The following is a 71,670-nucleotide window of genomic DNA, read 5'->3' as shown; positions in this document are numbered from 1 at the left end:
TTTACTTGTTTGTTTATTGCCTTGATCACCGTATTGAGAAGTCATATGATGAGACACTGACCTCATGTCTTTTAGCTTGCTTTTATAGTTGTTTTTATTTTCTTAATATTGTTGTCTTTATTTGCACTTGACACCACGGACCTCATTGTCTCTTAGCTTGTTTTATAGCATTTTCGCTTTTGAATTTGTCTAGTGTGTAATATTTGTGATATGTTATGTGTATAGGTTTGTGAATATGTGAATATGTTTTTGCACCTTCAGAAGAACCACTACAATTTCATTGTATAGGCAACTGTACAAGGACAATAAAGTCTATTCTATTCTATATTCTATACGCATTGTTTGTTATTTTTCTGGTTTTGATCGCTTATGGATTATTTTTGTACGTCGCCAAGTTTGATTGTTCTATTCAATAAATGCTCTAAAACGTACTTTTCATCTCAGCGGATTGTTTGGCGCATCATACAATTACCAGCCCAGACCCTGGTTGCGACCCTCTCAGCGACTTTTTACTTTTGGCTCTATCTATCTATCTCGCTACAGGTGTCATATAACCCTAACCAATATCCTGTCATATAAAAGTACCTTATTGAATCTCCAGGTAATGTATTTCTGACATCCATCACTTTTGCTGTCCTTAAGATACTTTATTTTTCTGTTTTGGTAGTCTATCCAATGTGACAATTCCCTCCTCCACCGGCCCTAGTTTTGGATCTAGCTTGCTGTTCATTATTTTCATGATAAAACGTCATAACATCTTCATATACACCATACAGGATAAATACTGATTAACAGTAGGCTACTTTGGCAAATGCCCATTGAACAGATTTATTTATTATCCTATCTTAAGAAAACTAATGTAACACTCATCTGGGGATTTACACAGCAAATCAACTGAAGAACTACAAATGCCTGATGACAGGGAGATGACGTATGACTGCTCTGATGAATCAACCCCTATTTCATTCATTTTCTCTATATAACGACCAGGCGCGGATCTATGGGTGGGCCTGGGTGGGCCTAGGCCCACCCAGATTGACAGCTGGCCCACCCAGTCAGATTCATAAAAATACATATTTTTTAACTCATTGACTGCCAAAGTAACGTTGACTGCCAAAGACGCCAATTGGCGTCTTATAGATTTTTTTTTCTTTTTCGCGGGGATCGCGTTATTGACATGTTCTACACCTAGCGAGTGAATTTCAGACTTGGGTGTAATGTATTTCGGTCCCAGATGGGGGCAGTAGTTCGATAAAAGCCTGGAGAAGGAAGTGGCTTGTTGTGGGTTGTAGTAATGGCGAAACGGATCAGGGTATGTGCCAAACGCGGCGCGGAGCATTGCGGAGCGGAAACCACCCTATGTTCTACGGCCGATTTCTAAACACTCAAAGAGGCTAGAAACAAACTTTCTTTTTCTGATGAAAGAAGAGAGTCTAACGTTTTGGTAGATATGTTCAATGTTTATGTAGTCCGAAAAGTCAATATTTGGTGGGTCTTCAAAGTTCAGCGAAAATGCCCCAAAAGTCTGGCAGTGTGGAGCTCTCCGCTCTGAACATGGCTGGCAGTCAAATAATAAAATATTTTTAAAGTTTAATTTTCACTAACTAACTGTAATGTGAATAGTTTTGTCTTGCGACCGTCATTGCCACCGGCTTGTGAAGAACTGGTAGGACTACACCGTCGGATCTGTCAGCCATGGAGGAACCAGCCACTCAACCAAAGCTGGTAACATTCCCTACTACCACTGTAATAGATGGGAAATCGCGCTCCTTCAGTAGAAATTGGTACGAGAAGTTCAAGTGGATATTAGAAAGAGACGCTATTTTTTGTAAAGTGTGTCGACATTTCCCAGAGGCGCACACGGAGTTCACTTTTATACAGGGACGCGGGAAGGGGGGTGCTGAGGGTGCTGCAGCACCCCCTAGCGGCAGTCAGAAGGAGCTCCTCCTGCCTGAATTTAAAAAATAAAAATATTATTCAAACAATAATTTAAAACAATATAATAACTATTGTTGCTTTTGGGAATAAAAATAAATGTGTTTTTTGTAATAAATGTAAAAATGTGTTTGTTAGTTTTAATGTTAGTGATCACATGGTCATATCTTGCTAGGGAATCTCTGAGTTCTTTAGCAAAAATGCTAAATCAGCCAGAACAATTGAAGTGGAGTTGGAAGAAGATGCTGATGCAGTTGCTTGCTTCGCTTAACAACACTCCCATTAATGCTCTACTGTCGGACGTTGTTGAGAAAGAGCAACAGACGGCCAGAAACGTATTAGAACTGATATTCAGATCCATCCGATTCTTCGGCAGCGAAGGGCTTCCGTTAAGAGGCAATAACAATCGACATGGAGTGCTGTCTGTAATAATGGTCAACATCATGTTTGTGGACATTGTGGGACACTGTGAGCTGAGTGGAAATTACTGTAAATTCCAACACATTGTTGGTAAAATATTTAACGTTACGTCTTTGTAGTGTGTGGGTGCGTGCGTGCTTAACTATTATTGCCCGTGCATTGGGGCCCGTCGTTATGCCACTGTGTGCGTGTGAGCGAACGAGCAATCAGCGAGAGGGAGGGAGGGAGGGAGGGAGAGAAATCGTTATAATTTTTTCCCTGGCAATTTTTTTCCCTGTAGCGTATATAGACAGCACCTCAGCACCCCCAGTCAAAATACCTTCCCGCGTGCCTGCTTTTATAAGAGATGGATACAAAAATTGGAAACGTCTCCGGCAGGCCTGTGACAAACACGAGTCTAGCAAGCCGCATGCTGTTGCCCTCACCAAGTTGGATGGGCAAAGCCATAGACCCCAAAGCCGTGGGACAGTGTTAAATCAAATGCACGGTGATGCCGTTTCATTCATAGAGCGAAACCGGCAACACGTTAAAGTTGTGTTAGACATTGCTATGTTGTGTGCCAAGTTGGAAATTCCACTTAGAGGTCACAGAGAAACGGAAGAGGCGCTCAATAAAGGTAATTTCTTGGAGCTATTCAAGTTCATGTCAAAATATGATCCAGAAATTGAAAATAGACTGAAGGAACTGCCTCGAAATGCCACGCTCCTAAGCCATCACATTCAGGATGAGCTGCTTGAGGCTGCAGCCTCACTGCTAATTCGAAAGATAAAGTCTGAACTGCATGAGCAATCCACATATTATGCCATACTTGCGGATGAGTATAAAGATCTATCCAAGCGCGAGCTAGTTGCTGTCTGTATTCGATTCATTCATGGAGGGGTAATTAAAGAACGAGCAGTAGGCTTTGTGGAAACTGCGGAATTGTCTGCTCAAGGAATATCACAGAGGATCCTAGTGTGTATTCGTTCATTTATTTGTTCATACATTCATTTATGTACCTATATATTTATTGTTAATTCTGTCAGACTTGGTCCTCCATAGTTGATGGTTATTGGTTAATTCATTGAATTGCGTGCGCTTGAATGCCTTGCGTGTGTGTATTATAATAACTTGTTTGGCTGTCCGTTGCATTGGGTAGACAGGTACTTTATTTATTTTCCGTTCGTTTCATGGTCTGCATAGTGATCTCCTCCAGTCCCTGCGAATATTTTGCGTGTGTGCATGCGTGTTGGTCGTACCCAAATGTTTCGAGCACCCACGGGCAGAAACATAAATCGGCGCCTATGATCGCGAGCCCGGTTGTGTTCCATCCATCTGGCTGCTCATACATAGGTCTAAAACGTGCGGTGATGAGTTTCACTCAGGCCCACCCAGATTTTTCCAGGCCTACCCATCAGCCACTTTCTGTATCCGCCACTGATAACGACGTCGATCATTGATCGGCAATGACACTATATAATAGTTTGCCTAACTGGCCATCGGATTTGTGCTCCTAATATCTAAAAAGCACTACGGTTTTCTTATTTTATCGGATTATTGTAGCAAAGACCAGAAATTCCCATTGACCGCCAGTCAAACTTCTACTCTTCTATCACCCAAAAAGGGGCGTGGACATTACGGGAGGGGAAAGTACCCGGATGCGTTGCTCTGATGAATACCTCCATTGAGAAGTTGGTGGAGCTCACACAGGAACACCTCTCAAACTTCTCCAGGCACATTTACAATATCAAGCACCAGTTTGAAAGACTGAGGAGTTTGAGAGAAACCCTGACCCAGAATGACGTAGTTATTCACGTAGACTATAGTGAGAACTATTCTTGTAAATATAGCAGAGAGATTAAAGAAACTCACTTTGGAGGTGGCAACCAGCAGGTAACCCTCCATACTGGACTGGAGTCATCTATCACAGTGGGGGCAGGGTGGAGTCATTTGCATCGCTTTCAGCCTGTCTTCAACACAACGCCACAGCCACATGGGCTCACCTTTACCCATGACCATGAGGCTTTGCGGCTGCTGTACCTAAACTTTGGAACAGCATCCCCCTCCACGTACGGGCCGCTCAGACCCTGGAGATTTTTAAATCCCTCCTTAAAACACACCTGGCTCAAAACAAAGGGTGGCCGTGCTTTTACTGTTGGAGCTCCAACATTATGGAATCGCCTCCCCCTCACTGTCAGGTTAGCTGGGTCTGTACCACTTTTTAAAAAACGTTTAAAAACCCACTTATATAGGATGGCATTTTTATACGTTGTTTTCTCTTTTTACTTCTGATATTTGCATTGATTTTATCATTCGTTCATTTTATCATTTGTTTTATTGCTTGTGTGAAATGCTTGTTTACTTTTTTATGAATTACGCTGGCTGTTTATTTGCTGTGTTATGCAATATTCTACCAAATGTACTGTGAAGCACTTTGTGACTGCTGTCTTAATAAGTGCTATACAAATAAAGAAAAGTAAAGAAAAGTACGGGATGTCTCTTTCTGGCACCATCATGAGGGACTGCGTTCCATATTGCTTTTGCAATTTGGGGTTTGTTCACTGGGAGAAACACTGTTTTTGAGCAGAGCGCAGGTGGATACCCACAGAGTTCATACTTGAAGGCTTCAGATAATTTGTTCAGTTTGACTGTGGATTTGTAATCCATGGTGACTGCATGTGCTTTCCTCTTGAAGGTATATTCTGTCACCTTTTTCCCTACCATGTCCTTTAAATGAAGGCTGTTCATAATCGTGGTGTAATCTTTCCAAAGTTAGAACTTACGTGGAGTTTTTCAAAATGTAGAAAGTCCTCCACATTCTCTTTGCAGACCGAAGCTATAAACGCCTCTCGCTTCGACATTGTTATCAAATGCCGTGAGATAGATAGCTATGTTGTGAGATTTAAGACCCTTCTACCAACCTCTTTTGAATGGTCCACATTCACCGTATTATGGGCTGTCACACCAGTGATTAGGTGTTGAAGGTGTTCATACCCGGCAACAGATTTTGTGACTCCAACAATCAAGTATCATCAAGTATTTTGATGTCTGCCTATGTCTGTTTATTTAGTGTCTGCGTTGTCTCTTTCCTGTGTTGATGCAGAACGGTCCTTGTGCTGTTCACTAGTTTCATAGTTTACCCATGTCACTTCTTTCATTGCATTGTTGATTTCAGATGTTGCAGGGTTGGAAAGAACCCACATCCACTAGAACCAAACGTTGTGTTTCAAACATTTCATACTTCGCATGAGGGCTTGTTCTATTACAAGGTCGGGGGACCTTTAGCTCAGCTTTTAACACAATCATCCCCCAGCAGCTTGTACAAAAACTGGATGGGCTGGGAGTGAACACCTCGCTGTGCTATTGGCTGTTGGACTTCCTGACCGACTCTGTGAACCATAGACATTATGGTATTTCATGCAGTTGAAAATCAATCAATCAGCGGTGTTATGATACAGTTGACAGATGACATTTATATAGGCTACTTCATTATTGTCTAATTATGTATAATGAGTAAACATGTACTAACTGTTTATATGTTTTGCTTTATGTCCTGTTTCATTGCAGACAGTCAGCAGGTGGAAAAAAAAGAGAGCTTTAGCAAAGGCTAGGCTGACAAAATTCAGAGCCAAAATGTACACCGACCCAGAACTACAGGAAGAGTACAGAAGGTTACAGCGAGATACATTAGCATACAGTAGCCTATGCCCTTGTAGCCAAGTCAATATTGTCTATTATGCTATTTTATTTGTAGTGTGAATTTCCCCAAAATGAGATTGAGATGATTGGTTCCTACCCCGTTAATTACATTGCATACCTTTTTTTGTTTCACTAGGGAGCGCTATTACGGTGACACGCATGGTCCAACTTCAGAACGCGTTTTACTCTGAGCTCAGTGAGCTGGTAACACGGTCTTTTTCTGCTCTCTCCATCGTCAGTTATTTGAGATTTTGCGGTTGAATATTTTTGCGACACACACAGAATATAATGTGGATGTTTATGTGTTTGCTAAGCTGTGTAGAAGAAATTGTCTTCTTATATTTTGTTTTGATTAAGATTGAGGAGTGAGACTGGCTACTAGGTTGTATGCTAGCAGCTAGCCATCGTGTGAACGTGAGGGGAGAGGCGCGCGCTGGTCTTGAGAATGTACATTGTGCCAGTTGTAATGGCGATGTTGCCTCGTGATACAGTATATCGTGAGCTTAGAATGAGAAGGTTCTATCTCCATTTAGGGTAGTTCAGAGATATTGAGCACCAAAGTTTTTACATCAAAAATGTCAACATTTTAAAGATAACACCACACAGGCATTAATAAACACCTAATGGATCAGATTATGTAGAAAACTAAATGTTGACAAAAATTGAGATAGAACCTTATAATTCTAACGTCACAATATGTTGGTGTTCATCATTGTATTTATTTTTTACAGTATGTGGATGGTGGAAGAGAACTGATGTGACACCTGTTTCTGATGTGTCTATGTTAAAGGGAATAAATCCACTGCTCATCCAACCGGTGTTTCTTCGTGAAAAAGACACAACGCAGAATACTAACCCAGCAGAAAGTAACCTGCTACACCCTCATACAGTGTAGGAAGTCAATACCCTACAGTGTTAGGAAGTCTACACACATTAATACTTTTTACAGTCGCCAAAAGCAAAGCCATATGCAAGCTGTGCGCAGTGGAGGTTACATTTTGTGGAAACACCACACATCTACGGAAACCACTTATTGAGGCATCACCCTGACGTGAAACATGGAAAAGCGGATCCGAAACAAGCCTCAGACATCAGAGCAGTCATACGTCATCTCCCTGTCATCAGGGATTTGGAGTTCTTAATTTCAGGGATTACGTCGCTAAAACAGATTTCCGTCAATTTATTCCAAGTTGTGACGGATTTATTCCAAGTTGTGACGGATTTTACCTGGTGTAATATGATTTGTAGAGGCATACAATCTATTTTGATGTTGGCATTAGGTATATAAATGATATATAATAGCCTATATAGCCTACATATAGGCCTTTATTGGCTACAACTATGCGACAGTAACAGAGCGGGGTGCACTGACGCTGAACCCCTCATAGTGATAAATAGGTGGACAATGCGTGGTGCTGAAATAGCCGACATGCGGTGTGTGGTTTGAAAAAAGTAACGCCAGCTCAGTAAATCATTCAAACTTAATGTTTACTTATAGGCTATGTGAATGTGACTGCACCACACATGTGAACAGTAACAAAGTAAATGCAGTTTAATTTTATGAAAAACATTGACAACAAAATCGGCGCAAAAAAAAAGAAAGCTGAATCCGCTTAGCCTATATGCTCCTGAAACGACAGAGCAAACACGCTACATTACTAGGGATAATAATTACAATGAGCCATTCATTAAAAATAGAAAAAATAATATTAGGCTATTAAATCTCACTTAATGAGAAAACTGGCATCTCCCATCGGTCACTATTTGTTGGCTATCTGGTGATATGGACGTCTTTGAGTGTCTAGAAAAGCGCTATAAGTCTAATGTATTATTATTATTTATTATTATTATGGACGTCACTTTAATCCGGCAGTTCTCAAGGTTTTTATGCATCAATCGATTCCTCTAGTCCGTCTTTATCGCATTCATTGACGAAAGGACGACTCGCATGTATAGGTGGAAGGGAACATTCATTGTGAGCACGTAAAATGTGAGTCTCACAACGGCTTTGCATTGATGAAACCAGGTAGGATGAACGCATAGTTCGCTGTCCATTCCTCTTTAAATGCCCTGTTTTCACCGTCAACTTTCCTCTTTAGACCTTTGGAGAGTGACATTATGTGTCTCTTGCTAGCTAGCAGGTTAAATGTTTAGCTAACTTCACCCGGCACGCAAACAACCAATCCAATAATAATGTGACCTTGTAAGTCTGGGAGGAGGGGGGAATAATTATCACAATAAAACTATGTTAAATAATTATTAGAATAAGTTAGGCTGCGCTACATCGTCAGTCCACACATTTATTATTCAAAACTATGGAAAAGGGTGAAACTACGTTTCAACGTTGTTGAGAATCACAACACAAACTCGCTTGTCAAGCCAAAATACTGCAGCGAAATGGATTGGACTGCTACCTAGTTAACTAGAACACTACTTTACATTGTTAGCAGGCTCACAAAACAAGCTGTGTTAGTTGACTAGCGATGTGTCATTGATTTTATACAACGCGGAAATGTGTTCACATTTTTCGAAAGAAAAGTCAAAGCATTAGAACATAGAACGGAAAATCGCACGCACGCTTTGCGCACGGAAAGCCACCGGCCCCGATTTGGCCTGAATTTCTTTTTCCGTCAGGAGATTTTTTTTTGCTTTAATCCCTGTCATTTGATTTGCCGTGTAAATCCCCAGACTGCCCAAATCCGATGGCCAGTCAGGCAAACAATTATATAGTGTCGTTGCCGATCAATGATCGACGTTGTTATTTGGAGAACATTTATGAAATAGGCAATGAATGTGTGTCCTTTCAGTCTGCCTCCATCCATGTGGATGAACCACCCGACCTAAAGGCCTGAGGTGTTGTAGGAGGTATGAATATGATTTAGGGGGTATTTAGTATAACAGGCTAATGGGTTTATTGTGAGTTTACTTTGATTGTTTGTTTATTGCCTAGATCACCGTATTGAGAAGTAATATGGTTATGGGGGGTGATATTGCAAGGTAATTTAATCACCTGCGCACCTTGCATGGCGGTAGTGGAGAGAGAGGGGAGCGATGTATTTTTGTTGACCGCATTATACGCATATTCTATACGCATAGTTTGTTATTTTTCTGGTTTTGATCGCTTATGGATTATTTTTGTACGTCGCCAAGTTTGATTGTTCTATTCAATAAATGCTCTAAAACGTACTTTTCATCTCAGCGGATTGTTTGGCGCGTCATACAATTACTAGCGACTTTTTTTATTAGCGACTTTTTACTTTTGGCTCTATCTATCTCGCTACAGGTGTCATATAACCCTAACCAATATCCTGTCATATAAAAGTACCTTATTGAATCTCCAGGTAATGTATTTCTGACATCCATCACTTTTGCTGTCGTTAAGATACTTTATTTTTCTGTTTTGGTAGTCTGTCCAATGTGACAATTGCCCTCCTCCACCGGCCCTAGTTTTGGATCTAGCTTGCTGTTCATTATTTTCATGATAAAACGTCATAACATCTTCATATACACCATACAGGATAAATACTGATTAACAGTAGGCTACTTTGGCAAATGCCCATTGAACAGATTTATTTATTATCCTATCTTAAGAAAACTAATGTAACACTCATCTGGGGATTTACACGGCAAATCAACTGAAGAACTACAAATGCCTGATGACAGGGAGATGACGTATGACTGCTCTGATGAATCAACCCCTATTTCATTCATTTTCTCTATATAACGACGTCGATCATTGATCGGCAATGACACTATATAATAGTTTGCCTAACTGGCCATCGGATTTGTGCTCCTAATATCTAAAAAGCACTACGGTTTTCTTATTTTATCTGATTAAAGTAGCAAAGAACAGAAATTCCCATTGACCGCCAGTCAAACTTCTACTCTTCTATCACCCAAAAAGGGGCGTGGACATTACGGGAGGGGAAAGTACCCGGATGCGTTGCTCTGATGAATACCTCCATTGAGAAGTTGGTGGAGCTCACACAGGAACACCTCTCAAACTTCTCCAGGCACATTTACAATATTGTGAGACAGTCCACCATGGGTGGCTTTCCCTGTTGTTGTTGTTGTGTTTATGTTACCGTTATTGTTGATTGGTTACTGTATGTCACATGATCACCCAGAGAGAGAGATAGCTCGTTACCTTGGTTACGTAAACAGGGAGTAAAGGGAACAACGCTCATCGGTATGGACAGCAAAGCTGCTGTTCTGTGCCAGAGCTAGTTTTCCCGTCATCTATTAACCTGCCATCTGGGACACAATTAGTTGTATCTTGTATTGTGTATTGTGTTAAGAAGAAGTTCACTAAAGAACCAGAAACGGAGAATCCCTTGTCGTGTGAGTCATTATACCCACGCACATCAGACGGACGAAACACGACAACTGGTGTCAGAAGTAGCGATCATCCGTGAGTACATCCACCTGACAGAGGAAAAGCTAACAGAAGCTAACGGAAGATAATAAAGTTATAAGAGCCAAAGCTAACGGGAGCTAATAGGGGCTAACAGGAGACAGCTAGCTAGCCAGCTGACTGGATTCAGGAGTTACTACAACAACTGGTTGAGTACTGCCACCTGGTGGTGTTTGGGCAGACTGTACTCCCGTTAGACTCAACTAAATTAAGCGGACAATTCCATTAATAAACAACTCAACAAAATCAAAGAGACAATTATATAAATAAACAACAACAGGGAAAGCCACCCATGGTGGACTGTCTCACACTATCCCCCTCCAAGAGTACTGAGTCCCTTCAGTACAGGTGACTTAACATTAACATGTCTAGGAATAGAACAGTTGACTCAATGAACATGTCTAAGGAACAAGGAGCTACAGTAGGACCTACTGAGCCTGATAGAGCCCCAACATGGCTACAAGCTTTGTTGGATAGCCAAAATCAGCAGACAAAACACCTGCAAATGATGCTAGCCCCCGTACTAACAAACATAACAGGAGGAAATCCCGTTACACAGCAAGCCTCACCACCACTTGCTGCTTCCAGTCGAAATGGGGATAAGATCTTACAGCGCCCCACATTGGACAGGCATGCTTCTGAGCCTGAAGCTATACCTTCAGCCTCTTGGGATATACCAGTAAGACCAAAAACTCGTGTTGGTGCCCCCTTTGCAGCTGAGTTGGATGTCATCAATCAGCGCACTCGCAACTTTGGTCCCACCAGGAGGGGCGGCAATGCTGAACCTGACAGTAGATGGAGAGACACTAGAGACTCTGAGAATGAAACCCAACGCTCATTTCCCTATGGTGAGCAGAGACTGAATAGTTCTGGTCACAACAGTCAGCACACTCTGCAAGAAGTGCGTAGACCTAAACTTGCCACATTTGAAGGAAATGATGACTGGGACTCTTTCTTGTTGCCATTTGAGCGCCAGGCCAGGAAGTATGGATGGAGTACTACAGAAAGAGTGGACAGGCTGCATGAATGCTTAAGAGGAGCTGCAATACGATATGTCTGCTCACTGCCAGAACGTACACGGGAGGATTATGCTCTCTTAGTGGAGGAGCTTACTCAGCGCTTTGGGAAAAGAGACCCCCCTACCACAGTAAGGAGAAAGTTGGGAGAACTTCGGCAGGGTAGAGAGGCGTCAGCTGAATTTGCAGAAGAGGTGAGACGCCTCGTCACACTTGCATATCCAGGAGTGGATCTCCAGCTGCAAGATCAACTTGCAACTGATGCCTTTCTTAAAGGTCTAAAAAATCAAAAAGTGGCCTATGAAGTTATGAACCGAGATCCATGCTCCCTTGCAGAGGCTCAAAAGTGTGTAGAGGCTCATGAACACAACTTCAAAGCTACGGTGGGACGTGAAACAGAAATAAAGAACAGAACACGACGCATTTCTTGGGCTGATGATGGAGACATCTGTGAGGACTTTACTCCTACCTCTCGTAGGGTACAGACCCCTCAGTATGTAACTGCTGAACAGTTTGCTACACTAACGGACCAAGTCAAGACCCTCGTACATACAGTAGGGAATCTACAGCTGCAGTTTGAACATCATAAAACTAGAGCAACAACACAACGTCCCCTGTCACTAGAGAGGACACAGAACCATTATCAGGTGCAGCCCGGCCGGATGCGCTCCCAGTCACCAAGCCCAACCCGGGGAGCAGCTGGCCCATGTTATAAATGTGGAGAACAAGGACACTTCAGGAGGGACTGCAGTAGATCGCCGAGCCCAACAGCTGCACGTAACCGCGGTGACAAAGGCCCAGACCAACGGGGGCGGTCAGAAGGGAGACTACATGCAGATCACAAACCACAAGGGCTACAGATTGGCTGCACCAAAAACAAGGGTGAGAGTCTACAGATTCCGGTGACAGTAAACGGCATTCCAACACAGGCTGTGGTGGACACGGGAGCCCAGACAACAGTAATCTCAGAGGAGCTGTATAGGAGTTTCTCTGGAGGTGATCCGACAAGCCTACGTAAGACCTACCTTCTAAATGCGGGAGTTGGAGATGGCATGGAAGCAAAACGTGGACTGAACGTCACCTTTAAAATTGCAGCCAAAACAATCGACTGGGACGTACACGTAGCCCCCATACGTGACTCTGTCCTCATAGGATTGGATCTGATGAAGACTCATGATGTTGTCATCCACACCCGTGGTAAGGTGTTCATCGGTAACGAACTTGTGCCCTCCAAAATAGTACGAGGGGATGGATCAGACTATCATGTTGCCAGAGTGACCCTAGGAGAGACCACCACCATACCACCTACATCTGAATGTGTGGTCTGGGGCGAGGTGGAAGAACCAAGGCCAGGTGTTCCAGCTGTACTAGAGCCTTTGAACATCACAGAAAATGTAGTCTCCGGGAGTGTTGTTACCACTATGGAGAAGCGGGTGCCAGTCCGGCTATGCAACTTCTCGACCAGCAAAGCGGCCCTGCCAAGAGGAGCATGCCTTGGACTCTTAGTTGAAGCTTATCCTGAGGAGCCATCATGTTCACCTGAGCAAAGTGTAGAGCCCATCATAGAGGGAGAGTCAGAGAGTGTGCCATCACTGGTGGTTGGAAGAGTAGCAGCAATCTCTGAGCTACCTGAACATCTCCAAAGCCTGGTTGGTGCTACTAGTGAGGCACTCAGTGAGGAGCAACAAGAACAATTTATCCAACTGCTAGTGACCTACCAATCCCTCTTTGCCAAAAGTGATTCCGACCTGGGTTACATGTCTGCTGTCACACACAAGATTGACACAGGATCGGCTAAGCCTGTGCGCCAGCGAGTGAGAAGGGCACCTCTTGGATTTCAAAGTGAAGAGCAAACACATCTTCAAGACATGCTTAAAGCCGGTGTCGTTACACCATCATCATCGGAGTGGGCCTCTCCGGTCGTCTTAGTACGCAAGAAGGATGGAGGAGTACGGTGGTGCATAGATTACCGCGGCTTGAACAGTCTGACGGTAAAGGACGCATATCCTTTGCCCAAGATTGAAGAGTGTCTTGATGTTCTTGGGGAAGCTACAATGTTCTCAACACTTGACCTTCAGTCTGGCTATTGGCAGATAGCAGTGGATGACCAAGACCGCGGGAAGACAGCATTCATCACCAAATGGGGCCTCTATGAATACACCCGCATGCCATTTGGGCTCTGCAATGCCCCAAGCACCTTTCAGAGGGCAATGGAGCTCGTCCTCAGGGGACTCCAATGGGAAACATTGCTGATCTACCTTGACGACGTCATTGTCATTGGCAGGGGAGTGGATGAAAGCCTGGACCGGCTCGCACAGGTCTTCAAGTGTCTCCACAGCTATGGGTTGAAGCTGAAGCCTTCTAAATGTCACTTGCTTCAAGAGGAAGTTCTCTTCCTGGGCCACATTGTGAGTGGAGATGGGATCTGTCCAAACCCAGCTCTGGTCAAGGATGTACAGCGCTGGGAGCCACCCAACAACCTGAAGGAGCTGCAAGCTTTTCTTGGACTGTGTAACTACTACCGCAAGTTTGTTCCAGCTTTTGCAGAACTGGCAAGCCCTCTCCACAGCCTTTCAAAGAAGGGGGCTACATTCCTGTGGACAAATGAGCACCAAGATGCTTTTACAAAGCTGAAAGAAAAACTGACAACTACACCAGTGCTGGGATACCCCACTGTTGGAGGCAAGTACATTCTAGACACTGATGCCTCGAACCACAGTATTGGAGCTGTTCTGTCACAACTCCAGTGGGGAGAAGAGCGAGTCCTAACATACGCCAGCAGCCATCTTACACCAGCTCAGCAGAGGTACTGTGTTACCAGACGTGAGTTACTTGCTGTCGTCCGCTACACTCGTCAGTTCCGCCACTACCTACTGGGCAAGAAGTTTCTGCTACGAACAGATCATGGCAGTCTCACCTGGCTGTTTCGGTTCAAAAACCCTGAAGGTCAGTTGGCTCGCTGGCTGGAAGAGTTGAGCCAATATGACTTTGACAAAGAGCATCGAGCGGGCCGGCAACACTGCAATGCTGATGCCATGTCAAGGCAAACCAGAGAACATTCAGACAAATGTGACTGTTACCAAGCTGGAAAGAACTTGTCTGATCTACCATGTCAAGGATGTAAGTACTGCCGAAGACTTCATGAGCAGTGGACAAGATTTGAAGACGATGTTGATGATGTTGTGCCGCTCGCAGTTAGGAGTATTGAGTCTGGTGAGACCAGTGGTGATAACACTCAGTCGATGGAAACAGATCCACCACATACAACCATGCTGGAGACTCCAGTAGTTAACTGGCTGCAGTCAGTCAGATTGGAAGAGCTTGCCAAACTTCAGAAAGCTGATCCTGTCCTCTCCACCCTCCACACATGGAAAGAATCAGGAACCCTCCCTACTAAAGATCAGGTGATGCTTGAGAGCCCTGCAGTGAGGAAGTTCTGGCTCTGCTGGCCTCAGGTCATGCTGCAGCAAGGAGTTCTCTACTACTCCTGGGAGAGAGTAGGAGCCCAACAACCAACCGTGTTGCTACTAGTTCCAGCTTCCATGCAAAGAGAGGTCCTGCAGGCTTGCCATAATCCTCCTCAATCTGGTCATCTTGGGGAAGCAAAAACACTGGAGCGCTTACGCCAGAGCTATCACTGGTATGGAATGGGTGAAGAAGTCCATCTGTTTGTGAAGAGATGCCAGCACTGCAATGCATGCAAAACTACGGGACCAGTGAAACGAGCCAAGTTGCAAAGCTACCAAGCTGGAGCACCTTTGGACCGTCTCCACGTAGACATCCTCGGGCCATTCCCTGTATCCAGCTCTGGAAACAAGTACATTCTCGTCATAATTGACCAGTTTACTCGATGGGTCGAAGCCTTTGCTGTTCCTGACCAAGGGGCGGAAACAACAGCAAGGAGGCTTGTGTATGACTTTATCGCCCGATTTGGAGCCCCCCTCGAGTTGCACACTGACCAAGGTCGCAATTTTGAGAGTTCCCTGTTCCAGAATGTATGCAAGCTCCTACAGATCACAAAGACAAGGACCACCCCCTACCACCCTGCCTCTAACGGACAGGTGGAAAGGTTCAACAGAACTTTACTCCAGATGATCCGATGCTACGTGGACCAGAACCAAAAGAACTGGGATGAGCATCTGTCACTACTCACCTCAGCCTACCGCAGCTCACGCCATGCAATCACAGGGTTCACACCTAACAGGCTCATGTTTGGCCGAGAAGTTCATCAACCACAGGATATCCAGTCTGGGGCTGCAGAACTCAAATCTGACCGAATGGAGGTAGCAGATTTCCTTCATAACCTGGGAGAAGGACTTAAGGAGGCACAAAGCACAGCGAGGGAGCACCTCCGCACTGCACAAGAACGTCAGAAGAAGATGTATGATGTCCGAGCACGAGAACATTCTTACAGCGTTGGAGATTTGGTGTATGTAAAGGATGACACGAAAAAGAAGGGATTAAGCCCCAAGCTTCAAGCACCTTGGAAGGGCCCCTTGATTGTGGCTGGATGCCGTGGTCCTGTCCTCTACGATATTCAAGGGTTGAAGCGCAGAAAGATAATGCACCATGATCGGCTTAAACCATACAATAGTGAGGTGGTCCCTGCTGGGATAAAACGTCAAAGGAGTCAAGTGCTGCAGCAGTGCCAAGACCCAGCTACACAGCTACCTGAAGAGGATGTCCCGTTGGTACCAGAGCTGCCACTACAGAAAGACAATGATAAAGATCCAGCAGGGGAAGGAGCTTCTCGAGAGTCATGTGATCAAGAGGAGAAACCTCATCTCAAAGCTCCAAGGTGTCAGCAGGAAAAAAGACAAGAGGACACTCCAAAAAATACTGTTAAAACATCTAAGGGACGCATGGTTAATAAGCCAGAGAGATTCAGGAACTAGTTATTGAAAGAGAGACTGTTTAGTTTATCGGCAGATTGGTTACTTCATCCAAGAAGTTTTGCATTATAAAGAAAAAAAAAATGTTTTACTGTAAAAATTGTTTACAAGTAGTTAAGTGTTTTAATTGTTTCACTGTTGTTTAGCTATAGGGCCTACGAGTTTGCAAAGAATGTGATGTAAGTAATCAAATAATTTAGACATGTTCATTGAGTCAACTGTTCTATTCCTAGACATGTTAATGTTAAGTCACCTGTACTGAAGGGACTCAGTACTCTTGGAGGGGGATAGTGTGAGACAGTCCACCATGGGTGGCTTTCCCTGTTGTTGTTGTTGTGTTTATGTTACCGTTATTGTTGATTGGTTACTGTATGTCACATGATCACCCAGAGAGAGAGATAGCTCGTTACCTTGGTTACGTAAACAGGGAGTAAAGGGAACAACGCTCATCGGTATGGACAGCAAAGCTGCTGTTCTGTGCCAGAGCTAGTTTTCCCGTCATCTATTAACCTGCCATCTGGGACACAATTAGTTGTATCTTGTATTGTGTATTGTGTTAAGAAGAAGTTCACTAAAGAACCAGAAACGGAGAATCCCTTGTCGTGTGAGTCATTATACCCACGCACATCAGACGGACGAAACACGACAATATCAAGCACCAGTTTGAAAGACTGAGGAGTTTGAGAGAAACCCTGACCCAGAATGACGTAGTTATTCACGTAGACCACATGTGTCAAAGTCAAGGCCCGCGGACCAGATCAGGCCCGTGAATGAGTTCTCTCTCGCCCGCGGGATGATATTTAATTACTATTAAAACCGGCCCGCAGTATTCTGTGCCCGCAGCACCATAATACTACAAGTCCCAAGATGCACTGCGAGTGCATTGGCGCGTACCGAGTGCCCGCGAGCGAGCGCGACCCCGCGTCTTCTCCTCACGTCAGTACTAGTCATGAGCAGTAGCAGCACAGTCACAGTGGAGGTCTGAACATCGCCGTCAATTCCCGAGTACACAGTTTGCTGACAAACCGCCGAATTCAGGCGGAGATTTTCCGACTTTGAAGCCCAAAAAAGCAGGCTTCAACTGCTCAGCAATCCATTTGCAGTTGACGTGGAAAGTGCATCAGCAAATCTCCAAATGGAGCTGTAATGACACACTGAAGGCAAAATGGCGTCCGTGGCGCTGCTGAGTTTGCTCGTTTCATCCCCGACACAATGCCTGAGCTGCGCACCCAAGTTGCTCGCACGCTGTCTATGTTTGGCAGCACATACGTGTGTGAACTACTGTTTTCGTTAATGAAACTAAACAAAATATCACATAGCATCTTGGGCATGTGCATCTTACTGATGAACACCTGAACTCAATCCTGAGGATTTCCTCAGCTCAGAGCCTGACCCCAAACATTAATGAACTTGTACTCAAGATGAGACACCAAGTATCGGGCTCAGCCTCAGACAAGTGAGCAGAAAGGACTTGGACTTGATATTTCTTTGAAGGGAATTATTATTTTTTTCTCCAGTTGAATGGACCCAGGGAAATGTTGCCTAAGAAATTAATGCAACTGTTTTGCACGTTTGCACTAACTTTTCTAATTTTATTATAAAAGACAGTCATTGGTGAGGATCAGAGCAGCAAACTGATTTGTTTTTTAATGCATGCTGTTTCATTTTTGCATTTATCTTGCCATTGAGCTTTGAATGAAAATTACATTTTGCTGTTTACAAAAAAAAACGTTTTCAATTCATTACTGAAAGAGCCTTAATTACTATTAAAACCGGCCCGCAGTATTCTGTGCCCGCAGCACCATAATACTACAAGTCCCAAGATGCACTGCGAGTGCATTGGCGCGTACCGAGTGCCCGCGAGCGAGCGCGACCCCGCGTCTTCTCCTCACGTCAGTACTAGTCATGAGCAGTAGCAGCACAGTCACAGTGGAGGTCTGAACATCGCCGTCAATTCCCGAGTACACAGTTTGCTGACAAACCGCCGAATTCAGGCGGAGATTTTCCGACTTTGAAGCCCAAAAAAGCAGGCTTCAACTGCTCAGCAATCCATTTGCAGTTGACGTGGAAAGTGCATCAGCAAATCTCCAAATGGAGCTGTAATGACACACTGAAGGCAAAATGGCGTCCGTGGCGCTGCTGAGTTTGCTCGTTTCATCCCCGACACAATGCCTGAGCTGCGCACCCAAGTTGCTCGCACGCTGTCTATGTTTGGCAGCACATACGTGTGTGAACTACTGTTTTCGTTAATGAAACTAAACAAAATATCACATAGCATCTTGGGCATGTGCATCTTACTGATGAACACCTGAACTCAATCCTGAGGATTTCCTCAGCTCAGAGCCTGACCCCAAACATTAATGAACTTGTACTCAAGATGAGACACCAAGTATCGGGCTCAGCCTCAGACAAGTGAGCAGAAAGGACTTGGACTTGATATTTCTTTGAAGGGAATTATTATTTTTTTCTCCAGTTGAATGGACCCAGGGAAATGTTGCCTAAGAAATTAATGCAACTGTTTTGCACGTTTGCACTAACTTTTCTAATTTTATTATAAAAGACAGTCATTGGTGAGGATCAGAGCAGCAAACTGATTTGTTTTTTAATGCATGCTGTTTCATTTTTGCATTTATCTTGCCATTGAGCTTTGAATGAAAATTACATTTTGCTGTTTACAAAAAAAAACGTTTTCAATTCATTACTGAAAGAGCCTTGAGAAAATATTGCAACTGATTTTATTTATGTTTTACTTAATTTAATTTAATGATTAATGTTAAGTGCAATATAGGCTGTGTTATTGGTATTGGTTCAATATGTGCAATAATTGCGAGTTTTAATAAACATTGAACCAGCCCGGCCCTCCACTTGTAACAATTTTTTATTTTGGCCCCCTGTGTATTTGAATTTGACATGACTGACGTAGACTATAGTGAGAACTATTCTTGTAAATATAGCAGAGAGATTAAAGAAACTCACTTTGGAGGTGGCAACCAGCAGGTAACCCTCCATACTGGACTGGTGTCATCTATCACAGTGGGGGCAGGGTGGAGTCATTTGCATCGCTTTCAGCCTGTCTTCAACACGACGCCACAGTCACATGGGCTCACCTTTACCCATGACCATGAGGCTTTGCGGCTGCTGCACCTAAACTTTGGAACAGCATCCCCCTCCACGTACGGGCCGCTCAGACCCTGGAGATTTTTAAATCCCTCCTTAAAACACACCTGGCTCAAAACAAAGGGTGGCCGTGCTTTTACTGTTGGAGCTCCAACATTATGGAATCGCCTCCCCCTCACTGTCAGGTTAGCTGGGTCTGTACCACTTTTTAAAAAACGTTTAAAAACCCACTTATATAGGATGGCATTTTTATACGTTGTTTTCTCTTTTTACTTCTGATATTTGCATTGATTTTATCATTCGTTCATTTTATCATTTGTTTTATTGCTTGTGTGAAATGCTTGTTTACTTTTTTATGAATTACACTGGCTGTTTATTGCTGTGTTATGCAATATTCTACCAAATGTACTGTGAAGCACTTTGTGACTGCTGTCTTAATAAGTGCTATACAAATAAATAAAAGTAAAGTAAAGTACGGGATGTCTCTTTCTGGCACCATCATGAGGGACTGCGTTCCATATTGCTTTTGCAATTTGGGGTTTGTTCACTGGGAGAAACACTGTTTTTGAGCAGAGCGCAGGTGGATACCCACAGAGTTCATACTTGGAAGTCTTCAGATAATTTGTTCAGTTTGACTGTGGATTTGTAATCCATGGTGACTGCATGTGCTTTCCTCTTGAAGGTATATTCTGTCACCTTTTTCCCTACCATGTCCTTTAAATGAAGGCTGTTCATAATCGTGGTGTAATCTTTCCAAAGTTAGAACTTACGTGGAGTTTTTCGAAATGTAGAAAGTCCTCCACATTCTCTTTGCAGACCGAAGCTTTAAACGCCTCTCGCTTCGACATTGTTATCAAATGCCGTGAGATAGATAGCTATGTTGTGAGATTTAAGACCCTTCTACCAACCTCTTTTGAATGGTCCACATTCACCGTATTATGGGCTGTCACACCAGTGATTAGGTGTTGAAGGTGTTCATACCCGGCAACAGATTTTGTGACTCCAACAATCAAGTATCATCAAGTATTTTGATGTCTGCCTATGTCTGTTTATTTAGTGTCTGCGTTGTCTCTTTCCTGTGTTGATGCAGAACGGTCCTTGTGCTGTTCACTAGTTTCATAGTTTACCCCTGTCACTTCTTTTATTGCATTGTTGATTTCAGATGTTGCAGGGTTGGAAAGAACCCACATCCACTAGAACCAAACATGGTGTTTCATACTTCGCATGAGGGCTTGTTCTATTACAAGGTCGGGGGATAGTCCAGCCTAGTATTAATTATTAATTATCAAGGTGCTGATCCCAATTTCCAGTTTTCTCCAATCTGATGAATGCACTGACTAGGTCAATCATCTCCATGTACTGTGGCCAGAGTGCTGCTGTCCGGTCATCTACCAAGGTTGTCTTCTCTGCCTCCAAGCGCTGAGCTATGATCTGGAGTAATTCACTTGCTTTGTCCCGGTTATGGTGGCAGCCATAACACTGTCATACAGATCTGAGGCTTCTGCTAGTTCCTCTGGTACTTTGGCATGGTCTGTGGATTCTCCATCTGGCTGATCAGAAACTGGTTAATCTGGAGCTGTTTTACTTGTGTGTCCTCGCTGTCATCAGCAACGGCACCATCTTCAGTCAACTCTGACACATCCTCTGAGTCTACTCTACACCATCATTTTATAGCCTACATACTTTTTTAGATGAGATTTTAGATTAGATTCAGACAACGAAATGCAGTAAAAAGTGTGTCTGAAGAGGGATTTGAACCATCGTCTTAAAATGATGATTTAATACTATGGCAGCGGTCAAAACCACTATGTCATCGTGACAATATGACTATATGTAGCCTGCTACTGATATCACCACAGTAGTAAATATTCATTCATTAAAATATGAACATTTAACAATAACTGGGGCTAGTATGACCTACGCATTTAATCGGTCAGCAATTTCTTGCCAAACCATTTCCCTCGCCTTGTTAATTGCAGCAGTATTGCACTATTTTACATCTTATTTTTCGTCTTCTGTGAACACTGATGACATAAGCCTGATCCTCGTTCGAGGAATCACCTGAGGCTTGAATCCCATTCACGAGTTGCCTGAACGCGGCTTTTATTTTAATCGCTGATATACTAATCAACGTACGTGGAATACCCCCCTGCATTGTTTACTAAGCTGTGTGTATGTACAAGTTTGTATGTTTATTGCAGACACACCGACAGTGAGTTACATGGCATAGCCAAATGTGTTAGTTTGTTAACTATGTAGTAGGTTACATTCCATAGCCAAACATGTTAGTTTGTTAACTATGTAATCACATTCCATAGCCAAACGTGTTAGTTTGTTAACTAGTGTACTGAGTTACATGCTAAGCTGTGTCAGTGTTTACTAGGCTAGCCACACAGGTGTTGGCTTGTTAGCTATCTAGCTTTGTTAGAAGCTTGTTTGTTTGTTTTTTGTTAGTGTGGTTTTGTTTGTTGTGTACGAACGTACACAAGTTATTGTGTGTGTGTCAGGGTTTCCGTTAGAAAAAATTGGTGTCGGTCAACGTGTCCGGGAAGATTTCAATTTACCGGACAAACGTGAGATATTCCGGTCATCATATTAAAATATAATATAGCTGTTTGTCGCGGTGATTACTGTTGTGTAGCCTATATATGCCGTTTAATGTCTATTTCTCATCCGATACGATTAGATGCGAGCTATATAATAAATATAATAATATAGGCTTTCATGATTCGCATGCGCGCTATGCCATATGTCCAGCGCTGAACGCGCGCCACACTGGGAACTGAACAGACTGCATCGATCAATGAACGGACTCCACATTACGTTAACTGAAGTCTGTTAAATTGTTTGGGATTAATGTGAGTTTTCTATTTTCTCTTTCCAGTTTTACCCTTTTTTATCAATAAAACAACGTCATTTCTATAACCAGGTCTCGCTGGTTGGGAAGGCATTTAGTTTAGCTGCCTGTCAAATCATACTTAATCGGACTCGGGAGTAAGACAATGAGGAGAACATAACTGTTTATTGAGAAACAATTGATAGGCAGGCTGGGATACGTATATAAAGAAATACCACAATGTCTAGATTTATAACATTTTATTGAAAAGTGCAAGAGGTTACATGTAGGCTTCTGGCGTGACACATAGGCTAGCCTAATTTCCGTTCATATGCCTTTTATCAGATAAAATCAAATAGAATAAAACTTTGAAAATAAATAGGCTGTTAGTGAGGTTATGGGAAAGGACTGTATAAGGTGAATAGTTCAATGAGAGTATGCTCCATTCGCCCCCGGGGCGTCGATCAGGACACACATGACAGGAGATTGACTTTGTGCTCAGGTTTCTTTAGTGGGTTCAGGCAGGGTACAGTTCAGGCATGGGTAGGATGATTGCAAACACTACAATGGGTGTATGTGTGGTTCTTGCAAAACCCGTCGTTGACTCATAATTACAGATTCATAAAAATGAAATAACAATTACAACAACATCTGACAATGGAGTTTCATAAAATAACAGTAGTGTTACTGTTGCCTTACTGTTGATGTCACACCGCTGGCTAACTGACTGGAGTTGTAACATGAGAAACTTGTGGTACTTTCAACTTCTTCTCCGATCTGAATCAATGCAGTCCTGAATGCACTGCGCACTTAAGGTGGCAGGTGATATTACGCACAGCTTAGCTCTTAAGGTGGAAATGCTAACCAAATATAATAATCATGAACTTAGAATATTGGAACCTTTCTTTTATTTATTTTTATTTTTTCCAAAGATTTGTTGATGTTTATTTATTGTAATTGGCAGGAAGAAGTACTAAAAGCATTAGCACTGGCTTTGAGGTTGGAAGGGTTTGAGACTGGCAATCTCAAAAGTGTTTGGTCCCCCTGGTGGATGTGTGAGAGTATGGCACCGGTAGAGAGGAATACATTAAGGGCCAATCCCGATTCCTTTTTCTACCCCTATGGCTCATTTTCGAGTGTGACTCGATTGGAAGCCAAGGCCTTCGAACAGAGCCGCAAGCCATAATGGTTGAAATCTACCCCTACTCCTTTGCTGCGTCTTTTCTTTGGACTTTATGTCTCCGTCAACTGTGGCCAAGGTAGGTGCTGACACTGGACACCCATCCACCACCGTTCCATCAGCCCCTCTCTGATCCATCACCTTTGTTTCTGTGTTTCCTTCCCTAGTAGCATCCCCAGTAGAGGATAATTCGTTACGGTTCACATCCTTAACCTCAACCCCGGATTCAGTAGCCATGCCCTCATCTCTCTCTGAAGATCCCTCCTTGAGCAGGGGATCCAATCCAGGATTGAGGGGGGCGATGGTCTCTGATGAATCCAGTTTGAGTCCTGTTGGAAGGCCTGATGTGGACTCCCCTGTGTGTGGCAGTCTGTCCTGCGATCCTTGCTGAATGGTTGATGCCACCTTGTCCACTTCTATGCCATCTTGGGTATCTACGGCTGATGATCGCTCAAGCTTGGCATGTTCAGGCTGGGTGCTATCCCTTTTCTTGTCATTAGAGGGCAGGCTGCCCCTGTCTGCCTGGGCCCTGGTGTTCTTCCTTAGTGCATAGCCCTTCTTGATGTCAGCCAACAGGTGGTCTTTGATGCAGCCCTCCTCCTGAACTGGGGGGGCTTTACGAATTATTTTTCCGTTCTCCCCCCTCGGTCTCTTGGCGTCATCCTCCTCTTGCTGTTTCTTCCTCTTCTCTGCCTTGATGGCCTGCTCTCTCCAGGTCTGGTTGTCCTTGATTGCTTTAAGGAAGAGTCCTCTGAAGGTCTTGATGGTGTTGATCAGCTCCTCTAGTGAGAGGCGGGACGTGTCCTCACACAGATACTCTGCTAGCTCTTCCTTCTTCTTTTCGATGGAGGCAAAGAGCTCCTGCAGCTCCTCACAGGCCTCCAGGTTCCCCTTCATAGCAGTGAGATACTGCTGCTTGATATCCTCCTTAGAAGAAGAGGACACTTTTTTCTCAGAACCCTTCAACCGTTTGACCAGTGAGCTCGACTCCGCCTGAATAGAATCCACATTTATTCCAGCAGCCTTTTCACAGATCTCTAGATCATCCGGAAGGTTCAGCAAGTCAGCATGGGTTTTCTCCGCCTCCTCCAGGATGTGATGGAGCAATGTGATACGGGACTTGTTGGCTTTGGTTTCTGTGAGCTTCAGCAAGGTGCTGATCTTGAAGCCATCTGCATTGCCTGTGTGACTCCCATAGTTGAGGAAGTTTCCAATGTCAAGTATGAGCTTGCAGAAACTTGGAAGGCGAGTGCTCTCCATCAAACTCTCACAGGCTGCGTCCAGCAGCTCAGCTTTGGGTTGCAGCATCTTTAACACAGAAGCGGTCTCCTCACAGAGAAGCATGCACTCGATCCTCATGGTGTAGCATGAAACTGATAGGAGCTCGAGGTAGAACCGATCCACACCGGCCAGCTTCTCTATCTCCCCTTGGTATGACTTGAGGTTCTCAATCTCATGTTTCTCCGGCAGTAACGTCTGCATCTGTTTCAGCACCTCGACGTCAAACTTGGAACGGTCCCCATTTTGGATCATAGCTACAAAGTCTTTATGTGAGCATCTGAACTGCTTCAAGAATATGTTCAAATTTAGATTTTTCTTGGCATCAATGAAGGATATCTCTTTGGGCTCTCGTTTGACCGTAGTGTTGGTACTTTTGGCCTTTGAGTCAGTCACTGGCAGACAGAAGAGCTCCTCAATGCTGGAGTAGTCAGGTTCCAGGGAATCAGACTGCACTGACGACCACATGGATTGGCTTTCAGACACCACTCTGGAGGGCAGCTTCTGCCAGTTGAGCTTCTTCATGCGCAGTGTGGGACAGCGGCTGGCCTTGGGGAGAGGAGCGTAGTAGGATGCCCCCAAGAACTGCACGTTCTGGGGCACAATAATACCTCCTCCAATACCTGGGGGAGGGGGTGGTGGGGGAGGGGGACCCATACCAGGCAGGGGAGGGGGAGGTGGGGGGCCCATACCAGGCAGGGGAGGGGGAGGTGGGGGGCCCATACCAGGCAGGGGAGGGGGAGGAGGTGGACCTCCCTGCCCCATCCCTGGTAGAGGTGGTGGAGGAGGAGGTGGCATCCCAGGTAAAGGAGGAGGTGGTGGGGGTGCACCAGGGGTGGCGCACCAAAAGTGTGCCATAAGTGGTGCACCATAAGTGGTGCCTGGCAGGGGTGGGGGTGGGGGAGGAGGAGGGTTTGGGGTAGCAGCAGGAAGTGGAAGGGGGAGGAGGGGGAGTTACGGAAGCCATGTCTGATTGGTTGGTTGTGCTGCCGAGCAAGTCTGTCTGGATTGCCCTGTTGGTGGTCTTGGTCTTGGGACTGGCTGAGATCTGTTGTCTCATGGAAGAGAGCAGGCGCTCCATCAAACGTTCAGCGGAGTCCATTTGTGAGTCGTGGGCCAGCAGAGTGGCACGTTCAATATTGGAACCTTTCTAACATAGGATTTAAATGAACTTGCAATGCGCATACGCCTATGCCTTTTCTCAGATAGGGGATAGCCTTAAATAAAATAGCCTAGAGTAAAAACTCTGAAAATAAACAAAAAAATAACAATGGCTGCTCATATCATTCAGCTACTTATTACGTCGCTTTTTGAAAGCATTGAAGCGTGCAGCTGCGGACTTGAAATCAAAGGTGCAAAGTGTCTCTCCGCAACTTGCAATGCGCATTAGCCGTGTGACCTTGCCCTCCCCAAGGCGACTTCGGTGCGCAGTTTTAATTGGGTTCAGGCACACTGGAGACGGGAATCAAGCAGGCTATGTTGGCCAGTGTGGCCCACTCTGGGTAAATTTCGCTGAAGTCTCGGATGAGGACTTCGCAGGCTGTTGAGAAACGCAAGCCCCCATAACCACGAAGCGCTGTCATGACACCGATGGCATCTCGTTGCACGTTTGTGGCATCGATGACCGGGGCTGTGGCTGGTGCTGAGTCATCATCGCTGGTAATTTCTTGGCCAAAATGACCAATGATGGTCTGGATGGCCGGTTCGGCATATTCTTCAAGCGCTGAGTGGACGGAATGAGTGATAATGAATCAGTGATGGCCTGTTTTTTTTTTATGACAAAATGACATCAACAGCCAGATTAACTGAAAAGTAGGAAGGTTTAAATGTTATCCTGTTGTTTTCATCATTGTTGTTATTATAGCCTAATAATTATTATTGTTATTATGATGATGATAATTATTATTAGCCTATGATGGGCGGCGGCCATAGTCTACATTTCGCAATTTAGACAAGCATTTTAGGTTATTCAAAAAGGATAGGCCTATTTAAAGAATTATACTATGCATTTTGCAACCAACTTAATTAAATTGGCCTAGCTTCTACTTACCATCCTGCGTCTGTGGGTATTGGGAGGGGTTCAGAAGGATGTCGAAGCTGTTCAGTACATCTAGGGAATCTTCGGGGAATCACTTGTGTAGTGCATCTACTAGATGCTGGATGTAGCGTGCTCTGGCATTTTTAAACGCCTGAACGGACCGGTCACCTACATGTGTCACTCTGACATCATTGTACAGGCCGTCTTGGCAGTCTGCCTGGAACTTAACTTCTTCTGGGACTGGGGCATCTCGTAGCTGTGTTAGTGCCACTACGGATGCGTGAACCATTGGTCGGATCATGGCCAGATTTACGTCGTCTTTCTGGAAAACCAAGTTCAATTTGGTCATCACCGGTAGCACATCAGCCAGTGCGTGAGTCCAGGCGATAAAGCTATACGGCTGGATTTGACCTAGGAGGCCTTGGGCTTGGGCATTTCCTCCCACAGCCTCTTCATTTAGCTCCATCACCAGAGCAGGCCAGTTACGTTTGATACCCTCCACTGGGGTTCCATGAACATGTTTATTAGAGTTGAAAAGAGAAGAACACTGCTGCCATCCAGGTGTATTGTAAAATGTGAACGCAAATAAAGATATATATATATATATATATATATATTTATTTTTTTAACAAAAAAAAAAGATTTATTGTCCAAAAACATCAAACAATTAAAAGTAACCCCTGGAAAACCGTGACGCCATAAACCGAGAGACATGAGTCAATGTAACACTTTAGTAAGAACCAATAAACGTCATATGAATACTGTGTAGCGTGAAAGAGTAGTAATGAAAGAAGCCACACCCCTCCCCCCAACCCCTCCTCCGCCCCCCCGCGGACGACCCACTCCCCTCCTTCCACTTTAGTGCCACGTCAGACGTTCCTGGTAGAAGTAGATGAGCACCTTGGGACACTTGATTTTGGCCTCCTTGGCCGGGACCAGGTCCATCTCATCAGAGTTCTTCCATTTCATGAGGAACATGAGTCTGTGGCTCCTATGATGCGTTCCGGATTAAGGCCTCTGGCGAAGCCCCGCGGTTTCTCTGCCTCGTCTTTCCTCTTCTTGGGCCGGCTCTCCTCTCCTCCCGCCTCCTCAGGGTCCGTCGTCTTCCTCTTCCCTCCCGCGGTCTCTTTCTTGTTGTCGCTCTCGGTGGGCTTGTGGTTCTGCATGTACTCGGCGATGAGATCTGGGCAGTCCAGGTTGCCCTGCGGCTCCCACGTGTTGTCATCGTCTGAGAAGCCTTTCCACTTGAGCAGGAACTCCACCCGACCCTTGACCATCCTGCGGTCTAGAAACTTCTCCACCACATACTCTTCCTCCTCCTCCTCTGCCACCTCCTCCACCTTCTTGTTCTGCTTCTTCCCTGCAGTGGGCACCAGCTTGGCCTCTTCTTTGGGGGGCTCTAGTCGGTCCGTCGTCTTCCTCTTCCCTCCCGCGGTCTCTTTCTTGTTGTCGCTCTCTGTGGGCTTGTGGTTCTGCATGTACTCGGCGATGAGGTCCGGCCAGTCCAGGTTGCCCTGCGGCTCCCACGTGTTGTCATCGTCTGAGAAGCCTTTCCACTTGAGCAGGAACTCCACCCGATCCTTGACCACCATGCGGTCTAGAACCTTCTCCACCACATACTCTTCCTCCTCCTCCTCTGCCACCTCCTCCACCTTCTTCTTGTTCTGCTTCTTCCCCGCAGTGGGCACCAGCTTGACCTCTTTTTTGGGGGGCTCAGAGTTCATACTTGGAAGGCTTCAGATAATTTGTTCAGTTTGACTGTGGATTTGTTCATACTTGGAAGGCTTCAGATAATTTGTTCAGTTTGACTGTGGATTTGTAATCCATGGTGACTGCATGTGCTTTCCTCTTGAAGGTATATTCTGTCACCTTTTTCCCTACCATGTCCTTTAAATGAAGGCTGTTCATAATCGTGGTGTAATCTTTCCAAAGTTACGTGGAGTTTTTCAAAATGTAGAAAGTCCTCCACATTCTCTTTGCAGACCGAAGCTATAAACGCCTCTCGCTTCGACATTGTTATCAAATGCCGTGAGATAGATAGCTATGTTGTGAGATTTAAGACCCTTCTACCAACCTCTTTTGAATGGTCCACATTCACCGTATTATGGGCTGTCACACCAGTGATTAGGTGTTGAAGGTGTTCATACCCGGCAACAGATTTTGTGACTCCAACAATCAAGTATCATCAAGTATTTTGATGTCTGCCTATGTCTGTTTATTTAGTGTCTGCGTTGTCTCTTTCCTGTGTTGATGCAGAACGGTCCTTGTGCTGTTCACTAGTTTCATAGTTTACCCCTGTCACTTCTTTCATTGCATTGTTGATTACAGATGTTGCAGGGTTGGAAAGAACCCACATCCACTAGAACCAAACGTTGTGTTTCATACTTCGCATGAGGGCTTGTTCTATTACAAGGTCGGGGGATAGTCCAGCCTAGTATTAATTTGACGTATGAACAACTTGCAGACCATCTTCCAGAAATCTTTTGTTAACTTGGGGATGTGTGTCTTCTATTTGGCGCATTTTCTGGAGGTATGGAAAAGATCTGAATATTCATTTATGTAAAATAAATAAGGAACACTAGTATTTTGTCAATAATAATATCTGTTAAACAATAAATAACCAATGATGTCATCAAATACATGTTTGTAATACCATCAAAGATCTTGAAAAAGTTAAGAGACATTTGGAAAAGCTATCAATCGTTCACATTCAAATCAACGACGAAGAGAATTGTATTTGGCCCACATTTTCGCTGTGTATTCAAGTTACAGTTAGCAGGTGCGGGTATAGAATTATAGGATTATTGTATATTTCACATACAAGCTATGTCCGGAGGCAGCCGGAATGAATGGCATCATGTCTGTCAGGGTATCAAGGTGCTGATCCCAATTTCCAGTTTTCTCCAATCTGATGAATGCACTGACTAGGTCAATCATCTCCATGTACTGTGGCCAGAGTGCTGCTGTCCGGTCATCTACCAAGGTTGTCTTCTCTGCCTCCAAGCGCTGAGCTATGATCTGGAGTAATTCACTTGCATTTCTCCCGGTTATGGTGGGAGTCATACAGATCTGAGGCTTCTGCTAGTTCCTCTGGTACTTTGGCATGGTCTGTGGATTCTCCATCTGGTTGATCAGAAACTGGTTAATCTGGAGCTGTTTTACTTGTGTGTCCTCGCTGTCATCAGCAACGGCACCATCTTCAGTCAACTCTGACACATCCTCTGAGTCTACTCTACACCATCATTTTATAGCCTACATACTTTTTTAGATGAGATTTTAGATTAGATTCAGACAACGAAATGCAGTAAAAAGTGTGTCTGAAGAGGGATTTGAACCATCATCTTAAAATGATGATTTAATACTATGGCAGCGGTCAAAACCACTATGTCATCGTGACAATATGACTATATGTAGCCTGCTACTGATATCACCACAGTAGTAAATATTCATTCATTAAAATATGAACATTTAACAATAACTGGGGCTAGTATGACCTACGCATTTAATCGGTCAGCAATTTCTTGCCAAACCATTTCCCTCGCCTTGTTAATTGCGGCAGTATTGCACTATTTTACATCTTATTTTTCGTCTTCTGTGAACACTGATGACATAAGCCTGATCCTCGTTCGAGGAATCACCTGAGGCTTGAATCCCATTCACGAGTTGCCTGAACGCGGCTTTTATTTTAATCGCTGATATACTAATCAACGTACGTGGAATACCCCCCTGCATTGTTTACTAAGCTGTGTGTATGTACAAGTTTGTATGTTTATTGCCGACACACCGACAGTGAGTTACATGGCATAGCCAAATGTGTTAGTTTGTTAACTATGTAGTAGGTTACATTCCATAGCCAAACATGTTAGTTTGTTAACTATGTAATCACATTCCATAGCCAAACGTGTTAGTTTGTTAACTAGTGTACTGAGTTACATGCTAAGCTGTGTCAGTGTTTACTAGGCTAGCCACACAGGTGTTGGCTTGTTAGCTATCTAGCTTTGTTAGAAGCTTGTTTGTTTGTTTTTTGTTAGTGTGGTTTTGTTTGTTGTGTACGAACGTACACAAGTTATTGTGTGTGTGTCAGGGTTTCCGTTAGAAAAAATTGGTGTCGGTCAACGTGTCCGGGAAGATTTCAAATGCTGCGTCTTTTCTTTGGACTTTGTGTCTCCGTCAACTGTGGCCAAGGTAGGTGCTGACACTGGACACCCATCCACCACCGTTCCATCAGCCCCTCTCTGATCCATCACCTTTGTTTCTGTGTTTCCTTCCCTAGTAGCATCCCCAGTAGAGGATACTTCGTTACGGTTCACATCCTTAACCTCAACCCCGGATTCAGTAGCCATGCCCTCATCTCTCTCTGAAGATCCCTCCTTGAGCAGGGGATCCAATCCAGGATTGAGGGGGGCGATGGTCTCTGATGAATCCAGTTTGAGTCCTGTTGGAAGGCCTGATGTGGACTCCCCTGTGTGTGGCAGTCTGTCCTGCGATCCTTGCTGAATGGTTGATGCCACCTTGTCCACTTCTATGCCATCTTGGGTATCTACGGCTGATGATCGCTCAAGCTTGGCATGTTCAGGCTGGGTGCTATCCCTTTTCTTGTCATTAGAGGGCAGGCTGCCCCTGTCTGCCTGGGCCCTGGTGGTCTTCCTTAGTGCATAGCCCTTCTTGATGTCAGCCAACAGGTGGTCTATGATGCAGCCCTCCTCCTGAACTGGGGGGGGCTTTACGAATTATTTTTCCGTTCTCCCCCCTCGGTCTCTTGGCGTCATCCTCCTCTTGCTGTTTCTTCCTCTTCTCTGCCTTGATGGCCTGCTCTCTCCAGGTCTGGTTGTCCTTGATTGCTTTAAGGAAGAGTCCTCTGAAGGTCTTGATGGTGTTGAACAGCTCCTCTAGTGAGAGGCGGGACGTGTCCTCACACAGATACTCTGCTAGCTCTTCCTTCTTCTTTTCGATGGAGGCAAAGAGCTCCTGCAGCTCCTCACAGGCCTCCAGGTTCCCCTTCATAGCAGTGAGATACTGCTGCTTGATATCCTCCTGAGAAGAAGAGGACACTTTTTTCTCAGAACCCTTCAACCGTTTGACCAGTGAGCTCGACTCCGCCTGAATAGAATCCACATTTATTCCAGCAGCCTTTTCACAGATCTCTAGATCATCCGGAAGGTTCAGCAAGTCAGCATGGGTTTTCTCCGCCTCCTCCAGGATGTGATGGAGCAATGTGATACGGGACTTGTTGGCTTTGGTTTCTGTGAGCTTCAGCAAGGTGCTGATCTTGAAGCCATCTGCATTGCCTGTGTGACTCCCATAGTTGAGGAAGTTTCCAATGTCAAGTATGAGCTTGCAGAAACTTGGAAGGCGAGTGCTCTCCATCAAACTCTCACAGGCTGCGTCCAGCAGCTCAGCTTTGGGTTGCAGCATCTTTAACACAGAAGCGGTCTCCTCACAGAGAAGCATGCACTCGATCCTCATGGTGTAGCATGAAACTGATAGGAGCTCGAGGTAGAACCGATCCACACCGGCCAGCTTCTCTATCTCCCCTTGGTATGACTTGAGGTTCTCAATCTCATGTTTCTCCGGCAGTAACGTCTGCATCTGTTTCAGCACCTCGACGTCAAACTTGGAACGGTCCCCATTTTGGATCATAGCTACAAAGTCTTTATGTGAGCATCTGAACTGCTTCAAGAATATGTTCAAATTTAGATTTTTCTTGGCATCAATGAAGGATATCTCTTTGGGCTCTCGTTTGACCGTAGTGTTGGTACTTTTGGCCTTTGAGTCAGTCACTGGCAGACAGAAGAGCTCCTCAATGCTGGAGTAGTCTGGTTCCAGGGAATCAGACTGCACTGACGACCACATGGATTGGCTTTCAGACACCACTCTGGAGGGCAGCTTCTGCCAGTTGAGCTTCTTCATGCACAGTGTGGGACAGCGGCTGGCCTTGGGGAGAGGAGCGTAGTAGGATGCCCCCAAGAACTGCACGTTCTGGGGCACAATAATACCTCCTCCAATACCTGGGGGAGGGGGTGGTGGGGGAGGGGGGCCCATACCAGGCAGGGGAGGGGGAGGTAGGGGGCCCATATCAGGCAGGGGAGGGGGAGGTGGGGGGCCCATACCAGGCAGGGGAGGGGGAGGAGGTGGACCTCCCTGCCCCATCCCTGGTAGAGGTGGTGGAGGAGGAGGTGGCATCCCAGGTAAAGGAGGAGGTGGTGGGGGTGCACCAGGGGTGGCGCACCAAAAGTGTGCCAGAAGTGATGCACCATAAGTGGTGCCTGGCAGGGGTGGGGGTGGGGGAGGAGGAGGGTTTGGGGTAGCAGCAGGAAGTGAAGGGGGAGGAGGGGGAGTTACGGAAGCCATGTCTGATTGGTTGGTTGTGCTGCCGAGCAAGTCTGTCTGGATTGCCCTGTTGGTGGTCTTGGTCTTGGGACTGGCTGAGATCTGTTGTCTCATGGAAGAGAGCAGGCGCTCCATCAAACGTTCAGCGGAGTCCATTTGTGAGTCGTGGGCCAGCAGAGTGGCACGTTCAATATTGGAACCTTTCTAACATAGGATTTAAATGAACTTGCAATGCGCATACGCCTATGCCTTTTCTCAGATAGGGGATAGCCTTAAATAAAATAGCCTAGAGTAAAAACTCTGAAAATAAACAAAAAAATAACAATGGCTGCTCATATCATTCAGCTACTTATTACGTCGCTTTTTGGCAGCATTGAAGCGTGCAGCTGCGGACTTGAAATCAAAGGTGCAAAGTGTCTCTCCGCAACTTGCAATGCGCATTAGCCGTGTGACCTTGCCCTCCCCAAGGCGACTTCGGTGCGCAGTTTTAATTCGGTTCTGCAGGCACACTGGAGACGGGAATCAAGCAGGCTATGTTGGCCAGTGTGGCCCACTCTGGGTAAATTTCGCTGAAGTCTCGGATGAGGACTTCGCAGGCTGTTGAGAAACGCAAGCCCCCATAACCACGAAGCGCTGTCATGACACCGATGGCATCTCGTTGCACGTTTGTGGCATCGATGACCGGGCCTGTGGCTGGTGTTGAGTCATCATCGCTGGTCATTTCTTGGCCAAAATTACCAATGATGGTCTGGATGGCCGGTTCGGCATATTCTTCAAGCGCTGAGTGGACGGAATGAGTGATAATGAATCAGTGATGGCCTGTTTTTTTTTTTATGACAAAATGACATCAACAGCCAGATTAACTGAAAAGTAGGAAGGTTTAAATGTTATCCTGTTGTTTTCATCATTGTTGTTATTATAGCCTAATAATTATTATTGTTATTATGATGATGATAATTATTATTAGCCTATGATGGGCGGCGGCCATAGTCTACATTTCGCAATTTAGACAAGCATTTTAGGTTATTCAAAAAGGATAGGCCTATTTAAAGAATTATACTATGCATTTTGCAACCAACTTAATTAAATTGGCCTAGCTTCTACTTACCATCCTGCGTCTGTGGGTATTGGGAGGGGTTCAGAAGGATGTCGAAGCTGTTCAGTACATCTAGGGAATCTTCGGGGAATCACTTGTGTAGTGCATCTACTAGATGCTGGATGTAGCGTGCTCTGGCATTTTTAAACGCCTGAACGGACCGGTCACCTACATGTGTCACTCTGACATCATTGTACAGGCCGTCTTGGCAGTCTGCCTGGAACTTAACTTCTTCTGGGACTGGGGCATCTCGTAGCTGTGTTAGTGCCGCTACGGATGCGTGAACCATTGGTCGGATCATGGCCAGATTTACGTCGTCTTTCTGGAAAACCAAGTTCAATTTGGTCATCACCGGTAGCACATCAGCCAGTGCGTGAGTCCAGGCGATAAAGCTATACGGCTGGATTTGACCTAGGAGGCCTTGGGCTTGGGCATTTCCTCCCACAGCCTCTTCATTTAGCTCCATCACCAGAGCAGGCCAGTTACGTTTGATACCCTCCACTGGGGTTCCATGAACATGTTTATTAGAGTTGAAAAGAGAAGAACACTGCTGCCATCCAGGTGTATTGTAAAATGTGAACGCAAATAAAGATATATATATATATATATATATTTATTTTTTTAACAAAAAAAAAAGATTTATTGTCCAAAAACATCAAACAATTAAAAGTAACCCCTGGAAAACCGTGACGCCATAAACCGAGAGACATGAGTCAATGTAACACTTTAGTAAGAACCAATAAACGTCATATGAATACTGTGTAGCGTGAAAGAGTAGTAATGAAAGAAGCCACACCCCTCCCCCCAACCCCTCCTCCGCCCCCCCGCGGACGACCCACTCCCCTCCTTCCACTTTAGTGCCACGTCAGACGTTCCTGGTAGAAGTAGATGAGCACCTTGGGACACTTGATTTTGGCCTCCTTGGCCGGGACCAGGTCCATCTCATCAGAGTTCTTCCATTTCATGAGGAACATGAGTCTGTGGCTCCTATGATGCGTTCCGGATTAAGGCCTCTGGCGAAGCCCCGCGGTTTCTCTGCCTCGTCTTTCCTCTTCTTGGGCCGGCTCTCCTCTCCTCCCGCCTCCTCAGGGTCCGTCGTCTTCCTCTTCCCTCCCGCGGTCTCTTTCTTGTTGTCGCTCTCGGTGGGCTTGTGGTTCTGCATGTACTCGGCGATGAGATCTGGGCAGTCCAGGTTGCCCTGCGGCTCCCACGTGTTGTCATCGTCTGAGAAGCCTTTCCACTTGAGCAGGAACTCCACCCGACCCTTGACCATCCTGCGGTCTAGAAACTTCTCCACCACATACTCTTCCTCCTCCTCCTCTGCCACCTCCTCCACCTTCTTGTTCTGCTTCTTCCCTGCAGTGGGCACCAGCTTGGCCTCTTCTTTGGGGGGCTCTAGTCGGTCCGTCGTCTTCCTCTTCCCTCCCGCGGTCTCTTTCTTGTTGTCGCTCTCTGTGGGCTTGTGGTTCTGCATGTACTCGGCGATGAGGTCCGGCCAGTCCAGGTTGCCCTGCGGCTCCCACGTGTTGTCATCGTCTGAGAAGCCTTTCCACTTGAGCAGGAACTCCACCCGATCCTTGACCACCATGCGGTCTAGAACCTTCTCCACCACATACTCTTCCTCCTCCTCCTCTGCCACCTCCTCCACCTTCTTCTTGTTCTGCTTCTTCCCCGCAGTGGGCACCAGCTTGACCTCTTCTTTGGGGGGCTCAGAGTTCATACTTGGAAGGCTTCAGATAATTTGTTCAGTTTGACTGTGGATTTGTTCATACTTGGAAGGCTTCAGATAATTTGTTCAGTTTGACTGTGGATTTGTAATCCATGGTGACTGCATGTGCTTTCCTCTTGAAGGTATATTCTGTCACCTTTTTCCCTACCATGTCCTTTAAATGAAGGCTGTTCATAATCGTGGTGTAATCTTTCCAAAGTTACGTGGAGTTTTTCAAAATGTAGAAAGTCCTCCACATTCTCTTCTCCGCAGACCGAAGCTATAAACGCCTCTCGCTTCGACATTGTTATCAAATGCCGTGAGATAGATAGCTATGTTGTGAGATTTAAGACCCTTCTACCAACCTCTTTTGAATGGTCCACATTCACCGTATTATGGGCTGTCACACCAGTGATTAGGTGTTGAAGGTGTTCATACCCGGCAACAGATTTTGTGACTCCAACAATCAAGTATCATCAAGTATTTTGATGTCTGCCTATGTCTGTTTATTTAGTGTCTGCGTTGTCTCTTTCCTGTGTTGATGCAGAACGGTCCTTGTGCTGTTCACTAGTTTCATAGTTTACCCCTGTCACTTCTTTCATTGCATTGTTGATTACAGATGTTGCAGGGTTGGAAAGAACCCACATCCACTAGAACCAAACGTTGTGTTTCATACTTCGCATGAGGGCTTGTTCTATTACAAGGTCGGGGGATAGTCCAGCCTAGTATTAATTTGACGTATGAACAACTTGCAGACCATCTTCCAGAAATCTTTTGTTAACTTGGGGATGTGTGTCTTCTATTTGGCGCATTTTCTGGAGGTATGGAAAAGATCTGAATATTCATTTATGTAAAATAAATAAGGAACACTAGTATTTTGTCAATAATAATATCTGTTAAACAATAAATAACCAATGATGTCATCAAATACATGTTTGTAATACCATCAAAGATCTTGAAAAAGTTAAGAGACATTTGGAAAAGCTATCAATCGTTCACATTCAAATCAACGACGAAGAGAATTGTATTTGGCCCACATTTTCGCTGTGTATTCAAGTTACAGTTAGCAGGTGCGGGTATAGAATTATAGGATTATTGTATATTTCACATACAAGCTATGTCCGGAGGCAGCCGGAATGAATGGCATCATGTCTGTCAGGGTATCAAGGTGCTGATCCCAATTTCCAGTTTTCTCCAATCTGATGAATGCACTGACTAGGTCAATCATCTCCATGTACTGTGGCCAGAGTGCTGCTGTCCGGTCATCTACCAAGGTTGTCTTCTCTGCCTCCAAGCGCTGAGCTATGATCTGGAGTAATTCACTTGCATTTCTCCCGGTTATGGTGGGAGTCATACAGATCTGAGGCTTCTGCTAGTTCCTCTGGTACTTTGGCATGGTCTGTGGATTCTCCATCTGGTTGATCAGAAACTGGTTAATCTGGAGCTGTTTTACTTGTGTGTCCTCGCTGTCATCAGCAACGGCACCATCTTCAGTCAACTCTGACACATCCTCTGAGTCTACTCTACACCATCATTTTATAGCCTACATACTTTTTTAGATGAGATTTTAGATTAGATTCAGACAACGAAATGCAGTAAAAAGTGTGTCTGAAGAGGGATTTGAACCATCATCTTAAAATGATGATTTAATACTATGGCAGCGGTCAAAACCACTATGTCATCGTGACAATATGACTATATGTAGCCTGCTACTGATATCACCACAGTAGTAAATATTCATTCATTAAAATATGAACATTTAACAATAACTGGGGCTAGTATGACCTACGCATTTAATCGGTCAGCAATTTCTTGCCAAACCATTTCCCTCGCCTTGTTAATTGCGGCAGTATTGCACTATTTTACATCTTATTTTTCGTCTTCTGTGAACACTGATGACATAAGCCTGATCCTCGTTCGAGGAATCACCTGAGGCTTGAATCCCATTCACGAGTTGCCTGAACGCGGCTTTTATTTTAATCGCTGATATACTAATCAACGTACGTGGAATACCCCCCTGCATTGTTTACTAAGCTGTGTGTATGTACAAGTTTGTATGTTTATTGCCGACACACCGACAGTGAGTTACATGGCATAGCCAAATGTGTTAGTTTGTTAACTATGTAGTAGGTTACATTCCATAGCCAAACATGTTAGTTTGTTAACTATGTAATCACATTCCATAGCCAAACGTGTTAGTTTGTTAACTAGTGTACTGAGTTACATGCTAAGCTGTGTCAGTGTTTACTAGGCTAGCCACACAGGTGTTGGCTTGTTAGCTATCTAGCTTTGTTAGAAGCTTGTTTGTTTGTTTTTTGTTAGTGTGGTTTTGTTTGTTGTGTACGAACGTACACAAGTTATTGTGTGTGTGTCAGGGTTTCCGTTAGAAAAAATTGGTGTCGGTCAACGTGTCCGGGAAGATTTCAAATGCTGCGTCTTTTCTTTGGACTTTGTGTCTCCGTCAACTGTGGCCAAGGTAGGTGCTGACACTGGACACCCATCCACCACCGTTCCATCAGCCCCTCTCTGATCCATCACCTTTGTTTCTGTGTTTCCTTCCCTAGTAGCATCCCCAGTAGAGGATACTTCGTTACGGTTCACATCCTTAACCTCAACCCCGGATTCAGTAGCCATGCCCTCATCTCTCTCTGAAGATCCCTCCTTGAGCAGGGGATCCAATCCAGGATTGAGGGGGGCGATGGTCTCTGATGAATCCAGTTTGAGTCCTGTTGGAAGGCCTGATGTGGACTCCCCTGTGTGTGGCAGTCTGTCCTGCGATCCTTGCTGAATGGTTGATGCCACCTTGTCCACTTCTATGCCATCTTGGGTATCTACGGCTGATGATCGCTCAAGCTTGGCATGTTCAGGCTGGGTGCTATCCCTTTTCTTGTCATTAGAGGGCAGGCTGCCCCTGTCTGCCTGGGCCCTGGTGGTCTTCCTTAGTGCATAGCCCTTCTTGATGTCAGCCAACAGGTGGTCTATGATGCAGCCCTCCTCCTGAACTGGGGGGGGCTTTACGAATTATTTTTCCGTTCTCCCCCCTCGGTCTCTTGGCGTCATCCTCCTCTTGCTGTTTCTTCCTCTTCTCTGCCTTGATGGCCTGCTCTCTCCAGGTCTGGTTGTCCTTGATTGCTTTAAGGAAGAGTCCTCTGAAGGTCTTGATGGTGTTGAACAGCTCCTCTAGTGAGAGGCGGGACGTGTCCTCACACAGATACTCTGCTAGCTCTTCCTTCTTCTTTTCGATGGAGGCAAAGAGCTCCTGCAGCTCCTCACAGGCCTCCAGGTTCCCCTTCATAGCAGTGAGATACTGCTGCTTGATATCCTCCTGAGAAGAAGAGGACACTTTTTTCTCAGAACCCTTCAACCGTTTGACCAGTGAGCTCGACTCCGCCTGAATAGAATCCACATTTATTCCAGCAGCCTTTTCACAGATCTCTAGATCATCCGGAAGGTTCAGCAAGTCAGCATGGGTTTTCTCCGCCTCCTCCAGGATGTGATGGAGCAATGTGATACGGGACTTGTTGGCTTTGGTTTCTGTGAGCTTCAGCAAGGTGCTGATCTTGAAGCCATCTGCATTGCCTGTGTGACTCCCATAGTTGAGGAAGTTTCCAATGTCAAGTATGAGCTTGCAGAAACTTGGAAGGCGAGTGCTCTCCATCAAACTCTCACAGGCTGCGTCCAGCAGCTCAGCTTTGGGTTGCAGCATCTTTAACACAGAAGCGGTCTCCTCACAGAGAAGCATGCACTCGATCCTCATGGTGTAGCATGAAACTGATAGGAGCTCGAGGTAGAACCGATCCACACCGGCCAGCTTCTCTATCTCCCCTTGGTATGACTTGAGGTTCTCAATCTCATGTTTCTCCGGCAGTAACGTCTGCATCTGTTTCAGCACCTCGACGTCAAACTTGGAACGGTCCCCATTTTGGATCATAGCTACAAAGTCTTTATGTGAGCATCTGAACTGCTTCAAGAATATGTTCAAATTTAGATTTTTCTTGGCATCAATGAAGGATATCTCTTTGGGCTCTCGTTTGACCGTAGTGTTGGTACTTTTGGCCTTTGAGTCAGTCACTGGCAGACAGAAGAGCTCCTCAATGCTGGAGTAGTCTGGTTCCAGGGAATCAGACTGCACTGACGACCACATGGATTGGCTTTCAGACACCACTCTGGAGGGCAGCTTCTGCCAGTTGAGCTTCTTCATGCACAGTGTGGGACAGCGGCTGGCCTTGGGGAGAGGAGCGTAGTAGGATGCCCCCAAGAACTGCACGTTCTGGGGCACAATAATACCTCCTCCAATACCTGGGGGAGGGGGTGGTGGGGGAGGGGGGCCCATACCAGGCAGGGGAGGGGGAGGTAGGGGGCCCATATCAGGCAGGGGAGGGGGAGGTGGGGGGCCCATACCAGGCAGGGGAGGGGGAGGAGGTGGACCTCCCTGCCCCATCCCTGGTAGAGGTGGTGGAGGAGGAGGTGGCATCCCAGGTAAAGGAGGAGGTGGTGGGGGTGCACCAGGGGTGGCGCACCAAAAGTGTGCCAGAAGTGATGCACCATAAGTGGTGCCTGGCAGGGGTGGGGGTGGGGGAGGAGGAGGGTTTGGGGTAGCAGCAGGAAGTGAAGGGGGAGGAGGGGGAGTTACGGAAGCCATGTCTGATTGGTTGGTTGTGCTGCCGAGCAAGTCTGTCTGGATTGCCCTGTTGGTGGTCTTGGTCTTGGGACTGGCTGAGATCTGTTGTCTCATGGAAGAGAGCAGGCGCTCCATCAAACGTTCAGCGGAGTCCATTTGTGAGTCGTGGGCCAGCAGAGTGGCACGTTCAATATTGGAACCTTTCTAACATAGGATTTAAATGAACTTGCAATGCGCATACGCCTATGCCTTTTCTCAGATAGGGGATAGCCTTAAATAAAATAGCCTAGAGTAAAAACTCTGAAAATAAACAAAAAAATAACAATGGCTGCTCATATCATTCAGCTACTTATTACGTCGCTTTTTGAAAGCATTGAAGCGTGCAGCTGCGGACTTGAAATCAAAGGTGCAAAGTGTCTCTCCGCAACTTGCAATGCGCATTAGCCGTGTGACCTTGCCCTCCCCAAGGCGACTTCGGTGCGCAGTTTTAATTGGGTTCAGGCACACTGGAGACGGGAATCAAGCAGGCTATGTTGGCCAGTGTGGCCCACTCTGGGTAAATTTCGCTGAAGTCTCGGATGAGGACTTCGCAGGCTGTTGAGAAACGCAAGCCCCCATAACCACGAAGCGCTGTCATGACACCGATGGCATCTCGTTGCACGTTTGTGGCATCGATGACCGGGGCTGTGGCTGGTGCTGAGTCATCATCGCTGGTAATTTCTTGGCCAAAATGACCAATGATGGTCTGGATGGCCGGTTCGGCATATTCTTCAAGCGCTGAGTGGACGGAATGAGTGATAATGAATCAGTGATGGCCTGTTTTTTTTTTATGACAAAATGACATCAACAGCCAGATTAACTGAAAAGTAGGAAGGTTTAAATGTTATCCTGTTGTTTTCATCATTGTTGTTATTATAGCCTAATAATTATTATTGTTATTATGATGATGATAATTATTATTAGCCTATGATGGGCGGCGGCCATAGTCTACATTTCGCAATTTAGACAAGCATTTTAGGTTATTCAAAAAGGATAGGCCTATTTAAAGAATTATACTATGCATTTTGCAACCAACTTAATTAAATTGGCCTAGCTTCTACTTACCATCCTGCGTCTGTGGGTATTGGGAGGGGTTCAGAAGGATGTCGAAGCTGTTCAGTACATCTAGGGAATCTTCGGGGAATCACTTGTGTAGTGCATCTACTAGATGCTGGATGTAGCGTGCTCTGGCATTTTTAAACGCCTGAACGGACCGGTCACCTACATGTGTCACTCTGACATCATTGTACAGGCCGTCTTGGCAGTCTGCCTGGAACTTAACTTCTTCTGGGACTGGGGCATCTCGTAGCTGTGTTAGTGCCGCTACGGATGCGTGAACCATTGGTCGGATCATGGCCAGATTTACGTCGTCTTTCTGGAAAACCAAGTTCAATTTGGTCATCACCGGTAGCACATCAGCCAGTGCGTGAGTCCAGGCGATAAAGCTATACGGCTGGATTTGACCTAGGAGGCCTTGGGCTTGGGCATTTCCTCCCACAGCCTCTTCATTTAGCTCCATCACCAGAGCAGGCCAGTTACGTTTGATACCCTCCACTGGGGTTCCATGAACATGTTTATTAGAGTTGAAAAGAGAAGAACACTGCTGCCATCCAGGTGTATTGTAAAATGTGAACGCAAATAAAGATATATATATATATATATATATATTTATTTTTTTAACAAAAAAAAAAGATTTATTGTCCAAAAACATCAAACAATTAAAAGTAACCCCTGGAAAACCGTGACGCCATAAACCGAGAGACATGAGTCAATGTAACACTTTAGTAAGAACCAATAAACGTCATATGAATACTGTGTAGCGTGAAAGAGTAGTAATGAAAGAAGCCACACCCCTCCCCCCAACCCCTCCTCCGCCCCCCCGCGGACGACCCACTCCCCTCCTTCCACTTTAGTGCCACGTCAGACGTTCCTGGTAGAAGTAGATGAGCACCTTGGGACACTTGATTTTGGCCTCCTTGGCCGGGACCAGGTCCATCTCATCAGAGTTCTTCCATTTCATGAGGAACATGAGTCTGTGGCTCCTATGATGCGTTCCGGATTAAGGCCTCTGGCGAAGCCCCGCGGTTTCTCTGCCTCGTCTTTCCTCTTCTTGGGCCGGCTCTCCTCTCCTCCCGCCTCCTCAGGGTCCGTCGTCTTCCTCTTCCCTCCCGCGGTCTCTTTCTTGTTGTCGCTCTCGGTGGGCTTGTGGTTCTGCATGTACTCGGCGATGAGATCTGGGCAGTCCAGGTTGCCCTGCGGCTCCCACGTGTTGTCATCGTCTGAGAAGCCTTTCCACTTGAGCAGGAACTCCACCCGACCCTTGACCATCCTGCGGTCTAGAAACTTCTCCACCACATACTCTTCCTCCTCCTCCTCTGCCACCTCCTCCACCTTCTTGTTCTGCTTCTTCCCTGCAGTGGGCACCAGCTTGGCCTCTTCTTTGGGGGGCTCTAGTCGGTCCGTCGTCTTCCTCTTCCCTCCCGCGGTCTCTTTCTTGTTGTCGCTCTCTGTGGGCTTGTGGTTCTGCATGTACTCGGCGATGAGGTCCGGCCAGTCCAGGTTGCCCTGCGGCTCCCACGTGTTGTCATCGTCTGAGAAGCCTTTCCACTTGAGCAGGAACTCCACCCGATCCTTGACCACCATGCGGTCTAGAACCTTCTCCACCACATACTCTTCCTCCTCCTCCTCTGCCACCTCCTCCACCTTCTTCTTGTTCTGCTTCTTCCCCGCAGTGGGCACCAGCTTGACCTCTTCTTTGGGGGGCTCAGAGTTCATACTTGGAAGGCTTCAGATAATTTGTTCAGTTTGACTGTGGATTTGTTCATACTTGGAAGGCTTCAGATAATTTGTTCAGTTTGACTGTGGATTTGTAATCCATGGTGACTGCATGTGCTTTCCTCTTGAAGGTATATTCTGTCACCTTTTTCCCTACCATGTCCTTTAAATGAAGGCTGTTCATAATCGTGGTGTAATCTTTCCAAAGTTACGTGGAGTTTTTCAAAATGTAGAAAGTCCTCCACATTCTCTTTGCAGACCGAAGCTATAAACGCCTCTCGCTTCGACATTGTTATCAAATGCCGTGAGATAGATAGCTATGTTGTGAGATTTAAGACCCTTCTACCAACCTCTTTTGAATGGTCCACATTCACCGTATTATGGGCTGTCACACCAGTGATTAGGTGTTGAAGGTGTTCATACCCGGCAACAGATTTTGTGACTCCAACAATCAAGTATCATCAAGTATTTTGATGTCTGCCTATGTCTGTTTATTTAGTGTCTGCGTTGTCTCTTTCCTGTGTTGATGCAGAACGGTCCTTGTGCTGTTCACTAGTTTCATAGTTTACCCCTGTCACTTCTTTCATTGCATTGTTGATTACAGATGTTGCAGGGTTGGAAAGAACCCACATCCACTAGAACCAAACGTTGTGTTTCATACTTCGCATGAGGGCTTGTTCTATTACAAGGTCGGGGGATAGTCCAGCCTAGTATTAATTTGACGTATGAACAACTTGCAGACCATCTTCCAGAAATCTTTTGTTAACTTGGGGATGTGTGTCTTCTATTTGGCGCATTTTCTGGAGGTATGGAAAAGATCTGAATATTCATTTATGTAAAATAAATAAGGAACACTAGTATTTTGTCAATAATAATATCTGTTAAACAATAAATAACCAATGATGTCATCAAATACATGTTTGTAATACCATCAAAGATCTTGAAAAAGTTAAGAGACATTTGGAAAAGCTATCAATCGTTCACATTCAAATCAACGACGAAGAGAATTGTATTTGGCCCACATTTTCGCTGTGTATTCAAGTTACAGTTAGCAGGTGCGGGTATAGAATTATAGGATTATTGTATATTTCACATACAAGCTATGTCCGGAGGCAGCCGGAATGAATGGCATCATGTCTGTCAGGGTATCAAGGTGCTGATCCCAATTTCCAGTTTTCTCCAATCTGATGAATGCACTGACTAGGTCAATCATCTCCATGTACTGTGGCCAGAGTGCTGCTGTCCGGTCATCTACCAAGGTTGTCTTCTCTGCCTCCAAGCGCTGAGCTATGATCTGGAGTAATTCACTTGCATTTCTCCCGGTTATGGTGGGAGTCATACAGATCTGAGGCTTCTGCTAGTTCCTCTGGTACTTTGGCATGGTCTGTGGATTCTCCATCTGGTTGATCAGAAACTGGTTAATCTGGAGCTGTTTTACTTGTGTGTCCTCGCTGTCATCAGCAACGGCACCATCTTCAGTCAACTCTGACACATCCTCTGAGTCTACTCTACACCATCATTTTATAGCCTACATACTTTTTTAGATGAGATTTTAGATTAGATTCAGACAACGAAATGCAGTAAAAAGTGTGTCTGAAGAGGGATTTGAACCATCATCTTAAAATGATGATTTAATACTATGGCAGCGGTCAAAACCACTATGTCATCGTGACAATATGACTATATGTAGCCTGCTACTGATATCACCACAGTAGTAAATATTCATTCATTAAAATATGAACATTTAACAATAACTGGGGCTAGTATGACCTACGCATTTAATCGGTCAGCAATTTCTTGCCAAACCATTTCCCTCGCCTTGTTAATTGCGGCAGTATTGCACTATTTTACATCTTATTTTTCGTCTTCTGTGAACACTGATGACATAAGCCTGATCCTCGTTCGAGGAATCACCTGAGGCTTGAATCCCATTCACGAGTTGCCTGAACGCGGCTTTTATTTTAATCGCTGATATACTAATCAACGTACGTGGAATACCCCCCTGCATTGTTTACTAAGCTGTGTGTATGTACAAGTTTGTATGTTTATTGCCGACACACCGACAGTGAGTTACATGGCATAGCCAAATGTGTTAGTTTGTTAACTATGTAGTAGGTTACATTCCATAGCCAAACATGTTAGTTTGTTAACTATGTAATCACATTCCATAGCCAAACGTGTTAGTTTGTTAACTAGTGTACTGAGTTACATGCTAAGCTGTGTCAGTGTTTACTAGGCTAGCCACACAGGTGTTGGCTTGTTAGCTATCTAGCTTTGTTAGAAGCTTGTTTGTTTGTTTTTTGTTAGTGTGGTTTTGTTTGTTGTGTACGAACGTACACAAGTTATTGTGTGTGTGTCAGGGTTTCCGTTAGAAAAAATTGGTGTCGGTCAACGTGTCCGGGAAGATTTCAAATGCTGCGTCTTTTCTTTGGACTTTGTGTCTCCGTCAACTGTGGCCAAGGTAGGTGCTGACACTGGACACCCATCCACCACCGTTCCATCAGCCCCTCTCTGATCCATCACCTTTGTTTCTGTGTTTCCTTCCCTAGTAGCATCCCCAGTAGAGGATACTTCGTTACGGTTCACATCCTTAACCTCAACCCCGGATTCAGTAGCCATGCCCTCATCTCTCTCTGAAGATCCCTCCTTGAGCAGGGGATCCAATCCAGGATTGAGGGGGGCGATGGTCTCTGATGAATCCAGTTTGAGTCCTGTTGGAAGGCCTGATGTGGACTCCCCTGTGTGTGGCAGTCTGTCCTGCGATCCTTGCTGAATGGTTGATGCCACCTTGTCCACTTCTATGCCATCTTGGGTATCTACGGCTGATGATCGCTCAAGCTTGGCATGTTCAGGCTGGGTGCTATCCCTTTTCTTGTCATTAGAGGGCAGGCTGCCCCTGTCTGCCTGGGCCCTGGTGGTCTTCCTTAGTGCATAGCCCTTCTTGATGTCAGCCAACAGGTGGTCTATGATGCAGCCCTCCTCCTGAACTGGGGGGGGCTTTACGAATTATTTTTCCGTTCTCCCCCCTCGGTCTCTTGGCGTCATCCTCCTCTTGCTGTTTCTTCCTCTTCTCTGCCTTGATGGCCTGCTCTCTCCAGGTCTGGTTGTCCTTGATTGCTTTAAGGAAGAGTCCTCTGAAGGTCTTGATGGTGTTGAACAGCTCCTCTAGTGAGAGGCGGGACGTGTCCTCACACAGATACTCTGCTAGCTCTTCCTTCTTCTTTTCGATGGAGGCAAAGAGCTCCTGCAGCTCCTCACAGGCCTCCAGGTTCCCCTTCATAGCAGTGAGATACTGCTGCTTGATATCCTCCTGAGAAGAAGAGGACACTTTTTTCTCAGAACCCTTCAACCGTTTGACCAGTGAGCTCGACTCCGCCTGAATAGAATCCACATTTATTCCAGCAGCCTTTTCACAGATCTCTAGATCATCCGGAAGGTTCAGCAAGTCAGCATGGGTTTTCTCCGCCTCCTCCAGGATGTGATGGAGCAATGTGATACGGGACTTGTTGGCTTTGGTTTCTGTGAGCTTCAGCAAGGTGCTGATCTTGAAGCCATCTGCATTGCCTGTGTGACTCCCATAGTTGAGGAAGTTTCCAATGTCAAGTATGAGCTTGCAGAAACTTGGAAGGCGAGTGCTCTCCATCAAACTCTCACAGGCTGCGTCCAGCAGCTCAGCTTTGGGTTGCAGCATCTTTAACACAGAAGCGGTCTCCTCACAGAGAAGCATGCACTCGATCCTCATGGTGTAGCATGAAACTGATAGGAGCTCGAGGTAGAACCGATCCACACCGGCCAGCTTCTCTATCTCCCCTTGGTATGACTTGAGGTTCTCAATCTCATGTTTCTCCGGCAGTAACGTCTGCATCTGTTTCAGCACCTCGACGTCAAACTTGGAACGGTCCCCATTTTGGATCATAGCTACAAAGTCTTTATGTGAGCATCTGAACTGCTTCAAGAATATGTTCAAATTTAGATTTTTCTTGGCATCAATGAAGGATATCTCTTTGGGCTCTCGTTTGACCGTAGTGTTGGTACTTTTGGCCTTTGAGTCAGTCACTGGCAGACAGAAGAGCTCCTCAATGCTGGAGTAGTCTGGTTCCAGGGAATCAGACTGCACTGACGACCACATGGATTGGCTTTCAGACACCACTCTGGAGGGCAGCTTCTGCCAGTTGAGCTTCTTCATGCACAGTGTGGGACAGCGGCTGGCCTTGGGGAGAGGAGCGTAGTAGGATGCCCCCAAGAACTGCACGTTCTGGGGCACAATAATACCTCCTCCAATACCTGGGGGAGGGGGTGGTGGGGGAGGGGGGCCCATACCAGGCAGGGGAGGGGGAGGTAGGGGGCCCATATCAGGCAGGGGAGGGGGAGGTGGGGGGCCCATACCAGGCAGGGGAGGGGGAGGAGGTGGACCTCCCTGCCCCATCCCTGGTAGAGGTGGTGGAGGAGGAGGTGGCATCCCAGGTAAAGGAGGAGGTGGTGGGGGTGCACCAGGGGTGGCGCACCAAAAGTGTGCCAGAAGTGATGCACCATAAGTGGTGCCTGGCAGGGGTGGGGGTGGGGGAGGAGGAGGGTTTGGGGTAGCAGCAGGAAGTGAAGGGGGAGGAGGGGGAGTTACGGAAGCCATGTCTGATTGGTTGGTTGTGCTGCCGAGCAAGTCTGTCTGGATTGCCCTGTTGGTGGTCTTGGTCTTGGGACTGGCTGAGATCTGTTGTCTCATGGAAGAGAGCAGGCGCTCCATCAAACGTTCAGCGGAGTCCATTTGTGAGTCGTGGGCCAGCAGAGTGGCACGTTCAATATTGGAACCTTTCTAACATAGGATTTAAATGAACTTGCAATGCGCATACGCCTATGCCTTTTCTCAGATAGGGGATAGCCTTAAATAAAATAGCCTAGAGTAAAAACTCTGAAAATAAACAAAAAAATAACAATGGCTGCTCATATCATTCAGCTACTTATTACGTCGCTTTTTGGCAGCATTGAAGCGTGCAGCTGCGGACTTGAAATCAAAGGTGCAAAGTGTCTCTCCGCAACTTGCAATGCGCATTAGCCGTGTGACCTTGCCCTCCCCAAGGCGACTTCGGTGCGCAGTTTTAATTCGGTTCTGCAGGCACACTGGAGACGGGAATCAAGCAGGCTATGTTGGCCAGTGTGGCCCACTCTGGGTAAATTTCGCTGAAGTCTCGGATGAGGACTTCGCAGGCTGTTGAGAAACGCAAGCCCCCATAACCACGAAGCGCTGTCATGACACCGATGGCATCTCGTTGCACGTTTGTGGCATCGATGACCGGGCCTGTGGCTGGTGTTGAGTCATCATCGCTGGTCATTTCTTGGCCAAAATTACCAATGATGGTCTGGATGGCCGGTTCGGCATATTCTTCAAGCGCTGAGTGGACGGAATGAGTGATAATGAATCAGTGATGGCCTGTTTTTTTTTTTATGACAAAATGACATCAACAGCCAGATTAACTGAAAAGTAGGAAGGTTTAAATGTTATCCTGTTGTTTTCATCATTGTTGTTATTATAGCCTAATAATTATTATTGTTATTATGATGATGATAATTATTATTAGCCTATGATGGGCGGCGGCCATAGTCTACATTTCGCAATTTAGACAAGCATTTTAGGTTATTCAAAAAGGATAGGCCTATTTAAAGAATTATACTATGCATTTTGCAACCAACTTAATTAAATTGGCCTAGCTTCTACTTACCATCCTGCGTCTGTGGGTATTGGGAGGGGTTCAGAAGGATGTCGAAGCTGTTCAGTACATCTAGGGAATCTTCGGGGAATCACTTGTGTAGTGCATCTACTAGATGCTGGATGTAGCGTGCTCTGGCATTTTTAAACGCCTGAACGGACCGGTCACCTACATGTGTCACTCTGACATCATTGTACAGGCCGTCTTGGCAGTCTGCCTGGAACTTAACTTCTTCTGGGACTGGGGCATCTCGTAGCTGTGTTAGTGCCGCTACGGATGCGTGAACCATTGGTCGGATCATGGCCAGATTTACGTCGTCTTTCTGGAAAACCAAGTTCAATTTGGTCATCACCGGTAGCACATCAGCCAGTGCGTGAGTCCAGGCGATAAAGCTATACGGCTGGATTTGACCTAGGAGGCCTTGGGCTTGGGCATTTCCTCCCACAGCCTCTTCATTTAGCTCCATCACCAGAGCAGGCCAGTTACGTTTGATACCCTCCACTGGGGTTCCATGAACATGTTTATTAGAGTTGAAAAGAGAAGAACACTGCTGCCATCCAGGTGTATTGTAAAATGTGAACGCAAATAAAGATATATATATATATATATATATATTTATTTTTTTAACAAAAAAAAAAGATTTATTGTCCAAAAACATCAAACAATTAAAAGTAACCCCTGGAAAACCGTGACGCCATAAACCGAGAGACATGAGTCAATGTAACACTTTAGTAAGAACCAATAAACGTCATATGAATACTGTGTAGCGTGAAAGAGTAGTAATGAAAGAAGCCACACCCCTCCCCCCAACCCCTCCTCCGCCCCCCCGCGGACGACCCACTCCCCTCCTTCCACTTTAGTGCCACGTCAGACGTTCCTGGTAGAAGTAGATGAGCACCTTGGGACACTTGATTTTGGCCTCCTTGGCCGGGACCAGGTCCATCTCATCAGAGTTCTTCCATTTCATGAGGAACATGAGTCTGTGGCTCCTATGATGCGTTCCGGATTAAGGCCTCTGGCGAAGCCCCGCGGTTTCTCTGCCTCGTCTTTCCTCTTCTTGGGCCGGCTCTCCTCTCCTCCCGCCTCCTCAGGGTCCGTCGTCTTCCTCTTCCCTCCCGCGGTCTCTTTCTTGTTGTCGCTCTCGGTGGGCTTGTGGTTCTGCATGTACTCGGCGATGAGATCTGGGCAGTCCAGGTTGCCCTGCGGCTCCCACGTGTTGTCATCGTCTGAGAAGCCTTTCCACTTGAGCAGGAACTCCACCCGACCCTTGACCATCCTGCGGTCTAGAAACTTCTCCACCACATACTCTTCCTCCTCCTCCTCTGCCACCTCCTCCACCTTCTTGTTCTGCTTCTTCCCTGCAGTGGGCACCAGCTTGGCCTCTTCTTTGGGGGGCTCTAGTCGGTCCGTCGTCTTCCTCTTCCCTCCCGCGGTCTCTTTCTTGTTGTCGCTCTCTGTGGGCTTGTGGTTCTGCATGTACTCGGCGATGAGGTCCGGCCAGTCCAGGTTGCCCTGCGGCTCCCACGTGTTGTCATCGTCTGAGAAGCCTTTCCACTTGAGCAGGAACTCCACCCGATCCTTGACCACCATGCGGTCTAGAACCTTCTCCACCACATACTCTTCCTCCTCCTCCTCTGCCACCTCCTCCACCTTCTTCTTGTTCTGCTTCTTCCCCGCAGTGGGCACCAGCTTGACCTCTTCTTTGGGGGGCTCAGAGTTCATACTTGGAAGGCTTCAGATAATTTGTTCAGTTTGACTGTGGATTTGTTCATACTTGGAAGGCTTCAGATAATTTGTTCAGTTTGACTGTGGATTTGTAATCCATGGTGACTGCATGTGCTTTCCTCTTGAAGGTATATTCTGTCACCTTTTTCCCTACCATGTCCTTTAAATGAAGGCTGTTCATAATCGTGGTGTAATCTTTCCAAAGTTACGTGGAGTTTTTCAAAATGTAGAAAGTCCTCCACATTCTCTTCTCCGCAGACCGAAGCTATAAACGCCTCTCGCTTCGACATTGTTATCAAATGCCGTGAGATAGATAGCTATGTTGTGAGATTTAAGACCCTTCTACCAACCTCTTTTGAATGGTCCACATTCACCGTATTATGGGCTGTCACACCAGTGATTAGGTGTTGAAGGTGTTCATACCCGGCAACAGATTTTGTGACTCCAACAATCAAGTATCATCAAGTATTTTGATGTCTGCCTATGTCTGTTTATTTAGTGTCTGCGTTGTCTCTTTCCTGTGTTGATGCAGAACGGTCCTTGTGCTGTTCACTAGTTTCATAGTTTACCCCTGTCACTTCTTTCATTGCATTGTTGATTACAGATGTTGCAGGGTTGGAAAGAACCCACATCCACTAGAACCAAACGTTGTGTTTCATACTTCGCATGAGGGCTTGTTCTATTACAAGGTCGGGGGATAGTCCAGCCTAGTATTAATTTGACGTATGAACAACTTGCAGACCATCTTCCAGAAATCTTTTGTTAACTTGGGGATGTGTGTCTTCTATTTGGCGCATTTTCTGGAGGTATGGAAAAGATCTGAATATTCATTTATGTAAAATAAATAAGGAACACTAGTATTTTGTCAATAATAATATCTGTTAAACAATAAATAACCAATGATGTCATCAAATACATGTTTGTAATACCATCAAAGATCTTGAAAAAGTTAAGAGACATTTGGAAAAGCTATCAATTGTTCACATTCAAATCAACGACGAAGAGAATTGTATTTGGCCCACATTTTCGCTGTGTATTCAAGTTACAGTTAGCAGGTGCGGGTATAGAATTATAGGATTATTGTATATTTCACATACAAGCTATGTCCGGAGGCAGCCGGAATGAATGGCATCATGTCTGTCAGGGTATCAAGGTGCTGATCCCAATTTCCAGTTTTCTCCAATCTGATGAATGCACTGACTAGGTCAATCATCTCCATGTACTGTGGCCAGAGTGCTGCTGTCCGGTCATCTACCAAGGTTGTCTTCTCTGCCTCCAAGCGCTGAGCTATGATCTGGAGTAATTCACTTGCATTTCTCCCGGTTATGGTGGGAGTCATACAGATCTGAGGCTTCTGCTAGTTCCTCTGGTACTTTGGCATGGTCTGTGGATTCTCCATCTGGTTGATCAGAAACTGGTTAATCTGGAGCTGTTTTACTTGTGTGTCCTCGCTGTCATCAGCAACGGCACCATCTTCAGTCAACTCTGACACATCCTCTGAGTCTACTCTACACCATCATTTTATAGCCTACATACTTTTTTAGATGAGATTTTAGATTAGATTCAGACAACGAAATGCAGTAAAAAGTGTGTCTGAAGAGGGATTTGAACCATCATCTTAAAATGATGATTTAATACTATGGCAGCGGTCAAAACCACTATGTCATCGTGACAATATGACTATATGTAGCCTGCTACTGATATCACCACAGTAGTAAATATTCATTCATTAAAATATGAACATTTAACAATAACTGGGGCTAGTATGACCTACGCATTTAATCGGTCAGCAATTTCTTGCCAAACCATTTCCCTCGCCTTGTTAATTGCGGCAGTATTGCACTATTTTACATCTTATTTTTCGTCTTCTGTGAACACTGATGACATAAGCCTGATCCTCGTTCGAGGAATCACCTGAGGCTTGAATCCCATTCACGAGTTGCCTGAACGCGGCTTTTATTTTAATCGCTGATATACTAATCAACGTACGTGGAATACCCCCCTGCATTGTTTACTAAGCTGTGTGTATGTACAAGTTTGTATGTTTATTGCCGACACACCGACAGTGAGTTACATGGCATAGCCAAATGTGTTAGTTTGTTAACTATGTAGTAGGTTACATTCCATAGCCAAACATGTTAGTTTGTTAACTATGTAATCACATTCCATAGCCAAACGTGTTAGTTTGTTAACTAGTGTACTGAGTTACATGCTAAGCTGTGTCAGTGTTTACTAGGCTAGCCACACAGGTGTTGGCTTGTTAGCTATCTAGCTTTGTTAGAAGCTTGTTTGTTTGTTTTTTGTTAGTGTGGTTTTGTTTGTTGTGTACGAACGTACACAAGTTATTGTGTGTGTGTCAGGGTTTCCGTTAGAAAAAATTGGTGTCGGTCAACGTGTCCGGGAAGATTTCAAATGCTGCGTCTTTTCTTTGGACTTTGTGTCTCCGTCAACTGTGGCCAAGGTAGGTGCTGACACTGGACACCCATCCACCACCGTTCCATCAGCCCCTCTCTGATCCATCACCTTTGTTTCTGTGTTTCCTTCCCTAGTAGCATCCCCAGTAGAGGATACTTCGTTACGGTTCACATCCTTAACCTCAACCCCGGATTCAGTAGCCATGCCCTCATCTCTCTCTGAAGATCCCTCCTTGAGCAGGGGATCCAATCCAGGATTGAGGGGGGCGATGGTCTCTGATGAATCCAGTTTGAGTCCTGTTGGAAGGCCTGATGTGGACTCCCCTGTGTGTGGCAGTCTGTCCTGCGATCCTTGCTGAATGGTTGATGCCACCTTGTCCACTTCTATGCCATCTTGGGTATCTACGGCTGATGATCGCTCAAGCTTGGCATGTTCAGGCTGGGTGCTATCCCTTTTCTTGTCATTAGAGGGCAGGCTGCCCCTGTCTGCCTGGGCCCTGGTGGTCTTCCTTAGTGCATAGCCCTTCTTGATGTCAGCCAACAGGTGGTCTATGATGCAGCCCTCCTCCTGAACTGGGGGGGGCTTTACGAATTATTTTTCCGTTCTCCCCCCTCGGTCTCTTGGCGTCATCCTCCTCTTGCTGTTTCTTCCTCTTCTCTGCCTTGATGGCCTGCTCTCTCCAGGTCTGGTTGTCCTTGATTGCTTTAAGGAAGAGTCCTCTGAAGGTCTTGATGGTGTTGAACAGCTCCTCTAGTGAGAGGCGGGACGTGTCCTCACACAGATACTCTGCTAGCTCTTCCTTCTTCTTTTCGATGGAGGCAAAGAGCTCCTGCAGCTCCTCACAGGCCTCCAGGTTCCCCTTCATAGCAGTGAGATACTGCTGCTTGATATCCTCCTGAGAAGAAGAGGACACTTTTTTCTCAGAACCCTTCAACCGTTTGACCAGTGAGCTCGACTCCGCCTGAATAGAATCCACATTTATTCCAGCAGCCTTTTCACAGATCTCTAGATCATCCGGAAGGTTCAGCAAGTCAGCATGGGTTTTCTCCGCCTCCTCCAGGATGTGATGGAGCAATGTGATACGGGACTTGTTGGCTTTGGTTTCTGTGAGCTTCAGCAAGGTGCTGATCTTGAAGCCATCTGCATTGCCTGTGTGACTCCCATAGTTGAGGAAGTTTCCAATGTCAAGTATGAGCTTGCAGAAACTTGGAAGGCGAGTGCTCTCCATCAAACTCTCACAGGCTGCGTCCAGCAGCTCAGCTTTGGGTTGCAGCATCTTTAACACAGAAGCGGTCTCCTCACAGAGAAGCATGCACTCGATCCTCATGGTGTAGCATGAAACTGATAGGAGCTCGAGGTAGAACCGATCCACACCGGCCAGCTTCTCTATCTCCCCTTGGTATGACTTGAGGTTCTCAATCTCATGTTTCTCCGGCAGTAACGTCTGCATCTGTTTCAGCACCTCGACGTCAAACTTGGAACGGTCCCCATTTTGGATCATAGCTACAAAGTCTTTATGTGAGCATCTGAACTGCTTCAAGAATATGTTCAAATTTAGATTTTTCTTGGCATCAATGAAGGATATCTCTTTGGGCTCTCGTTTGACCGTAGTGTTGGTACTTTTGGCCTTTGAGTCAGTCACTGGCAGACAGAAGAGCTCCTCAATGCTGGAGTAGTCTGGTTCCAGGGAATCAGACTGCACTGACGACCACATGGATTGGCTTTCAGACACCACTCTGGAGGGCAGCTTCTGCCAGTTGAGCTTCTTCATGCACAGTGTGGGACAGCGGCTGGCCTTGGGGAGAGGAGCGTAGTAGGATGCCCCCAAGAACTGCACGTTCTGGGGCACAATAATACCTCCTCCAATACCTGGGGGAGGGGGTGGTGGGGGAGGGGGGCCCATACCAGGCAGGGGAGGGGGAGGTAGGGGGCCCATATCAGGCAGGGGAGGGGGAGGTGGGGGGCCCATACCAGGCAGGGGAGGGGGAGGAGGTGGACCTCCCTGCCCCATCCCTGGTAGAGGTGGTGGAGGAGGAGGTGGCATCCCAGGTAAAGGAGGAGGTGGTGGGGGTGCACCAGGGGTGGCGCACCAAAAGTGTGCCAGAAGTGATGCACCATAAGTGGTGCCTGGCAGGGGTGGGGGTGGGGGAGGAGGAGGGTTTGGGGTAGCAGCAGGAAGTGAAGGGGGAGGAGGGGGAGTTACGGAAGCCATGTCTGATTGGTTGGTTGTGCTGCCGAGCAAGTCTGTCTGGATTGCCCTGTTGGTGGTCTTGGTCTTGGGACTGGCTGAGATCTGTTGTCTCATGGAAGAGAGCAGGCGCTCCATCAAACGTTCAGCGGAGTCCATTTGTGAGTCGTGGGCCAGCAGAGTGGCACGTTCAATATTGGAACCTTTCTAACATAGGATTTAAATGAACTTGCAATGCGCATACGCCTATGCCTTTTCTCAGATAGGGGATAGCCTTAAATAAAATAGCCTAGAGTAAAAACTCTGAAAATAAACAAAAAAATAACAATGGCTGCTCATATCATTCAGCTACTTATTACGTCGCTTTTTGGCAGCATTGAAGCGTGCAGCTGCGGACTTGAAATCAAAGGTGCAAAGTGTCTCTCCGCAACTTGCAATGCGCATTAGCCGTGTGACCTTGCCCTCCCCAAGGCGACTTCGGTGCGCAGTTTTAATTCGGTTCTGCAGGCACACTGGAGACGGGAATCAAGCAGGCTATGTTGGCCAGTGTGGCCCACTCTGGGTAAATTTCGCTGAAGTCTCGGATGAGGACTTCGCAGGCTGTTGAGAAACGCAAGCCCCCATAACCACGAAGCGCTGTCATGACACCGATGGCATCTCGTTGCACGTTTGTGGCATCGATGACCGGGCCTGTGGCTGGTGTTGAGTCATCATCGCTGGTCATTTCTTGGCCAAAATTACCAATGATGGTCTGGATGGCCGGTTCGGCATATTCTTCAAGCGCTGAGAGGACGGAATGAGTGATAATGAATCAGTGATGGCCTATTTTTTTTTTATGACAAAATGACATCAACAGCCAGATTAACTGAAAAGTAAGAAGGTTTAAATGTTATCCTGTTGTTTTCATCATTGTTGTTATTATAGCCTAATAATTATTATTGTTATTATGATGATGATAATTATTATTAGCCTATGATGGGCGGCGGCCATAGTCTACATTTCGCAATTTAGACAAGCATTTTAGGTTATTCAAAAAGGATAGGCCTATTTAAAGAATTATACTATGCATTTTGCAACCAACTTAATTAAATAGGCCTAGCTTCTACTTACCATCCTGCGTCTGTGGGTATTGGGAGGGGTTCAGAAGGATGTCGAAGCTGTTCAGTACATCTAGGGAATCTTCGGGGAATCACTCGTGTAGTGCATCTACTCGATGCTGGATGTAACGTGCTCGGGCATTTTTAAACGCCTGAACGGACTGGTCACCTACATGTGTCACTCTGACATCATTGTACAGGCCGTCTTGGCAGTCCGCCTGGAACTTAACTTCTTCTGGGCCTGGGGCATCTCGTAGCTGTGTTAGTGCCGCTACGGATGCGTGAACCATTGGTCGGATCATGGCCAGATTTACGTCGTCTTTCTGGAAAACCAAGTTCAATTTGGTCATCACCGGTAGCACATCAGCCAGTGCGTGAGTCCAGGCGATAAAGCTATACGGCTGGATTTGACCTAGGAGGCCTTGGGCTTGGGCATTTCCTCCCACAGCCTCTTCATTTAGCTCCATCACCAGAGCAGGCCAGTTACGTTTGATACCCTCCACTGGGTTTCCATGAACATGTTTATTAGAGTTGAAAAAATAACAATGGCTGCTCATATCATTCAGCTACTTATTACGTCGCTTTTTGGCAGCATTGAAGCGTGCAGCTGCGGACTTGAAATCAAAGGTGCAAAGTGTCTCCCGCAACTTGCAATGCGCATTAGCCGTGTGACCTTGCCCTCCCCAAGGCGACTTTGTGCGCAGTTTTAATTCGGTTCTGCAGAGAGAATCCTCTCTCTGCAGGCACACTGGAGACGGGAATCAAGCAGGCTATGTTGGCCAGTGTGGCCCACTCTGGGTAAATTTCGCTGAAGTCTCGGATGAGGACTTCGCAGGCTGTTGAGAAACGCAAGCCCCCATAACCACGAAGCGCTGTCATGACACCGATGGCATCTCGTTGCACGTTTGTGGCATCGATGACCGGGGCTGTGGCTGGTGCTGAGTCATCATCGCTGGTCATTTCTTGGCCAAAATGACCAATGATGGTCTGGATGGCCGGTTCGGCATATTCTTCAAGCGCTGAGAGGACGGAATGAGTGATAATGAATCAGTGATGGCCTATTTTTTTTTTTATGACAAAATGACATCAACAGCCAGATTAACTGAAAAGTAGGAAGGTTTAAATGTTATCCTGTTGTTTTCATCATTGTTGTTATTATAGCCTAATAATTATTATTGTTATTATGATGATGATAATTATTATTAGCCTATGATGGGCGGCGGCCATAGTCTACATTTCGCAATTTAGACAAGCATTTTAGGTTATTCAAAAAGGATAGGCCTATTTAAAGAATTATACTATGCATTTTGCAACCAACTTAATTAAATAGGCCTAGCTTCTACTTACCATCCTGTGTCTGTGGGTATTGGGAGGGGTTCAGAAGGATGTCGAAGCTGTTCAGTACATTTAGCCGCTAGATTGTATATGCAAGGAAATTGAGCATTCCATTTGATTACAGAAATGTCCAGCGCAGGCACATGGCCAGACATTGCTGTTTGGTGGGCCACGGCGTTGCGTCTGTGGATTTCACTCCCAGAAGCATGGGCGTCACCACCATATATTTGGGGGGGGACGTGTCCCCCCCACCTTTGAAACAAGGTTGTTTGGACCCCCCCACATTTGCCATCAAAAATATGTTGCATGACTGGTCAGCGTTATTTTCATTGCTTCACAATCAAATCCGTTCCACTTTATGAGTAGGGGATTGCCCATATCCAGAAGTCCACTCCGCGTTTTACTTCTGTTTTTAACACGGCAGCAGCAGCATCAGACACGCACGCAGATTCAAAACATTCAGACTGAGGCAAGACGATATTTAGATCATCCACCAAGATGGATATAAGGAAAAACAATTCTAAGAAGAGAAAAGTAAGTCAAAGTCATCCAAGTTTTCCCGTGAGTGGCCAAACAGCAACATTGCGTTCTCCCAAGGTCAAACACAGCCAGCTTTTCTGATAAGAATGTTAGCACCTTATGAGACATTATCTGTATTAGCAATAGAATTAGCATAGCCTACTAGCAACCAAATATGAGCTAGATCAGCTATATGGCACTAGCAGTTTTGTTAGGCATTACTACTGCGGTTAGACATGTTTAAATGTCTAAGCCCCATCCTCTACAACCTCTACACCCACGACTTCACCCCCATCCACCCCAGCAACTACATCGTAAAGTTTGCAGACGACACCACCGTGGTGGGATGTATCTCGGGGGGGGACGAGGCGGCGTACAGGGATGAGGTAGAGCAATTGAGCAAGCTGTGCAAGGTTAACAACCTGCTGCTAAACAAGTCAAAGACCCAGGAATTCATCGTAGACTTCAGGAGGAAAAAGTCCGAGATCCTGCCCCTGCTCATCGACGGAGAGAGCGTGGAGATAGTCTCAACCCTCCGATTCCTGGGACACAACATGCGGGATGACCTGGCCTGGAAGGACAACACTAAAGGCACCATCAAGAGGGCACAACAGCGGCTATACACCCTGAGATGCCTCAGGAAACAACACAACAAGAAGGAGATACTGGTGGCCTTCTACCACGGCGCAGTGGAGAGCATCCTCACCTTCGGCATCTCCAACTGGTTCCACAGCTGCACAACAGCGGAGAGAAACGAGCTACAGAGAGTCGTGAGAACAGCACAGAAGATCACCGGCGCCCCCCTCCCCTCTCTGGAGGAGCTGAACAAAACACGCTGTCTCAGGAGGGCCTCCAAGATCTCCAAGGACCCGACCCACCCTGGGCACGAACACTTTGTCAAGCTGCCCTCGAACAGGAGGTACAGGACCCCGGCCGCTAAGACAAACAGACTGAAGAACAGCTTCTACCACAGGGCCGTCAAGGCCCTGAACACAGAAAAGGCCTAAGTTCTGGGCCCAGGACAGTCCGGACGGATTGTATGGCAGCTAGTGCTGAGGCACAAACATGTACATTTTCAAGCCTGCAAACTGTGACACTTTAAAATAATGTGAAAAAATACTTTCTTGTGCAATATGACAACCCTAGTTGACTATCTGTGCAGTATAGTACAGTGTATTGTGTACATAGCCTTTATTGATGTAAACCAGCTCCTTACCTTCTTGTGATTTTATGCATCTATGCTTTTTCTAAAATGTGTTTCTTTTTCCTTTCCTAAACACCAGGGGAGCCTCCCCTCCTAAATTTCGTTGTTTGGTACCTGTACTGTAGCAATGACAAATAAAGTCTATCTATCTAAATGCAGAACAGACACAGGCGAAATGTCATCAAAAGCACAGAATGGCGACAAACACCTGACAGTGCTTACCTGTCCTGTCATTATTGCATCTCCTGCCCGTGTTCATTGCCCTGAGCATTTGCACTATTTAATTTGGCCATTGCACCCACCCAAAGAATCAATTTAGCATCTGATTGCTTGAGCTAGGGTTAAAAAATAATAAGAAAACACCTGTTCCATTTATTTTTCTATTTCTAAAATGCTTGTGATTGTATTTTTTGTATTGATGATTGTATTTCTATGTCAAATGAGAAAATTAGAGAAAAACAATATGAACAAGTGCTCAATGCATCCCCATTTCTCCTGATATAGTGGTTGAGAGTGAGAGTGAGTCAGAGGCAGGGGCAGCAGGCAGGGGCAGTGGAGACAGCTCTAATTCACTCTTTGATTATTATTTTTTTGTTATAGTTGTATGTTCTGCAATGCACTGAAGAGGGCTAAGTTTGATTGTAATAGGCTCTGAGTAGCCTAGGTACATATTTTATGTTTCCTCATAACTTTTTATTCAATTTGTTGACTCAAAGTTACCTCATTCTTTTCTAATTCACTCTTTGATTCTTTTTGAATCTTCATATTTAATAAAGTACCTAAAAAGTGCCACGTGTCAGTGTCAGGCCTCTGTGTGTTAAACCAAAACATAATAGTAGTCAGTAATTGCAGACCATGCCAGCTCCAAGGAAAAACAAAGAAAGAGGGAGATTATTTTGGGTGTAAAACGCACCAGAATGCAGGAAATTGAATCTACTATTTTAAAAAATTCGGGGGGGAGACCCCCAGACCCCCCGAAAAAGAAGTGTCCCCCCCCACATTCAAAAAGCTGCTGACGCCCATGCCCAGAAGGTAATGAAATGTAACTATTTGTCATGCTGAAAAATGATCCCATTATCAGTCTCTCTTATTCTGGTAATTGATACTTACCAGAAAGGTTTGACCGTTTTGAGTTTTGTTTTTGTTTGATCAAATGTATGAGCAGACAAGTGTTCTGAATGGTTGACTGTTATACCTTTTAATTGTCAGTTTAATACGTTTGAATTGTTGGCATAAGAATATATTTTCTGTGTGTCTTTAGCAGTCATCCAGTGTTCCATCGGCACCCACGTCTGCCTCTGTGACTGCTGCTACTACGGTGCAGGGTCCAGCTCCACCTCCTGCCATGGCCCTGCTGCTGCCACAGCCTCAGTCCCTGCCATGCCTGTGCAGAGTCCTCTCCGGCCTGGGCCTGCATTGACTGTCTCAATGGTGAATATGTCCATAACATTTTGCCATGTTATTCATTCATTTTATCCAAGCACTGTTTTGTCATAATTTTATTCTGCTGACCAATTAAATTTGCCATTCTTCTCTTCAGTTTAAAAAACCCCGGTTTGGAGGGGCCTCTGGTGCTGCAGCCAAGCCAAACCTTGTGGCTAGGAAGCCTGTTGAGGTATTACATTGATTTGGTGATGTTATTAGTGATGTTATTAGTGTAACTCGTGTATGACTAATGTGGTTTCTGCCTACAATCACATGCACAATCTACATGCACAATCTACAGCGTCTGTGAGGACCACCTCTATCACCTCTACCTCTCAGGCTACAGTGCACACATATGCCCATGTCGGCATGAGTTCGAATCCGGCCCATGCCCTGCTGACATGCCCTCTCCTCCGTACTTTCCTGTCTACCTTCACTATCTCTATCCAATAAAATGAAAAATATGAGTGGTACTGCCCCACTCTGAAAAAAATAACCTTTAAAAATAAATAAATACTGAACTCCTATGAAGGGGAAATGTATTGTCATCGTCTGCTCTGGAAACATCGCCACCTCGGGGTCCTCCTGTAATTTTTAACCAGCTCACTAGTGATCATGATCTAGCTAGCGAGCTAATTCAGTCAATGCAAGAGGGAAAATGTGCATAGGGGTTTCATACGCATGTGACTATTCAATGTGAAAATTCAAGCTGATGCAGGTGACGTAACTAAAGTTTGTGTGTAAAGCAAGCTCGCTAGTTTGGGTCAGTATCCCAGAATGCATTTCACACCGGCCGGCAGCAGGGATTTTATAGCAGGCTATGCCTCCATGGGCTAAGCTTTTGTAAATGTGGCCCTACAACATTTGGCGAGAAAGTACCCATGTATATTCCCAAAATGTAGCCAGTTTGTTTACCACCTATGTAGGCTAGCGTTAGCTAGCTAGTCAGCTAGATACCCTTACTGTGGGATTCAGCAGACACGTTGGAACATAATATCTAGACAAGTTGTAGGGGGGGGGGTCAATATCTTTAGCTAGCTAAAGTAACTAGCTTAATGTTGTCTTAGCAGTTGGTTAAAGAATAGGGGCCGGTTGCATAAAGATAGATTTAGAGATTGCTGCTTGCTACGTGACGACCATGGCCGGTGAGTATGCAGGGTGGATCGTGCCACATTCACCCTCCATGATAGGTGAGAGGGGCGGAAGTGAAAATCAATCTCTGAGATCTCTCAATTCAGATATTCCGACCTATGTGAAGTTCATTAATCGAACGGAACAAAGCGCCACAATATGGTGGCTCAACTTCACCGGACGGCCCGTCTCGTACGGAGACATACCACCGGGCGGGTATAATCGCATGGATACTTTTCTGACTCACCCGTGGGTTTTTAGAGCCTCTCTTACTGGCGCAAATCTTCAAGGGAACCTGGAAGACGTTTATATGCCAGCCCCCAATGAAGAGGATGGTCACCCGGAGTATCTGGATGTCATCATAACAAGGCCAGTGTACTCTTTACAAGAATACTGCTTGATGTTGATCCGACTGTCGGTGAGGGAGGAAGACTATGGTAGACTCGACATTCCAGAATCACTGAGGCAGGACCTCAGCCGACCGCCAAATCTACTAGAGTAGCTTCAACTCTTGAACTCAGCTGGGAAATGATTTCTTTGATTTGTCATGGATTCTTGTTGACAAATGGTGACTTTTCCCTCCCCCAAGTAAACTTGGTTTACCCACCTTTTATATTTTATTTACCAGGTTTTCACCTACCAATATTATTTGCTTAAGGGTTTTCCCACCTAATCAATCCATGGTGTTCAGGGTTCAGTCACCTATTTTGTTTGTTTACCACTACCAACCTGTCCTCGACTATTACATCGATGAGCCAAAACATTATGACCACTGACAGGTGAAGTGAATAACTAATTGATTATCTTGTTACAATGGCACCTGTCAAGGGGTGGGATGTATGAGGCAGCAAGTGAACAGTCAGGTCTTGAAGTTGTATGTGTTGGATGCAGGAGAAATGGGCAGGAGTAAAGACCTGAACGACTTTGACAAGAGACAAATTGTTATGGCCTGACGGCAAAGCTTGTGGGGTGCTCCCGGTCAGCAGTGGTGAGTACCGACAGTGGTCTGAGCAGGGACAAACCACAAATTGGTGACGCTCCAAGGCTCATCGATGCATGAGCATATTAGGCATAATATCAACAGCATATTAGGCAGGTGGTCATAATGTTGGCTCATCAGTGTATGTGCTCTATGTGTATACTATAGCATGTGTTCATAAAGTAGGCTGTTTACCACATGAGAATGGAACACACAATATCAAACCCTCTGAATTAACCTACTGTGACACAATACTGATTTCTCAACCATATATTTTTTCTGACTAGTGGGTGTTTTACTTGCAAGTGTTACTTGTGAATGTTTTACTTGTATTAAAACTAATTCATTCTAATTCAACTAATTCATTCATTCATATAGACTCTTAAATGTTCCCATAATAGAGTAATATGTTTTACACCTGAAACTGTAGAGAAGGACGATGTCCCAGCCAGACGGCGTCCTCCACAGACATCGGTGCTGACACCACCCTCTGCTGTGTTGTTGAAAAAAAAGGGTCCGATTTCTCCCAAATCCAAATGGAGTCAAACTGCTGATCTTCAGGGAAGTGGGGCGTGGGGAGCGGTATGATATAAAAACTGTCTAAAATAAAACAAAACTCATGGAAGCTATTCAACTGGGCCCTGCACTGTGTGTGTGTGTGTGTGTGTGTGTGTGTGTGTGTGTGTGTTTCTAGGACTGTTCATATAAGATGACCAGTGAGCCGCGAGGTGTCTGTCTGATCATCGACAACGACCAGTTTACAAAAGAGTCCAAGAAATCTCCAGAGTACTATATGATGTTATTTCTCCAGCCCGACTGCCTTTTTCCGACCCAGTGTGATGAAAAGTAGCCCCGTTGGAGGGTAATCCGCCCCATCTGGCAACCCTGCTATGCACAGATAGATAGATAGATAGATAGATAGATAGATAGATAGATAGACTTTATTTGTCATTGTTACAGTACAGGTACCAAACAACGAAATTTAGGAGGGGAGGCTCCCCTGGTGTTTAAGAAAGGAAAAAGAAACACATTTTGGAAAAAGCATAGATGCATAAAATCACAAGAAGATAAAGAGCTGGTTTACATCAATAGAGGCTATGTACACAATCCACTGTACTATACTGCACAGATAGTCAACTAGGGTTGTCATATTGCACAAGAAAGTATTTTTTCACATTTTTTTTAAAGTGTCACAGTTTGCAGGCTTGAAAATGTACATGTTTGTGCCTCAGCACTAGCTGCCATTACAATCCGTCCGGACTTGTCCTGGGCCCAGAACTTAGGCCTTTTCTGTGTTCAGGGCCTTGACGGCCCTGTGGTAGAAGCAGTTCTTCAGTCTGTTTGTCTTAGCGGCCGGGGTCCTGTACCTCCTGTTCGAGGGCAGCTTGACAAAGTGTTCGTGCCCAGGGTGGGTCGGGTCCTTGGAGATCTTGGAGGCCCTCCTGAGACAGCGTGTTTCGTACAGCTTCTCCAGAGAGGGGAGGGTGGCGCCGGTGATCCCCTGTGCTGTTCTCACGACTCTCTGTAGATCGTTTCTCTCCGCTGCCGTGCAGCTGTGGTACCAGTTGGAGATGCCGAAGGTGAGGATGCTCTCCACTGCGCCGTGGTAGAAGGCCACCAGCATCTCCTGCTTGCTGTGTTGTTTCTTGAGGCATCTCAGGGTGTATAGCCGCTGTTGTGCCCTCTTGATGGTGCCTTTAGTGTTGTCCTTCCAGGCCAGGTCATCCCGTATGATGTGTCCCAGGAAACGGAGGTTTGAGACCATCTCTACGCTCTCTCCGTCGATGAGCAGGGGCAGGATCTCGGACTTTTTCCTCCTGTAGTCTACGATGAGTTCCTGGGTCTTTGACTTGTTTAGCAGCAGGTTGTTTACCTTGCACAGCTTGCTCAATTGCTCTACCTCATCCCTGTACGCCGCCTCGTCCCCCCCCGAGATACATCCCACCACGGTGGTGTCGTCTGCAAACTTTACGATGTAGTTGCTGGGGTGGATGGGGGTGAAGTCGTGGGTGTAGAGGTTGTAGAGGATGGGGCTTAGCACGCAGCCCTGGGGTGACCCAGTGCTGAGGCTGAGGGCTGTGGAGGTGTGGGAGCCCACCCGCACCCTCTGGGGGCGGTTGGTCAGGAAGTCCTTGATCCACGCACATATAGAGTGTGATAGACCCAGGTCTAGTAGTTTGGTCACTAGCCTGTCTGGAAGGATGGTGTTAAAGGCGGAGCTGAAGTCCACGAAGAGCAGTCTCGCGTAGCTGTTTCCCCTCTCCAGGTGGGATAGAGTGGCGTGGAGAGTCATCGCTATGGCGTCCTCTGTGGACCTGTGGGCTCTGTAGGCGAACTGGTATGGATCCAGGTTGGGCGGGAGGCGTGTGAGTATGTGGGCCCGGACTAGTTTCTCGAAGCACTTCATGATGATTGGTGTGAGTGCCACCGGGCGGTAGTCGTTTAGGCAGCTCACCGTGCTTTTCTTCGGGACTGGGATGATAGTTGAGGTTTTCAGGCAGGGTGGGACGGTGGCCTGGGACAGGGACTGGTTAAAGATGTTGGTGAAAACCCCGGCCAGCTGGTCGGCGCAGTCTCTCAGCACCCGTCCCAGGACGCCATCCGGCCCCGAGGCTTTCCTGGGGTCCACCGCCTTCAGTACGCGTCTCACCTCGTGCTCTGTGAGGGTGAGGCTGCTGAGAGCTGGAGAGAGTGGTGTCTGTGTTGTGGTTACCTCCGTTCGCCCCTCGTCGAACCGGGCGTAGAAGGTGTTCAGCTTTCCCGCCAGCAGGGGTCGTCCTCTGCGGCTGTGAGCCTGTTGGCTCTGAAGTTTGTCATCTGCTGAACCCCCTGCCACATCCGCCTGGAGTCGTTGCTCAGGAGGCATTCCTCAATCTTCTCTCTGTGCTCTGCCTTGGCCGCTTTGATGCCGCGCTTTAGGTTGGCCCTGGTGGAGCTGTACAGCGGTGTGCGCTTCCCTGCGAAGAAGGCGTTGTCCCTCTCATTTAACAGTTTTTGGACCTTCCCAGTCATCCATGGCTTCGTGTTGGGGTAGACCCGGACCCGTTTGTCCACGGTGACTGAGTTGGTGCAGTTCACTATGTGGTTCAGAACCGACGACGTGTACTGTTCCAGGTCCTCATGCTCATATTCCTGCCATAGGGTGTCATTTAGGCAGATCTGCAGTGGAGCGGACCCTTCTGGCCAGGTTCTGACAGTCTTAGTGGTGGTGGGAGCACTTTTCCCCATTGTGGTGTATGCAGGAATCAGGAGGATTGACACATGGTCAGACATGCCTAGATGAGCTAGCGGACTAGCCTTGTAAGCACGTTTGATGTTGGTGTATACCTTATCCAGTGTTTTTTCTCCCCTCGTTGCACATTTTACATGCTGGTAGAACTTGGGTAGTACTGCCTTCAGGTCGACATGATTAAAGTCCCCCGCTATGATGTGGATAGCCTGTGGATCAGTACTTTGTTGGCTACTAATGACGTCGTATAGTCGCGCCAATGCTACTTTGCTGTCTGAGCTAGGTGCAATATACACACATGTAATTAGCACCGCGTTAAACTCCCTAGGCAGGTATGTGGGTCGGCATTTAACAGTCAAGTATTCTAGGTCTGGTGAGCAGTGGCTACTTACAGTTTTCGTGTTTAAGCACCAGCTGTCCTTCGTCGATATTATGATCCCACCTCCTCTTGACTTACCGCTAAGCTCCGTGCGGTCAGCGCGATGAAGCGTTCGGCCCTCTAAGCTAACGTTAGCGTCCACAATGTTGTCATTTAGCCAGGTTTCGGTCAGAATAATCACACAGCTATCCCCTACGATGCTGTTTTTTGCCACCTGTAGTCTCAGTTCATCCATCTTATTTGTCAGGGATCTGACATTTGAGAGGAAAATGCTTGGAATAGCTGGCTTGTTTGGGCTTCTCCTTAGCCTTGCTAACAGGCCTCCCCTGCAGCCTCGGGGTTGCTTACGATCTCGCCTCCGTCGCTTCCGCCTCAGGGAGGGGACTGAGAACCAAGGTTCGCCCGGTACACGGGCTATCTCGTTAAAAATCCTGTGTTGCTTTAGAAACTCCGCTGTAACTGTCTTGTCGTTTTGCGTGCCGATTTCTAATAAGTCGAGCCTGCTGTAGGTACTATTTACACAACTGTTCCCTATAAGTATTAAAATAAAAATGTACATACAAATATTCTTAAAAGCACAAAAAAACACCAGCGTGGAAGCCACCCCGAGCCTCGCGACTAAGCGCGAATACAGTAGCTAAATACAGACAGATGCTAGCTCTACTTTGAAGCTCTCGAGCTAGCCTAGCATAAACGTTTGAAACAAACAATATCCATGTCTTGTCAACTAGAATACACACACAGGCACTGGAAAAAGTGCCAAACTGACCTAAGCTAACATGGCTAATCGCTAACTCCCTCAGCTGGGCCTTAAAGTGACAAGCGCCCTTTTCTCATCTCAAGCTTCATTAGCTTCATCGGGTCACCACATGTACAGATTTGGTCCCACACACTCCAGATTTGAACCCAAGGTTAGAACCCATTGAAAGTAGTGCAGGGCCCTCAAGGGAATGGCCTAGGACTCTGAAAATTGAATTGGTACAATGTAGGGATACAATGAAGGAGTGTGTAGAGTTTGGTGACTGGGACTCTTTCCATGCCCGTTCCCTGGGCCCAAACGTACGTTGCCAGCAGCAGCAGCAGCAGCAGCAGCCACCCACTTGAATTCAGGCTGCTTTTCCGGCCTAGTGGTTAAAGGAAGGTTAAAGGACTTTAGCGACTCAGCAACCTTAGTAAGTGCCACAGAGACACGGTTGTTCAGATAGAAGGTTTTTCTAATTTAAATCAGTAGATTATTTCCAACTTTAAATCAGTAGATTAAATAGATTAAATCAGTAGATTAAATCAGTAGATTATTTCCAACTTGAAATCAGTAGATTAGTTCCAACTTTACATGACATTCGGATATTTGGAAGGGACTTGAGTCAGACGATGGAGAATCTATTTCAATTGGAAATTGAACGATCAGTCGACCTTCCTCAACTGTTAGGAACATGACTCCTCACATCCTCCAAGTATTGTTGTTGTATAAGGTGAGACATATCAACACGCACCAACATAACATGTACATATCAATCAGCGCACCCACCCACAGTATAGCAACAACATAAAATAGTCCCATCATGCCTATTGCATACATAACATGGGTCTGTCAGACACGTGAGCCAGACATACGGGGGTGGTATGTATGTGGAGCACTCTTATAGATATTCAGCAGGTAGCAGGTAGCTATACACCTGGTCCAGCTGCTGCTCCTCATCCTCCAGGTAGGTGTCCGGCACCAGGTACTGTCCCTTAAGGCAGATTTGTTCACATTTTAATAAAAATAAAAAAAACATTGTTTTACCAATTTGAGTAAAGTCAAATTAACCCTTCCAACATTCCAAAAATGTGGTTGTCAAGAGTTGGTTTTGATTCAAAATAATTGGCATTGATTCTAGAATGTTGGAGTTAGGATGTTTGGTTGATAAGCACCAACATTCAGTCTTGGTGGTAACAACCCTAAGACTAGACCTGAAACTTATTGCTCCAATCTATATCCCATAAATCTTCAGAAATGAGCTTTTACGTCCAGCAACATCATCAGCTTGCACCACGCATGGCACAAAGAAGACAGCATCTTCCTTTGCCACCATCAAATGGTGAGTGTCAAATTCTACAACATTGATTTTGAAAGTAGGAATAGTTTCATGTCTTATTTCACTGATTTGTTCACATTTTAATAAAAAAACTACAACATTGTTTTACCAATTTGAGTAAAGTCAATGTAACTTGTTAACCAATATTGAATGTGTATTCTAGTGCCTGGTCCTGTGCAGCACATAGACCTCTTTCTCCAAGAGTCTCCAAGAGTCCAGCAACATCATCAGCTTGCACCACGCATGGCACAAAGAAGACAGCATCTTCCTTTGCCACCATCAAATGGTGAGTGTCAAATTCTACAACATTGATTTTGAAAGTAGGAATAGTTTCATGTCTTATTTCACTGATTTGTTCACATTTTAATAAAAAAACAACAACATTGTTTTACCAATTTGAGTAAAGTCAATGTAACTTGTTAACCAATATTGAATGTGTATTCTAGTGCCTGGTCCTGTGCAGCACATAGACCTCTTTCTCCAAGAGTGGGACTACATCGAGCAGTGCCAGCAGAACCAGTTCCACCGCTACATCTCTGAGCAAGAGTACTGCCTCTGGCTGTTACAGCACGACCCAATGGTTCTCCACTACCTGCCTGAGGAGACAAGGGGGTGTATGTTCAGCTTCTTCTTAGAGCAGAGGGACAGAGCTATGCAGGTACGCTCAGTGGAGAGAGGTCAACAAGAGCACAGTAACACAGCTGAGGAAGAGAAAGGCCCAGGAGGAATGGATGGTGCCTCCTCAGAAGAAACAGTGTGTGAGCTCAAACCAGCAGCTGCTTTTCACTGAGGAAGAGATGGAGAAACTGGAGGTCATTCCAGGGATTCTGGACCTGGCTTTGGAGATGGGCTTCCTATCTGAATGAATAATTTGTTCTGTCTTTGAATAATTAAAATGTATTAATTTAGTAGTTAGTAGAAATATGTTAGTTATAAGATATATTTATATCAGGTTTATAAATAAAATACAAATAAAACATTATAAATAAAGAATAATTTCACTTATTCAAGTTGTGATGCGTTTTTCTTTAGTTAAACCTGTGTCCATTTGAGGCTGAAACTTTCTTTCTCTCTCTCTCGCGTGAACTTCAGAATGGCACTAACCAAAAATGTACGCTGTAACATCCACAATAATGAACTACGAGAGCACTTAAATAAATAAAAAGTTAATGATTATCGATCAAAATATTTTGTGATCGACCAAGATCCTTATCGATCAATTATCGATCGTCGATCATTGATGCCCACCCCTAGTTTTGATTCAAAATAATTGGCATTGATTCTAGAATGTTGGAGTTAGAATGTTTGGTTGATAAGCACCAACATTCAGTCTTGGTGGTAACAACCCTAAGACTAGACCTGAAACTTATTGCTCCAATCTATATTCCATAAATCTTCAGAAATGAGCTTTTACGTCCAGCAACATCATCAGCTTGCACCACGCATGGCACAAAGAAGACAGCATCTTCCTTTGCCACCATCAAATGGTGAGTGTCAAATTCTACAACATTGATTTTGAAAGTAGGAATAGTTTCATGTCTTATTTCACTGATTTGTTCACATTTTAATAAAATAAAATAAACATTGTTTTACCAATTTGAGTAAAGTCAATGTAACTTGTTAACCAATATTGAATGTGTATTCTAGTGCCTGGTCCTGTGCAGCACATAGACCTCTTTCTCCAAGAGTGGGACTACATCGAGCAGTGCCAGCAGAACCAGTTCCACCGCTACATCTCTGAGCAAGAGTACTGCCTCTGGCTGTTACAGCACGACCCAATGGTTCTCCACTACCTGCCTGAGGAGACAAGGGGGTGTATGTTCAGCTTCTTCTTAGAGCAGAGGGACAGAGCTATGCGGTCACGCTCCATGGAGAGAGAGGTCAACAAGAGCACAGTAACACAGCTGAGGAAGAGAAAGGCCCAGGAGGAATGGATGGTGCCTCCTCAGAAGAAACAGTGTGTGAGCTCAAACCAGCAGCTGCTTTTCACTGAGGAAGAGATGGAGAAACTGGAGGTCATTCCAGGGATTCTGGACCTGGCTTTGGAGATGGGCTTCCTATCTGAATGAATAATTTGTTCTGTCTTTGAATAATTAAAATGTATTAATTTAGTAGTTAGTAGAAATATGTTAGTTATAAGATATATTTATATCAGGTTTATAAATAAAATACAAATAAAACATTATAAATAAAGAATAATTTCACTTATTCAAGTTGTGATGCGTTTTTCTTTAGTTAAACCTGTGTCCATTTGAGGCTGAAACTTTCTTTCTCTCTCAATCGCGTGAACTTCAGAATGGCACTAACCAAAAATGTACGCTGTAACATCCACAATAATGAACTACGAGAGCACTTAAATAAATAAAAAGTTAATGATTATCGATCAAAATATTTTGTGATCGACCAAGATCCTTATCGATCAATTATCGATCGTCGATCATTGATGCCCACCCCTAGTTTTGATTCAAAATAATTGGCATTGATTCTAGAATGTTGGAGTTAGAATGTTTGGTTGATAAGCACCAACATTCAGTCTTGGTGGTAACAACCCTAAGACTAGACCTGAAACTTATTGCTCCAATCTATATTCCATAAATCTTCAGAAATGAGCTTTTACGTCCAGCAACATCAGCTTGCACCACGCATGGCACAAAGAAGACAGCATCTTCCTTTGCCACCATCAAATGGTGAGTGTCAAATTCTACAACATTGATTTTGAAAGTAGGAATAGTTTCATGTCTTATTTCACTGATTTGTTCACATTTTAATAAAAAAACAACAACATTGTTTTACCAATTTGAGTAAAGTCAATGTAACTTGTTAACCAATATTGAATGTGTATCTTGCCTCTCCCTTCTGAAATAAAGCATTTATACTGTGACCGTAATTGA

The 71,670-nt window shown here is 45.6% G+C and overlaps 9 pseudogenes across 9 annotated transcripts; all 9 read right to left on the bottom strand.

Annotated features, from left to right (window-relative positions):
• Nucleotides 1-15,083: 15,083 nt before the first annotated feature.
• LOC308171141 (inverted formin-2-like) lies at nucleotides 15,084-25,868 on the bottom strand (annotated as a pseudogene). The gene is made up of 3 exons: nucleotides 24,011-25,868; nucleotides 15,661-15,767; nucleotides 15,084-15,336 (listed from the first exon to the last, which is right to left on the bottom strand). The product of its transcript is annotated as an inverted formin-2-like (transcript).
• Nucleotides 25,869-27,662: 1,794 nt separating this feature from the next.
• Nucleotides 27,663-28,528, bottom strand: LOC308171140 (chromobox protein homolog 1-like; annotated as a pseudogene). The gene has a single exon. The product of its transcript is annotated as a chromobox protein homolog 1-like (transcript).
• A 1,357-nt stretch (nucleotides 28,529-29,885) lies between these two features.
• On the bottom strand, nucleotides 29,886-33,855 carry LOC308171139 (inverted formin-2-like; annotated as a pseudogene). Its single transcript has 3 exons — nucleotides 33,645-33,855; nucleotides 31,433-33,070; nucleotides 29,886-29,927 (listed from the first exon to the last, which is right to left on the bottom strand). The product of its transcript is annotated as an inverted formin-2-like (transcript).
• Nucleotides 33,856-35,084: 1,229 nt separating this feature from the next.
• Nucleotides 35,085-35,950, bottom strand: LOC308171138 (chromobox protein homolog 1-like; annotated as a pseudogene). Its single transcript has one exon. The product of its transcript is annotated as a chromobox protein homolog 1-like (transcript).
• Nucleotides 35,951-37,310: 1,360 nt separating this feature from the next.
• Nucleotides 37,311-41,900, bottom strand: LOC308171137 (inverted formin-2-like; annotated as a pseudogene). The gene is made up of 4 exons: nucleotides 41,849-41,900; nucleotides 41,664-41,723; nucleotides 38,858-40,495; nucleotides 37,311-37,352 (listed from the first exon to the last, which is right to left on the bottom strand). The product of its transcript is annotated as an inverted formin-2-like (transcript).
• A 607-nt stretch (nucleotides 41,901-42,507) lies between these two features.
• On the bottom strand, nucleotides 42,508-43,373 carry LOC308171135 (chromobox protein homolog 1-like; annotated as a pseudogene). Its single transcript has one exon. The product of its transcript is annotated as a chromobox protein homolog 1-like (transcript).
• A 1,357-nt stretch (nucleotides 43,374-44,730) lies between these two features.
• Nucleotides 44,731-48,700, bottom strand: LOC308171134 (inverted formin-2-like; annotated as a pseudogene). The gene is made up of 3 exons: nucleotides 48,490-48,700; nucleotides 46,278-47,915; nucleotides 44,731-44,772 (listed from the first exon to the last, which is right to left on the bottom strand). The product of its transcript is annotated as an inverted formin-2-like (transcript).
• Nucleotides 48,701-49,931: 1,231 nt separating this feature from the next.
• Nucleotides 49,932-50,797, bottom strand: LOC308171133 (chromobox protein homolog 1-like; annotated as a pseudogene). Its single transcript has one exon. The product of its transcript is annotated as a chromobox protein homolog 1-like (transcript).
• A 1,360-nt stretch (nucleotides 50,798-52,157) lies between these two features.
• LOC308171132 (inverted formin-2-like) lies at nucleotides 52,158-56,127 on the bottom strand (annotated as a pseudogene). Its single transcript has 3 exons — nucleotides 55,917-56,127; nucleotides 53,705-55,342; nucleotides 52,158-52,199 (listed from the first exon to the last, which is right to left on the bottom strand). The product of its transcript is annotated as an inverted formin-2-like (transcript).
• Nucleotides 56,128-71,670: the final 15,543 nt, after the last annotated feature.

This window comes from Nansenia antarctica (genome assembly GCF_963989245.1).
Source record: "Nansenia antarctica genome assembly, chromosome: 15".
NCBI classification, from domain to species: Eukaryota; Metazoa; Chordata; class Actinopteri; order Argentiniformes; family Microstomatidae; genus Nansenia; species Nansenia antarctica.
This window is presented reverse-complemented; position numbering and strand designations above follow the sequence as displayed.